The 54,860-nt window shown below is 40.6% G+C and overlaps 2 protein-coding genes and 1 long non-coding RNA gene across 3 annotated transcripts; 1 reads left to right on the top strand and 2 right to left on the bottom strand.

The window, feature by feature from the left end:
* Positions 1 to 7,129: 7,129 nt before the first annotated feature.
* Positions 7,130 to 22,738, top strand: LOC139695757 (phenoloxidase-activating factor 3-like). The gene is made up of 7 exons (XM_071594533.1): positions 7,130 to 7,370; positions 10,082 to 10,131; positions 12,470 to 12,829; positions 14,820 to 14,919; positions 16,189 to 16,394; positions 19,240 to 19,341; positions 22,151 to 22,738. Exons 1-7 carry the CDS (start codon positions 7,342 to 7,344, stop codon positions 22,468 to 22,470), a joined length of 1,167 nt encoding a protein of 388 aa, XP_071450634.1. The 5' UTR covers positions 7,130 to 7,341; the 3' UTR covers positions 22,471 to 22,738.
* Positions 22,739 to 31,082: 8,344 nt separating this feature from the next.
* On the bottom strand, positions 31,083 to 41,715 carry LOC139695770 (melanization protease 1-like). The gene is made up of 5 exons (XM_071594549.1): positions 41,511 to 41,715; positions 40,103 to 40,205; positions 38,628 to 38,851; positions 34,086 to 34,193; positions 31,083 to 32,140 (listed from the first exon to the last, which is right to left on the bottom strand). Exons 1-5 carry the CDS (start codon positions 41,608 to 41,610, stop codon positions 31,794 to 31,796), a joined length of 882 nt encoding a protein of 293 aa, XP_071450650.1. The 5' UTR covers positions 41,611 to 41,715; the 3' UTR covers positions 31,083 to 31,793.
* Positions 41,716 to 41,809: 94 nt separating this feature from the next.
* On the bottom strand, positions 41,810 to 48,217 carry LOC139695778 (uncharacterized). Its single transcript, XR_011702390.1, has 3 exons — positions 48,051 to 48,217; positions 44,773 to 44,947; positions 41,810 to 41,893 (listed from the first exon to the last, which is right to left on the bottom strand). It is a non-coding gene; the product is annotated as an uncharacterized lncRNA (long non-coding RNA).
* Between the last annotated feature and the right edge of the window lie 6,643 nt (positions 48,218 to 54,860).

Raw genomic sequence — 54,860 nt, 5'->3', positions numbered from 1 at the left:
GGGCGCCCCCCCCCCCCCCACGGAGAGGGACGAGGGATTGAAGGGTAGACTTAAAAACAGATGGATAGAACACTAATGAGGTCATTCGGAAAGAATGGGTTATGATAACAAAACACACGAGGTTATTGAGAGTGCATACAATTGAGTAGAATTATTCCTTACACGCTGAGGGTGGTAAGTGCTATCTTTAACCCTGCAGTTGCTATCCCGTATTGTCCGTGGGAAGAAGGAGTCCTTGAGTCGGCTAGTTCTTGCATCTATTTCCCGAATTTTGCCATATATACATGATCCAAGCAACCAATGTACGATATTTCGGAAGGCGAATAATTTGCAAGACCTCGGTGTTGAAACATGCGGATCTGAATTTATTTAGTAAGTTCAACCTAGCATTGAATCGTCTTTCTTCTAATGATTCCCATTCCAACCCCATAAGCATTTCAGTGACGCCTTTCGTTTTGTCGTAAGATTTTTTTAACAGAACGGGCTGCCCGGCGATGAACCTTCTCAATTTCCCGAATGAGGCCTTTTCTACTCGGATCCCATATGCTACTTGCATTCTAAATGAGGCCTTACAAGAGCGTGGTAACAACGATCCTTGACCTCGGAAACACTTCTGCCAACAATGCGTCTGACAAATCCCAATTTTTTACTTGCTTTCCCGCAGACTTTACGTATGTGAGTCCCCCAAGTTAATTCAAATAGTGCATTTACCCCCAAGGAGAATCATTCTCTCTCTGGCCCTCAACCTGAGCGGACCTGCCTACTGAGCGCTTCTGGTAACCGGTTTGACCCACCAGAGACTACCTGCCTGCCAGCTTGATTCTTGGTGCTTTTGGTTTTAGTGAAGTGCAGTGTAGTGTCAACGTATACGTTGCTTCGTTTATATAGTTTTAGTTTTGTGTGTGGTTTGTTAACCGTAGTGTGTGGTAGTAGTAATTTATTTAGTGGATAGTGGTGGTTTTTGTCCTTCGACTCTGATTGGTGACCGGTGAGTGCTTTCCTTTTTCTTACTATCTTTTTTTTGGTCCTCTTAAAACCAGACCTTACTCAAGCATCGTTTTTTCCACTTAGGCTTCATATTCAATTCCAAATCGTAACTTATTGTTTGAGCTAAATTTAGCTAACCCCTTCTAGAAATTTTAGCATAGTGTATACAGGTTAGCTTTTGTTGGGAACTTGGTAATTAAATTAGGATGGCTTCATCCAGGTCCCCTGTTGCCATGCTCGAAGGCACTGGCGAATGCGCGGCTTTAAGGGCCCGTATCGTCATGCTGGAGAGAATGGTGCGGGAGCTTCGATCGGAGATCGCCGGCCGGAGGGCTCCCCTCGGGAGAGATGGTGCTCAGGGTGGGAATACAAAAACCCGCCACGCCCATAGGGGTGCACGGATTCGTCCGAATGCAACACGTGGCTGGGCGATTAGAGACCTACCCCGTGTCCCATCTCTCAACGAGGGAGTGTCTCACGTCCGTAGGTCGGACGATTGGAGGGTCGTCTCTCGGGGCAAGGGGAAGGTAACGCTGCGGCGAGGATTGGACTCTGCGGAGGCAGATACCATCCCCGTCTCCAACAGGTACCAGGTGCTGTCGGATGACAGCACCACCGTACCTGCAGCCCCTATCCCTACTCCGAGGGCACTGCCTAGAGTAAGGCATCAGCGGTCGGGGAGGGAGGGAACCGTTATATTAGGTAGTTCAAATGTCCGGCGTATAATGAACCCGCTGCGCCGCAGAGTCCAACAGGAGGGAGGTGTTGGATTCTTGTCGTCCTGGTGTATACCGGGCGGCGGGGTACCCCAGGCGACGCTGGCGGTGAAGGCGGCCGTCAGTAATACGGGCTGCTCCAAGCTACGCATTGTGGCTCATGTCGGGACAAACGACGCCTCGGAACGTGGATCTGAAGAGATCCTGCGCTCCTTTAAGGAGATGCACTCGGAGGTGAAACGAGTCGAGGCAGAGTTGAAGGTCCCAATTAAATTAAGTATATGTAGTATTGTGCCGCATGTAGACCGCGGAAGGCTCGTTTGGAGCCGCATTGAGGGTTTAAATCAGAGATTGCTGGGATTTTGCCGGGGAATCGGAGCGGACTTCGTTGATCTGAGGCCCGTCCTCTCATCGTGTCGGGTACCCCTTAATCGCTCCGGGGTCCATTATACTGCCGAGGCATCGCAGTTGGTAGCGCGTAGGTTACACGAACACGTTTCGAGGGTTTAGCATAGCTGGTAGGCAAGAGCGTAGGTCATATATTGGGAAAAATAAAGTAGAATCCAGCGCTTTTTGTCAATTCAGTTCAGGTATTGCCTCTCATATCCCCAAAAAAATTGAACAAACAAATACTTGCGTTAAAACAACATATAACCCACGTAAATTTAATAAAATTGGTGCCTCTACATACATAACAGATAGCAATGCAAGTGAATGTAATTCTTTTGTCTCTGTTCACCACGAATCGTCTCAAAACAGTTTTGTTAGCGTACATAAAACCGAAAAACAAGAAGTTATTAGCCATATTAAAATTATAACATTAAACTGCCGTAGCATTAGAAACAAAATATCGGATATTGAACATATTTTTGTCAGTACAAACGCAGACATAGTAGTTGGAACAGAAAGTTGGCTCACGGGAGATATAGCAAACAATGAGGTTTTTCCAAACGGCTTCACAATTTACAGAAGGGACAGACCAAATAGGTTGGGTGGGGGAGTATTCATTGCAGTAAAGTCACATCTTAGTAGCCAACGATATGAATGCGACGTAGATGACATAGAAAGCGTTTGGTGCAACATTAAGGACTACAACGGCAGAAGCCTATACGTGTGTTCATTTTATAGACCCCCAGATTCTAACACAGATGTCCTACACAAGCTCGACGAACAAATATCCACTATCAGCAGCAGACAAAGCAACAGTATTACTATAATCGCTGGTGACACAAATCTACCGTCAATTGACTGGGACAACTACTGCGTAGGAAAATCTGCCAAGAACTCCTTCATATATTCACAAAACACTCCTTAGAACAAATTGTTAAATCACCAACACGGGGCCAAAGCATACTAGACATCTTTGCGACTTCTATGCCCGAAATCATTACTAACATTGAAATAATAGACGGAATCAGTGACCATAAGGCTATTCTTGTGGAGTTAAAAACTAAGTTCGTCAAAATAAACAAAGAAAAGCGTAAAATATACCTATACAACAAGGCAAATTTTAACGGACTAAGAGAATATTTAAAGATAAAATTACCAAAATACAAGACAAAAACACTGACAACAAATACAGAGAACACTTGGAATTATTTCTTAAATATTTTACGCGAAGGAATGAAGACGTACATCCCGTCCAAACTCAAATGCGACAGTAAGGAACCTAGATGGTACAACGGGGAAGTCAGATCGGCATTAAGAAGGCAAAGAAAGCTACATTCAAATTTCAAAAAGAGTTTAAAAAGTGACGATATAATTTATGTGAATACAACCAAACAGTTACTAAAAGAATGTCGTAGTAAGACGAAAAGTATTATGCGCACAGCACTACACTCTTTTAAATCTAAAATGCTAAGCGAATATCTTGAGGAAAATCCAAAGTCATTCTGGTCCTATGTTAGGGAAATACAGGGTAAACGTCCCACTGTTCACTCTTTGAAGACGGAAAATGGAGAAATCATTACAGATAGCGTGAAAAAGGCAAATATTTTAAACCATTTTTTCCAGAGCGTCTACAACAAAAACACAAACGCACCAAACGATCCTCCACACCCACCCGGGGAACACATGAGCGATCTTACACTGACCAAGCAGGGAATGGTACATCTGCTCCGTAGTATCAAAGCACACAAGGCACCTGGTCAGGAAGAAATACCTGCTAGAATATTAAAGGAATTAGCTGACGACATTGCCCCATTTTTACATATTGTTTTTCTAAAATCGATAGAAGAAGGCTCAGTGCCTCGCGACTGTAAGCTAGCCCATATAACTCCCATCTATAAAGGCGGCGATAGGGATAAACCAACCAATTACCGACCCATTTCTTTAACATCGATCTCTTGTAAAATATTGGAACACATTATTGTCACTAACATTATGAGATTTCTTGATAATAGAAAAATACTAATCCACAACCAGCACGGATTTAGGAAAAGCAGATCTTGCGAAACACAACTTGGTCTCTTCATTCACGATATACTTAGATCGGGAGAAAACAACACACAAGTCGATGCAGTATTCCTGGATTTCAAAAAAGCCTTCGACAAAGTCCCACACAATAAATTGTTACATAAACTTAAATACTATGGGATCAATGAGAAAATAATTAATTGGATTAGAGACTTCTTGTCAAACCGCAAACAAATAGTAGTCATAGATGGGTTGTGCTCAACGGAGAGAGATGTTACTTCGGGCGTCCCCCAGGGAAGTGTAATAGGGCCTCTTCTGTTCTTAATATACATAAATGACTTAAGCACACACGTTAGTAGCAATCTAAGGTTATTTGCTGACGACACGGTGATATACAGGGAAATAAGGAGCCAACTAGATCGCGAGCTACTCTCTAGAGACTTAGACAATATCTCGGAATGGTGCAATAAATGGGGATTAACACTTAATATAGATAAATGTGCAGTTTTGAAATTTTGGAATAAAGGAAGCGAGGAACAGGATATAAACTACGAAATAGAGGGTTCAGTACTGACTACGGAAAATCAAGTTAAATATTTGGGGGTTGTTCTAACACCACGCCTTTCATGGGGAGCACATATCAGGACAATATGCGGATCAGCTTTAAAGAAACTTGGCTTCATAAAACGGGTGGTGGGGAAATGTAATGAAAAAGTTAAAGAGAGGTGTTATTTTGCTCTAGTTAGACCTCATTTCGAATATGCCGCAAGTATTTGGGATCCGTGGGAGAAAATTTGGCAAAAAGAATTAGATAAAGTCCAGATAAAATCCGCTAGATTCGTTAAAAATTGTTATGATAAAAACACAAGTGTGACGGGTCTCTTAGGGGAATTAGGCTGGGAACCACTTGAAGTGCGGAGAGAACAAGCGAGACTTAGACTTTTAGAAAGGTTCAGAACAAACGAGTTTAAATTTGACACTGAAGGAATTATAATGGCCCCACACTACTTAGGTAGATCAGACCACAAAGATAAACTAAGGGAGATAGATTCCAAGACAGATAGGTACAAATACTCATTCTTTCCCCGAACAATCAGTAATCATAATAGCAAGAAACCGAAGTCACTTTAGAAATATTAAAAACATTGAATTTACAAGTCGGAACAAAATTAAACACTATAGAGATGTTAGGTATACTTTCAGGTGCATGTGTATGTTAGTTGGTAGTTTGAGTGTTTGCATGTGTGTGGGGTGTAAGTGTTCATGCATGAATGTATGCCATGTTTTTTTTATATATGATTTTGTGGTTATTGCATGCGGTTTTTTTTTCTTTTTCTTTTCTAAATTACGGGTGGTGTCCTAGCACCCCCCCGCCACACGCCCTTGCGGCGGCTTGCGGGGTATTCAGTAGATGTAGATGTAGATGAAGGATATCCATACAGAATCCCTCAATTTTTTTAAATTGAACGGCCGTAACTCCCTAAGGATGCGAGTGAACAAGTTTTGAAATTTTTGTTTGAATTGAAATGAAGTTTTGAACAGTTTTGAAATTTTGGAGCAAAGGAAGCGAGGAACAGGATATAAACTACGAAATAGAGGGTTCATTACTGACTACGGCCGATCAAGTTAAATATTTGGGGGTTGTTCTAACACCACGCCTTTCATGGGGATGCCACATTTGGGGGTTGTTCTAACACTACGCCTTTCATGGGGAGCACATATCAGGACAATATGCGGATCAGCTTTAAAGAAACTTGGCTTCATAAAACAGGTTGTGGGGAAATGTAATGAGAAAGTTAAAGAGGTGTTATTTTGCTCTAGTTAGACCTCATTTGGAATATGCCGCAAGTTTTTGGGATCCTTGGGAGAACATTAGGCAAAAAGAATTAGATAAAGTCCAGAGAAAATCCGCTAGATTCGTTAAAAATTGTTATGATAAGAACACAAGTGTGACGGGTCTCTTAGGGGAATTAGGCTGGGAACCACTTGAAGTGCGGAGAGATCAAGCGAGACTTAGACTTTTAGAAAGGTTCAGAACAAACGAGTTTAACCATGACACTGAAGGAATTTAAATGGCCCCACACTACTTAGGTAGATCAGGCCACAAAGATAAAATGAGGGAGATAGATTCCAGGACAGATAGGTACAAATACTCATTCTTTCCCCGAACAATCAGAAATCATAATAGTAAGAAACCGAAGTCACTTTAGAAATATTAAAAACATTGAATTTACAAGTCGGAACAAAATTAAAAATGCCTTTTACAGACTCTTTGGGGGGTAGAGTGTTTTGTTGGGCATTTTCATGTGGTAGTGATGCTTCACTTTCTTGCTTGTTGTGTCCTGGCTTGCGTGTTGTAGGATGACTTTCGTGCTGCATCCTGGGGTGCAGGTTTTAGTTGTTTTGCGGTATATGTGTTTGCATGAGTGTTGGATGAAGGGATTTTTGCATGAGTGTGTGCGCTGCTGTAGGTGTAATTTTCCGTGTTTTTCTTTTGCATGTGGTATTTTTCCTTTTTACGGTTGGTGACCTAACACCCCCCGCCACACGCCCTTGCGGCGGCTTGCGGGGTATTAAGTAGAAGTAGAAGTTCTGAAACTGCCATTCCTTTTTAACTCCAATTAATAGTGCTCAAATCTTCACTTCCTCAATGTCCTGCAAGGGGCGAAATCGGAGGAAACACGTCAGCCAGGGCAGTAGCCTGGACGGGCGCTTTGAAAACGCAAAAAACCAAGAAGAGCCATGGTCTGACGTCAGTGGAGCCGTAAGATTTTCCAAGCTAATCTTTCGCGGAAGGCATCGTTTACCCTCGAGCGGGAACGCGTAAGTTATCGTTGTGGGAGGGGAATGGTTGACTTTGAAGGAAGGAGAGACCCAAGTGGAAAGGAGAAACCTGTATGTGAGTGGAGGGTGTCCGAGAGGTTGGAACGGGAGGGATGGGGGGAGGGGAGTGGGGAGGAGGGATGAGTTAGTGTGAGGGGGTTGGACGGAGGAAGTGGAAGGGAGGGGCGAGAGGAGGAAGTGGTGTGAAGGAAAAGCCAGCGATTCGACCTGCTCAAAGTCTTAAATTGTTGTGAACGCAGTGCGATTTAAAAGGAAGAACCCTCTAACGGCCGCCACACACGAGGTGAGGGCGTTTTAACCCTCTCTGAGTCCCACACGTGTTAACCGCCCCGACTTCGAGGGAAGTTTTCCGAGATCCCTCGCAATCCACCGCCAGAAGATGACTTCCAAAGGAGTATCGCCCCAGAGGTAACTTTCTGTAGCGTAGACGAAGGCTAAGTGTAGACTTCGTAAATCGAGGTGCACATACGCGGTACTATGAACAGAATGTGTTCACCGCGTGATTGATATCTTATGTGTTTTACGCCCTTCTTAATTTGTCCTATGTCCTCGTGCATGTCTCTTGGTCTTCCTCGAGGAAGCATCCCTTCTATTTTTCCTTCCTTTATATTAACTCACCCGTAACTCCTTCTCTTTTAGAGATAAATTCTTCTTGCAAATCAAGCGTTGTGCCATGGGCAGCAGGTTCAGCCCTTCCTATGCAAACCTGTTTCTTGGTCTCGCAGAGAAAAAATTCCTGTTAAAACAACCCCTGAAACCTCTATTATGGCTCAGATACATCGATGATATCTTCCTTCTCTAGCCACATGGTACCGATTCCCTGAAAACTTGCATTTCCGACCTCAATGCTTCGTCCTCTGTCTCCTTCAATTCTACGGCTTCCTCCTCCGAAATCACCTTCCTGAATGTAAACGTAACATTAATAGACCAAATATTTCACACTTCTGTACATATAAAACCCACTAATAAACAGCAATACTTACACTATGATAGTTGCCGCCCATATCACACCAAACGCTCCATTCCTTATTCCCAGTCCATAAGGGGACACAGAATTTGCAATGACCCCGACTCCCTTGATAATTTCCTTTCAAATCTACACTGTTCCCTCCTCAAACGAGGTTGTCCCAAATCCATCCTGGACAAAAGACATGCCTACCCTCCCAAACCTTCCTCCCCCGCGGAACCCCACACTCTTTCAATTTGCACATATTTCCCGGGCTTAGAATCTCTGCGATTAATCCTAAAAGACCTCTACCCTATCCTCAAAAATCATAATGCCACCGCCAACTTTTTTCCCAAATGTCCATCTGTTACTTTCTCACTCCCCGCCAACTTATCAAATCTTCTCAAATCAACCAATCCACTCCTTAAATCCCCGCCCCGTCCCAAAACCACTCCCATGCCCTGCAATAAACCTAGATGCAAAACATGCCCTATTTTCAAAACCAAAATCCCATCCCTCTCCCACCCGCTTTTTAACTCTCTCCCACCCATTCCCTACTCTACTTGCACATCTGGCAATGTAGTTTACCTGCTGCCAACTTTGCCCTGCCTTTTATATTGGACAGTGTACCACACCCCTAAATATTAGAATTAACAATCAGCGGTCCTCATGCAAGCATTCTTCCCTGATTGATATGCTCCCTATTCCCAAACACAACACTCCCTTTGATAAATGCTATAGTGTAACTATCTAAGCATCCACCCACCCTATGATCCTCCACTGAAACTCAAAACATTAGAGCAATCCTTCATCTGGCCACACCCTTCTAACGCTTTCCCTCCAAACCCTTCCCTTCCGAATTCTCTCCCACCTTCCCCTTCCATCCATCGTTCCAGCCCTGGTATTCCCCGCAGTTCTGCCCCTCTCTTCCTTGATGAAGGTGGCTGCGACCACAGAAAATTCGAAACTTAGTGAGTCTTTTTTTGTGTTTTTGTCTGTGCCCACTCGTGGTAAATTTTATACTTTGTGTGTGTATGAGGAAAAGGGATAGGAACACATATAAAGGACGAACACAGTAGATGTGGGGAAGGTGGAATTAAGCAGATCCCAAGTGCAAAAATATACCCTAGACCGGGACTTGAACTTCGGATCTTTCCACACACACACACACACACACACACACACACACACACACACACACACACACACACACACACACACACACACACACACACACACACATATATATATATATATATATATATCACTTGCGTGTTACGTGACGAAATAATCTTTATATATAAGTATATCTACTTCCTACCCCGCAAGCCACCGCAAGAACGTGTGGCGGGGGGTGTTAGGGCACCACCCTAAATTTAGAAAGAAAGGAGAAAAAACCGCATGCAAAAGCCACAAATTCATACATTCTCAAAAAATCATGGCATACATTCATGCAAGAACACTTACACCCCACACACATGCAAAAACTCGAACTACCAACTAAAATACACACGCACCCACAAATACACCTAACATCTTTTTAACAATTTTTAATGTTGTTCCGACTTGGAAATTCAATGTTTTTAATATTCCTAAAGTGACTTCGGTTTCTTACTATCGTTCGGGGAAAGAATGAGTATTTGTATCTATTTGTACTGGAATCTAACTCCCTTATTTAATCTTTGTGGTCTTATCTACCGAAGTAGTGTGGGTTATATGTGTGTATATATATATATATATATATATATATATATATATATATATATATATATATATATATATAAACATATATATATATATAGATAGAGAATATATATATATATATATATATGGGGTAAAGCGTTGAAATACTCACCAGAGGGTCCCGGGTTCGATACCCGGGCAAGGCACTCTGGGCACCTGCGGCTCCACCCAAGCTATGTGATTTTTCGGGTGCCAGATCTTCCTGGGAAACTATATCCGGCACAGAGAAAGGAACTGGCCCCCCTACCCTAATGTGGGAATTTCACACGCCGTTAGGCTTAGTACAGGGTAAACCCTATCATCACCTACCAAACCAACCATCATATCTATGTATTTTATAGCAGTGTATTGTTTCATTTCAGTTTTCAAAAGGTACGTCTCTAATAATCGTTTAACACTTGCTGACATTTATTTTCTCTCTCTCTCTCAGGAATCCAGCATTTTGGACTGCTTTTCTTGGTGCGCTTCTGTTTTACGAAGGTGAGTTTTTTCCAAACATTATTTTAAATAAATCTCGAGTCCCACCCCACCTACATCTCACTTTGCCACCACTTGGGTGTGTTGCACAGGGTGTTAGGTCACCAGTTATTCGATTAATTGATGATTGGTATTTTATAGCATTCGGGACGTTCAAATTGTCGTGAATTACATTTTCTATTATTTTGGTCGCGAATTGTCAGAAGGAAAAATGACTCCTTATATTATTGATCTTTTCTGCAAAAATTTTCTCTGAACTTCTCACAATGGTACCTTCTTTGCAACGAGAAATTTTGTTTTAAGTTAAGGAAATGCTATAAGTATTACTTATGTGTCAGGGTTTGCAGCGATACATTATGAGAATACATTTGCTGTATCTTTCGAATTAATGTTGTCTATCAGACGTGGAAGTGAAGACCTTTGAGGATAATCTTCGTTTTCATTAGGACAGTCTGTATCTTCAGTATAAACGTACTCTGTGTGCATTGCGTAACAGCATCCGATCAACCTTCCTCCTCTAAACGACGTTCGTAAATAACTTAATGACGTTACATAACTCTTGTGATGATAGTCAAGTCAAGGGTGTTGATGGAGGCAAGTTCACCATGCACGATTCCTAAATATTGTAGGTTTCGAGGGATGCTATTCACATAAATATTATATTCTAACGGCTAGGATTCAAAATGTCATAGAAGTGACTTTTCTTTCGGAAGATATAAATATTCGTTTCAGCTTGTTATCTGTACGGTTAAACTACAGTCAGTTTCTCATATTCAATGAGTATTATTTCTGTAAGTTTCATTCTTATTTATTCTACGTGGGAACGTCATACACATGAATCTGGGATTCAGTCTAATTTACGCCTACAAAATACTCCGCCAGTCGCCCTAAATATGCGTGGCTGGAGGTGCAAGTACCAGGCGGAGATTGCAAGGGATAAGGGTATGAAATGAAAATATGAAAAGAAAATGATATGAAAGATAAACTCTAATGCGACCCAGGTTTCACTGCAGCGCAGCATTATAAAGCCTGATTCTTATTTTTTCCATTATTCATGAGAGGAAGCATGTTCAGAGTGTGAGGAAAATGGGAAAACACCCACTTAAAATCCTTGAAGAGTCATGCATGGTGGTGCGAACCTATATGCATTCTAGCGGAAAATTTATTGCCAAACAAAGTGTTAAATTCACCCACTATAGAAGTTCCCGGGCATTTTAAAAGAGGGAACAAAAATGAACCACAGCTGCTTATACGAGAGACCACTACCGTATATACCAAGACAGGAGCACACTTAGAATTGGTTGAATTATTTTCAATAGTTCAATAATAGTCAAGAGTAGGGTCGCTCATTTGAGTTGTGGTGGTGGTAGGCAGCTATTGCGAGAGTAATAATACAAAACGTCTTATTATATTGTGAAGTATTATGCAATATACTTTCAGATTGCTTCAGCGTTTATCTTCCCTCATGGCTCAAAATTTAAAGTTCAAAAAATTTCGCAGTTTCTTTTGCAGTGAAAAAATACGTACCAATATAGAAATGCATCTATTGTCCCGAATGTCAGGTCACCAGAACCTTAGATTAGATTTTGTTTGTTTGACATGTGGTGTTATTCTGTTTTACGGGAGGTGCCCTAACACACCCCGCCACACGCCCTTGCTGCGGCTTACGGGGCCTCCGTTGTGTAGATTTAAATGTAGATTTGAGGAACTTGAAATTCGGATGCTGAATAAATGGAGAGGGTACATTGGAGGGAGAGGAAAACTAGCTTCGAAGGTTTGAATGTTGCGGGTGAGTAATAGAAGAAGTTGCCCCGTGATATTCCAAGAGGGCGGGAAAGAGAGAAGGGGGAACCGAATAGTAATTAGGGCGTGACAGAAGAAAGAATTCCAGGCAGGTGGGGGGGGGGATTGTAAGTGATGAGGCTTATTTGACAGCACAAAAGCAAGAATAAGGTATGGAGAAGTGACAGGGCAGGGCTAAACTAGGGTGAACTATGAAAAAGTTAGGCGATTCGCTAAAGTTATCAATCATTATAGGCAGTGCAAGATCAACTTAAAATATTCGGCGCTGATAGCACTAGTACTGAGAGCGTACGAGTATTCTTTATTAAGTATTTTAATTAGATGTTTTGTTCCCTTTTCGTAGCCCTTTAAACACCATTCCTTTCCATTATCCCTTATTCTTTCCACCTGGTTCTTGCACCCCCTGCCACTTACCATTTTGGTTGATCGCTGGGTTATTTTATTGATGTAGATGAAAATATATAACCTTTTTGGAATGAGAAACATCTCCTTGGCGTATCCCGATTGATATTTCTTTGCAATTAATAATACTTTCCAGTATTCGCAATGGATGATGGAGCCGTCTGCACCAACCCGGAAGGTTTGAATGGGACGTGCATTGGGATCAGGTCTTGCACCCCCCTATTCACTGTCCTTCAGACCAAACCCTTATCCTCGGCCACGGTAGAATTCCTGAGGAAGTCCCAGTGTGGGTCCCGGGACAGGAGCCCGCTGGTTTGCTGCCCGCCGGACGCACGGCCTCCCGAGGCGACGGTCGAAGAAGACGTGAGCACTCACCCGAACCTGGGATTACTAAGGAGGGATATATGTGGCCCGAATCAAATGATACAGAACTTCCTCGGATGGGGTGTTCATCTGATGGACCTGCCGTGGATGGCCCTCCTCGCATACACCGTCCGTGAGTTTATTAATATTATGAGTCTACGCGAAGCCCTGAAAGCCACTGCCAGGGATTGTGGCGGAAGGCGTCTGGGCACCATCAAACGTGCAATCATGCACAATCAATGCAAAGTACAATCATGCACTTATATATACATGAATGTTTGCACGTTACATTAACGCACGCGTGTGCATGATTCGCCTGTCCCAGTGATGCTAAAACGGATGACATGGAGCAAAGCTCTTACTTAAGTGCAGAAATGTCGAGGTGTAAAAATTATTCGCCTTGATTGGGATTCGAAGCCGGATCCATCGATGTCCGGCCGAATGCTTTAGCCAGTTAAGCCGTCCTTTTACACTCCGAAATGTGCACTCTTATTTCAGCTTTGTAATTTTAAAGTGTAGTGATGCTTTGATTTTAACTGGGGTGTAGTTTTTTCTTAGATGATGTTATATGTATTTGCATGCGTGCGAAATGAAGGGATTTTTGCATGAATGTATAGGCCGCTGTGAGTGTAGGTCTTCATGGATGTGTTGATTTTGAGTGTGGTTTTGTTGCCTTTAGCGGGTGTTGACCTGACACCCCCCGCCACACGCCCTCGCGGTGGCTTGCGGGGTATTATGTAGATGTAAATTTGTTGAGAGTTGTAAGCGTCCGAAGGAAGACCAAGTCCCTGCATTTTCCATTGATTGTGCTGACAAGTAAACTTGGGTGCACCGTTTCTCTCTACGTCTACCTGTTGCCTACTTTCTTCAATCTTCTTCAATGGAGTCTTGTCCTAATTACTCTAGCGTACGTATCACGCTCAGCGTTCTTCCGAAGTTACTTTTTAAAAGTCAAGCTGATTTTCTCCCTACCTGTTTCAATTCCTCAGTTTAAATTTTCTCCCATAGCTTCCAAATACCTTCAACGAATTCCAAATGTGGCCTTAGTAAACCCGAGTAATACTAAGAGGGTCGTCCGGAAAGTAGTACCCGTTCGTGCCGCATGAAGTGCTGACGACGCGAGTAGCCGCTGGACGAGGTCAGATAGCTTCAGTGGCTTGTCTGCCTTCTCTGAGCCAAGTTGCGTGACGCTAGCATTGCCTGTGTTGTTTCTGTGATTGTTTACAATGTTTAAAAAAATTGAGAACGCCGCCAGTTGTGAAGTGAGGGCAGTGATTAAATTCCTCAATGCAAGAAACGTTCGCCCATGTGATATTCATCGCCAATTAAAGGAGGTGTATGGAGACAATGTGTGGACGAGTCGTCTGTTCGGCGGTGGTGTCGCAACTTCAACATGGGGAGGGGGAACACACACGACGATGAGCGTTCGGGGAGACTGTCTGTCATTACAGACCAACTGGTGAGCTCAGTTGACGAATTCGTGAGGAACGATCGGCGCGTCACAATTGATGACATCTGTGAGCATTTTCCCAATGTTTCTCGAACAATTGTTCATGAAATTGTTAAACACCATCTGCATTATGCAAAAATTTGTGCAAGATGGGTCCCTCGCGTATCTCAATGAGCTGGCGGCGAAGGACTATGCAGCAGGAATACAGAAACTTGTCACACGTTATGACAAATGCCTTAATTTGCTTGGAGATTATGTTGAGAAGTAGTTTAAAGTATCCTCTTTCAAATAAAATTTTTTATGTTTGTTAATATTTACTTTTGTGTCTTTATTTCACGAACGGGTACTACTTTCCGGATGACCCTCGTATTTATGCTGAGTGAATGAGTTGAGCGGTACTTCTACATGTACATAATACCCCGCAAGCCGCCGTAAGGGCGTGTGGCGGGGGTGTTAGGTCACCGCCTCTAAGAGGGAACAAAATTATATGCAAAATCAACAGTCATGCCAACCTATACCCACTGTTTCGTATAAATTAATGCAAAAATCATTTCATTTTACACGCATGCAATTACACCTACATCTACTACGAGTTTCACGTTGGGAGTGAAGAATTACAAGAGAGACGCTTAATTGCCCAGTCTCAGACCTTCGCTCTCCTGTTTTTCCCCAGAGAGCGGATCACCGTTCAAATGCGGAGGCACTCTAATCAGCGAACGTTACATATTGACTGCTGCTCATTGTGTGACGGGACTTCAAAGTGAAACTAAACTGTGAGTACATTCTGAACGCAGTGTTTTCTCTCCTTTTTGTTTCTAGTAATCCTGTGTTTTCGATAAGCCTTTGGCTAATTATCATGTTTCCCATGTACCAAACCAATCAGAGTCTGACACAACGCCAATATGCATAAGGTTGGATTCAAATCCACGACCTTTTTGGTTTCATCAGTTTTATTCCTGGGTTGCATTTGGCATTTGTGTTTTCAATTATTAAGACGAATATTCTAATAAATTTTTTCTAACTTATTTCTCTTTTATTTCCGCATGAGATCACTTCTAAAATTATGTAAATCATTCGTTGGCTGCTCTGTATCTGTGCTCTATAAATATATCTGAATTTTTAATCCGGATGATACCCATACTCAGGGATCTATAAAAAGATACTCTTGAACTTCGTGGAAAATAAAATGGCACGCAACTATTTAAGTACACATTTTTTCTTCCACATTTTCGAATGCAAATTAGAACTCTTAAATTCTCTCTGACCTGAAAGACTACTTTTCAGAGCTACTATAATGTATAAATCATTCATGAATATTGTTATAGAGCATTATAAAAAAAGCATTTGTGATAGTGTTCAATCAGATCCCACTAAATGATACAGTTTCAGGATTAAAATGGTGGAAATCCTACATGCTGAAAGAACCACACCTTTGCTTTTCCACTTAGAATTTTTTGTTATGACTTAGGTTTCGTTTAGCCTACGTAACAACTTAACGTCCTGTAGACCTGTAACGAAACTTACGGGGATCGAGATAGTGAGGTGGCTATCGTACTGGCTTCCCACCCTGAGGGCCCGGTGTTGAATATTTTTCAGTGGTATCTTGATCCCTATTTGATGTGCATTGTGGAGGGCACTTTGAGTGAGTACACCGTCCGTCGGATGGGACGTTAAGCTGCGGACCCCTTGGCGCCTTTCGTAAAGAGTAGGCTAATGCCGACGCCGGGTTTCTCTCCATCCTTCATCCTTTCCTGTCCATCCCTAATGGCGCAAATGACATCAGCTATCGGTCGCCTCCCCTTAAAACTACTACCAAGAAACTTACGTCGTAATTCTATGTGGTAAAGCAAAGTGTCTTCCTTCATCAAATCCCACAAATCTCAGCATGTGGCTTAGAAAGTGCTCTATGTATTATGCTCACCGCTGTTGGGATTAATTACATTTCATAAACTTGTGACATTAAGCGTTTTCCGATTTCATAATGTTGTCTTTCTTGTTACCAATGGTGTCCGTTTGTTCATTACTGCTTTTTCATGTTGCAGGGTATCGGTAAGGCTCGGAGAGCACAATCTAACTTCTTCCATCGACTGTGAAAACGACTTTGCACCCGAGGAAACATTCTGTGCACCACCTCCTCAAGATGTACCAGTCGAGAAAGTGATTCCCCATCCAGGATATGTTGGCGTGCGGGATATTCAGAACGACATCGCATTGATTAGGCTCTCCAGACCTATTAATTTCACGGATGGTAAAGTATTAATTCTGCTATCGCGCATTTTTATTTAATAGAATAATATATAACCATGATGTTTCAAGAGAACGGAAGATATGCTGGATATATAGGAACACCATAGAATGTGTCTATGGTTCAAGCGAAGAAAATAAAGCTTAATTCCAATTGATAAATTTTATTCGCACCACCCTAGTCCTTTAAATCATGTTAACTTTAGGTAAAGTTTTTACTATCTCAGTATCAACTGAATTTTGTTTACAGTTTGCCGGGACAAAGTGATCATACGTGTAAGTTAATAGTTTTCGTCTTATCTGTCGTTTCATAATCATTTGCGGTGATCAAAATTATTTCGAAGGCTGAATTCACTGTTGTCTCAAATTATACGTCTATCTAAAATAAGCATACTTATAAAAAATTGTGAGTTATCGCGAGAGCCATTATTACACGCAACGCACGGACTTGTTGATAATTTATCTACGTGTAAGTTCTCATCCTGAACGAAGAGGGAACAGGTCTCCTGACCAATCGAATATTATTACGTCAAAATATTGCTTACAGTATTTTCTCCAGTAAAAATAAAATTTCTCAACGCTGGCTGACACACGGAATGTAATCGCGAATTTCATGCTTCATCTATTTTTGCAAGAAACCATGTATTATTATGAGAACGGGGGACGACAGCCTCACGGGGTGCATCCGAACGTGCTATTTAGGCGAGGAATGGGCGAATAGTGGACGATCGTTTTACATGTACGTATTTCACTCTAGACGGAGAAGAGGGACATATGAAAGGTTCTCTACGTTGCATAAAATATAAACTGCTATGAAGTGTTCATTACAGAAAACCCTTATGTATTAGTTCTGTCCAATAAATACGCGAACTGAGGCCAAAAAAACTTTATTCAGCAAAATTTAGTCTACATCGATTTTGTCCCCTTCCAGAGTACTCGCCATTCGTTGCTATTCCATCTTCTTTCCCACTGCTTAAAGCACCCTTGGAAGTCCTCGGAAGTCAGGGTTTTTTAGTTTTCTCATAATTTCTTGCTTTGTTGTGTCCACATCTTCCCAGTGCTGTCCTCTCATCGCATTTTTGCATTTTGGGAATAGGAAAAAGTCGCAGGGGGCAAGATCTGGCGAATAGGGAGGATGATCAAGAATGATGATTGAATTTTTTGTCAGAAACTGGCGAACAGTCAATGCTGAATGTGCAGGTGCGTTGCCATGGTGAAGGACCCATCCATCATGTTCGGTTAAAATAGTATGCACAGTTTGTTTTTCTAAATTCAGTTCATCAGCTATCATTCGGTCAGCTTTTCGACGATCGATAAGGACAAGGGACCGCACACGATCAATGTTGTCGTCAAAACAGGTGGTTGAAGGTCGTCCCGGCCTTGCATCATCCATGGCTTCTTGTCGGCCATCTTTAAAACGCTTAATCCACTTGAAAACGGATGTTTTCTTTCGAGCATTATCACCGTAAAAAGCTGTCAACATTTCAGTAATTCCAGGTATGTGAGCGAGAAGTTAGCCCAAACTACTGCTTCGGCAGTAATTTCCATAATAATTGGGAACGTTGATATTTAGAAGAGGTGGCTTGATTCAAGCCGTTTAGGAGGAATGGAGGTCTGCTCTTAGTGAGGAGTTGGCAGCAGAAGACAGAGAAGCGGTCTGGGTTTTCAACAGAGGTACCGATGCCCTCTGTCCCTCTCAGGGGAAATTTAACTTTCGGCCATGATTTTTGTCAAACTCATTGCGTTTCTTAACTAATACTTTCGAAGAAGAAGTATTTACTTAGAAATAATGAAAAACACTTCATACAACTTGCAACCTGCGCAATTCACGACACCCGACAGCGTGTGAAAATTTGCAGTTTTTCGTGGCTTCGGGAGTCAGTCCACGGCTTTCGGTGCTTTACCCGGGGCCGTTTTACATCAGAGAGAGTCGCATACGGGAAAGATAGTCGCCTGTCGCATAACACTGCATAAATGGTTTTGGAGGGGAATTTTCATTCGTCTATTGAATGTGGTATTTAAGGATTCTGATCTTTTAGCTGGGGTTTAATCTTAGAAAAGACTGCTGCAGTCTTCTGGGTATGGCTGCTTTATGAAAATATTTCACCCCCAAGGATTGTTTTTCCAATGAAATATTAAAATAAAAAAAGGTGGTAGTAAAATAAAAAAAGTCCTGGTGAATACTCTCTTTTTCATAAGTGAATTTATTATTGACGTGATCTTTGTTAATTTAATGCGAAATTGTTGGAATATTCCATTTGTTCGTGTCAAAAATGGTGAGCATAGCGTAAAACGAACCCATAAAAATAGGTGCTAAATATTATTAATTATTGCTCAATCTTTTTCCAAATTATAACATGATACATTTTGAAAAATATGGCAACATATGTCTTCCCATGGTTGATTGCTCCCTGTATTATTGAAAATGCATTTTTAAATTGAAAAAACTTTGTGTCACGTAAAATTTCAATTATAGTTTGTAATTTATCGCCTTCTTAAGCGATAAAAATTACAGTAAATTTTAAGTTTTATCAAATGGTGTGTGGGTCAACCAAACCCTCAGATATTCTAATATTTCAGGTTACCGTATTTTTATAAAAGAGAAGAATAATGTAAAATGAAATACATGTTCACTCTAATTCACTGAAACATAGTTTAAAATTATCTCTAAGAAATCAACTCCTGGAAAGATTTCAAAGTAAATTTAGCGTGAACAGAATGAAGAATTACTCGTACTCGCGTTCCAAAATCAACTCGATGTCTATATCACTCGCTCCAGAAATGTGGACCCAATATACATTAATGTGGTACGAAGAGACTGTAGCGTATATCTTCATCTTATCTTTCAGAGTCCGTGCAGCCGATTTGCCTGCCGATCGGGCAAGAGCAGCAGACGCAGGATCTAATTGGGAAAAGGGTCACTGTTTCGGGATGGGGAGCAACGATGCAGCGTAAGTTTAATGGTTTCATTGTTTTGTTTCCTCAGGCATAAAACTTTAATGTCAAGAAATTAAATGACAAATTATCACTTCTAAAATGTGGGATTGGTTTTCAGAGATTGGAATAAGAGTGGAGATCAATCTGGCGTTGACATTAGCTTAATCTCTTGACGGTAGACACCACGGTGTCTACAACTCAACGTCTTCCCTGACGGACGACTTACTCTACTCCCAGTGTTCTCCGCATGGAACATTCACATCTGCACAATGCCCCACAAGCTGCCACAATGTCGTATGGCGGGGGTTGGTGGGGACCGGGCATGCATCATGTACAACTTTTACATCGGCGTTTAAATATGTATTAGCTCATATACTAAGACACTCGTACACATACGATGTATGTCCAGGAAATAACGGGAATTTTATAATATCACAAGTTTGGAGCGTCCGACTGTCAAATTTTTTTTATTATGTTGGTGTCCATGCCCCTAAAATTTGATCGTAAACACAGAAACGCAAAGAAATGACATTCACATACTCGTCTGTAGTTATGACGTTTCAATGGCACGGCCGTCATCACCAGACGGTCGTGCCGTCGAATCGTCAAAATTACAAGTGTGAGTGTCCTTTCTTTGTGTTTCTGTGTTTAAAAATCTTAATCGGCCTTTTTACATATTTATACATAAGTATATATATATCTATATATATATATATATATATATATATATATATATATATATATATCTATATATACACACACGCACTCACACACACACATATATATACATATACACACACACACACATATATGTATATATATATATATATATATATACATACAAAATAAAGTACAAAAAGTTGAACAATAAATTGAGGCGGGCAACAAATCAAGCAAAAGAAGCATGGTGGAAGACGCAGTGCGAGGATATGGAAAGTCTGCAGAGGAAGGGCGAAATCGGTGCGATGTACAGCAAAGTTAAATCTTTATCGGGATGCAAGAAAGGGAGATCTATGCTAACATTAGAGATAAGGCGGGTAAGGTAAAAGTTGACACAGGAAAGTTCCAAGAGAGATGGAAGGAGTATATAAAAGAACTGTATAGTAAAGAACTTCGACCAACAAAGTCAGACATTGAAAAAGAATATGACGTAGAGGAAGATAGCTTAGGTCCAGGCATACCCGACGATAAGATAGAAAGGGCATTAAGGGAGATGAAACTAAATAAGTCCGTGGGGGTGGATAACATTCCTGCGGAACTATTGAAATGTTTAGGAAAATGTGGGAGGAAGAGGCTATATGGGCTTATTCGTAGTATTTATGAGGAGGGAATCTGGCCGGAAGACTTTGTGAGATCAGTTTTAGTTCCTATTCCGAAAAAGGTAAATGCTACATCATGTGAGGACTACAGGACAATAAGTTTGATATCCCACGCAGCTTAAGTTGTTCTCAGGATCATAAACAAAAGGATAGAGGGTAGGGCAAATGATTACTTAGGGGATGATCAGTTTGGGTTTAGGAAGGGGAGAGGTACGCGTGATGGTATTGCAGTAATGAGATTATTAATCGAGAAGAATATAGAACACAACCATGAGGCATTTGCCTGTTCCGTAGAGTTCGAAAAATCGTTTGATATAGTGAATTGGGAAAAACTAATGGGTATATTGCAGAAATTAGGAATAGATTGGAGGAAAAGGAGGCTAATCCGCAACTTGTACATGTCTCAGGCTGCTCAGGTGCGAGTGGGAAACAGGGAGTCCGGATGGGTATTGTTAAGAAGAGGTGCAAGGCAGGGTGTCCCATTATCACCGTTACTCTTCAACCTGTATGTAGAGGAAATGGTTCAAGAGGCATGGGAAGAACTCGATTGACTTTGCGGGGAATTCGTAAAATCAGTTAGGTTTCTGATGACCAATCTCTAGTTTCTCAGTCAGCCAAGGGGTTGCAATCATTGCTGAGTGAATTGGAAATCAGTGCGACAGGTATGGGAAGAGAATCAATATTAATAAAACAATGATTTTACGATTTTCTAGAAAGACAAAGGCTAAGCTTAACATTAAAATAGGAGGGCAAAAACTAGAGCAGGTGGGACAGTTTACGTATCTCGGAAGTGTTTTGGACCAACACGGTCACAGTAGTAGGGGCGTAAGGAGAAGAATTGCGCTAGGCAAAGAGGCTTTCACAAGGAGGAGGGAGTTGATTACAGGGATGTTGAGTAAGGATATTAAGAAAAGACTCGTTAAAACTTTGATATGGAGCGTAGCTATGTACAGCGCGGAAACGTGGTCATTGAAGCAGGAGGATAGACGTAGACTGGAGGCTTTGGAAATGTCTGTGTGGAGATGAATGGAGAAGGTGAAATGCACAGAGAAGAAAACAAACGAGGAAGTACTTGGTATGGTGGGCGAAGAGAGGAGTTTGTTGGGAGCAATCCTATGGAGGCAGGAAAAGTGGATGAAGGAGGTATTGACCGGCAGCGGGATGTTGAAGACTGTAATTGAGGGGAGCATGTTAGGCAAACGAGGAAAGGGAAGGAACAGGATAGAGATGTTGGACGGGATGAAAGGAGGAAGAAAGCACTCAGAGCTGAACAGGGACCTGATGTAGAGTAGGATGTTGTGTTTTGCTAGAGGTCACAAATTATTTAATTAGTAATTTTGTCCATCAAAAAACCTACCTTAACCGGTAGATCACCTAATAATAATACTATATACATACTTGCATACATATTATATTTTATGTACATACTACCTCGTTGCATAAATTAATGATAATATAGGAGCTCTCGAAATCACTGTATGGCTACGATAATTTCTACTTCCAGTTCCGCCTTCACCGGTGATCCAACGGTGGAGGGTGCCGGTGGAGCCCCTCTCCTTGTGCAATGAGACGCTGAGGGGTGTGGTCTCCCTCTCAGAAGCCAGCCAGCTCTGCGTTCGTGAAGTGAGAAATGAGGGAAACCATTGCTCCGGTGACGCTGGGAGCCCGCTGATCTATGAAGAGGAGAAGACACCCTTCCGCTTCGTACAGCATGGCATATTGTCCAACAATCCTCCGAGGAACTGCGGCTCTTCCAGCATTCCCAAGGTTTACACGCGGGTGGGGCACTTCATGAAGTGGATCCTGGACACCATGGAGCCGTAAATGACTCCTATCCTTGGTCCCGCTGAAACCGAACTTTTTATTTTGCTTAAAAATAACTTTGATCAAATACAAGTAACTGGACGCAGTTGTGAGCACAGGCCTCTCATCCATAGCAGGCTTACCAAAAGGAATACGTGCCCTGCATTCTGAATAGACGTGGATCAAATGGTGTTTTCCGCCCTGTGAAAAAGAATGTTGGACAACAACCACAGCCAATGAGTATCAATTCCTTTGTAGCATCGCTTATTCAGGCAAGAGTATTAAATGAATTATTTACCATATACCCGCATGTCCAAGTTATTCACGACGAGTCTACTCCCATAGTCGACGATAAGATGAAGTCCGCGGCTTAGGCAATGGGGAAGGGCTCCGGGAACCACATTCTTCTAGTCTTTTCTAATCCTGATTTCTCCTGAATTTCTTGAAATAATTCCAAATTGACTATTCAATCAGTGTGGTAAAATAATTGGCCATTCAATGCTATTGGATTTTCTTCGTTGGTGAATGGAAAACTGTGAAATAGTTAAACGCAAGTTGCTTAGCAGAAAAATCTGTTTTATTCCCGAAAGGAATTGGAGAGATTGGTTGAGATTTCTTGCCAAGAGGAGCAACCAAATCTATGCTGGAGTAGTATACTCCTTCCAATACTGGTCACCGAATATTTCATATGACACGGCTAGAAATATCACGCAAAATTGATCTCGGGGGAATTTCTCAATTTGCCTGAGAATAAAATTGCCCTGAAGCGCCATAGTGATTAAGAGCCTTAGGATGCCTCATTCCGTCCACAGTATTTTTTTTAGATTATTGAAGCACATTACGGCGTCATTCGAGAGAAAAACAAACGTTTAGCCAAACCTTTAACGTTATTTGAAAGCAGATGAAAACAATTTAAGAGGTCAGTGCAAGGGAAGATTCGGCAAGTTCCAATAATGATTGAAGGTCTATTAGCGCCATGGATACGATTCTCACCGAAGGTTTCCAAACTATGCAGAAGGACGACGCATGTAAGTGCTTCAGGAAATATAATCACGGTCAATTACATGCTTTACTACAGTTAAATCTCGAACAAAGCCATCTACAACGCACACAAAACTTTTTGAAATCTAAATTTTGTCAATCTTAAATACTAAAATTAAATGAAATAGAATGCTAAAATTAGTCTTTTCCCATTTTGAACCTTGTTCTCTTTACATAACTCACCGATTGTTATTGCCTCCGAGTACTTTTGAGTAAGTCACTGAGTATTACAATACGCATTAGTCTTAAATGTAAATTCCTTGCATAGTTTTATTTTTATTAAACAAAGTATAATTATTAGTTCAATATAAAAAACCAAAGTGTTAATTTGATGGACATCGGATTGATTAACTATGCTAAAGTAATTGTTATGTATTGGGTTAAGTTTGCACGGTAATTTAATGCATAAATTTTTCATGAATTGAACCTTAAATAAAATATTGTAAGCACCAGAAGATAAAAATAATGGTTCAATTAATCGAACAGGTCCCAATATTATTACCAATTTTGGGAGACTACCAATTATTAGGTTGAAAGTCCAATGTTTTGGCACTTTTTGGATAATATTTTCAAAAGTCGAAAGAACCTATCATAGAATATATTGTTGTAAATTATATTTGACTAATGTGGAGATTGATCCGAATGAGGCTGATTAATATCAATGAAACTTAAAACTTATATTGTTAATGGCTGATTTACAAGTTAAAACTCGTCCTCTTTTTAGAGGATATGCCAAAAAGCGTGTAGTTACAAGATAGTTATATTCCTTGGCACAAACTGCGTCAACAAAATTTCATCCGAGGGTGATGCTGCAGCCGACTAAAAATGTGTATCTCCAGCAAATATGAGACTACGGATTATAATTCGGACTCAGAAAATCACTCATTGAAACCGATTGCGTTTTTATTTTCCCAACGTCCCTATTCGCCTCCTCAAACTGTGATATATATTTTTGGTAAATAATATTTAAATAAAAGAATTCGATTTGGTATTTTAGTCAAACGAGTATCCTATTGCCTAATGCTATTACATTAATTCCGTATCTGCAAATAAAATATCTATTCATTTTGCGCAAAGGCGTGAAAGGATTCTTCTAGTGATTCTCGTCATTAAGACTATATAAATTCTTCAAATAAAAATTAATTTTTCGTGCGATGCGTTGTCGAGTATATAAATAAAATATTGCAGGAATTTCATTGGTCTGGTATTTCTAAATCAGATTCATACTGGAGCCAATGCTCATTTGTTCACTAAATCCTTGGAGAAATTTCGGAAAAAAATGACTTCCTATGACCGCAAGTAAATTGAAAAAAAACTATCCCGTTAACGAATTCAGGAATATTTTCTCTCTGAGAAAGAGAGGAAATATTCCTGAATTTCCTCATTCGCGGAATCGGCACTAGATACCCGAGTCAACCAGGCGCCGTATTTAGGTCTTCGGGAAGTCAATCATTGGGGGTGGGGGATGGAAGATAAATCTCGTGGGCTTTTAGGAGGAAGTTTTCGCGTGTTGAACGTATGATACCACGACCTGGATTCTCTTCCTTGACCGCGTGAACCGGGGGATAACTAAGTTTTCGCGGCCCACATATTTTAATCCGTTTTTGTCGATAAAGCATGATTCTCCTTCTGGACTAGCGCAAGACCTCATTGATCGTGCTCATGACCTCATACAAAACTAGTGATCAGAAAAGGTCAAAGTTAAACTCTGCCGTTGGTGATACATAAAGATATTATCCTCATAGGAGGAGGAAAATAAAGACCTTTTTCAGTTTCGTGGTCTCACTTGAGAATTAATCTGGAAATGAATAGATTTTTATGAACTCACTGGGAAAATGCACTAAGGATCATCATCGTGAGAACTCCAGAAATATATTAACGTCAAACGTTAGTTCGAATTGTAGTTGACGTTATAGTTCGTTAATAATAACGAAATAACTATTAAAAGCACCGAAGAGTATGGTGGCAGGCAGATAACTAAAATAGGGTCATGTAAAATCTCCGGTATCAGATATCTTTTTATTCTGAGGAAATGTTGAAGGTCGCATTGAAAGAGGGGTAAAAGTTGCTAATTACTCAGCAATAATTTTGTCCCAGCTTTACAGCTGTTGATGATTTCATTACTGAATTAATACAAGAAATATAAAATTAAGGTAATTGAACGAAATGCTTGGGATTCTCCTGAAGCAGTAGTAGACATTAGAGGAAGAATTGAATGAATTTAATAAACATTCAAATGAAAGAAAGAACTAATGACAGGTACTTGTCGTACAGGAAGGACCTTAAAAACTTGGATTGCATTGTACCATGTTTCAAGGGAGAAAATATATTAAGCTTTAGAGGTACGAATACGTCAATGAATGTAGAAATAACTTGTATTCATTGAAAGTTGGATATGAAGTATCACATATTTTGAGAAAGAGCAGACGATGCAGGTAGATGATATATAAAGAAGGCAGGAGAAGCTAATTTGAAATAGAGTTTTGAGCTTTGATGGAAGGGGAAATGTTGGGCACGTGGGAAAGATGGTAATATGCGGCCAAGCGTAAATGTATATGGTCAAATATCTGAATGTGTGTATGAAATAATCTTAGTGCATGTATGGCTGGTGTCCTAAAACCCCCTCTCCTTATCACGACTTGCGCGATATTTTTTGGATGTAAGTGGATACGTCCGTCCTATGCCGACGAGGAATGGTAAATTACATGGGAGTTGTCCAGTACAATGAGGTGCTCGTTAAGGGAGGTATCATTTTAGTCGCAATGGAAATGAACTTCTTCAGAAATAGACACCGCCATGAAAATACCTTTTGTGTTGATTTTATGACCTAAATGGAAAGCTATATTTTATGAGCACGATAATAGAAAAAAGCTTTCATTTCGCTTGTTTGTAACGTATCTATCGAATGAAACGCATTTTTATATGTTACAAAAGAACTCAAGCAGAAATCATTTTAAGCTTCGTTCTAGCTAATTAATCTCGCGACTAATTTTGTTTTCGGTGCTTGGGATCACTGAATGTTTCCATTCAATTTGAAATACGACCAAATCCTCATTTCGTTAACATTCAAAAGAAAATTTCATGATGTAATTCCAATGATTCTCTGGTGAAAATTATTTAGAGCAGATTACAGGGAACGTTTCAAAGTAATGTAGTCATTTTGTTAAAATAATTTATTGAATAGATTTCCACAAACACTTAAAACTCTTCAAAGCTCTGTCCTTGGGCCTCTACCCATTTTTTCCTGCGACTCTGCTATGACCGGCCATCCCGCACATGCTTTTGGATGCTTTTCACGGTCTCCCAATGGTCTCCTTTCAGCTCTCTCTTCAGACGGGGAAACAAAACAAACTGAGCCAAGTCGGGACTGTAAGGGGGCTGGGGGACCACCGGGGTAATGCTTCGGGCCAGGAAGTATGTAACGATGAAGGACGTGTGGCTGGGGGTATGTGGCGTGTGGCTGGGCGATCCATCGCGCCGAGTCATGAAGTTGAAAAACACACTTACGCAGAGGCACGTCTTTTCACTCAGTCTTCTCGGAGCAAACTAGCAACCAGCTTAATTAAAAGGGCAGACGCTTCACCACATTTCCCGACCAGTGTTACCGCGCTGACATGATAATCGCGGCACAATAAAATCATGCGCAATACTTTCATAACGAACACTGTATTTCTGCTAACTCAACTGAGGTGGCTTGAACAGTTAACTTACTCAAATCTAATTGACTATGAATTAGTATTTCATTTTTTCCTGCCGAACCGCAGGCGCCAATGTCTCTTGAATCCCGGTCAAACTAATTTGCAAACGCCTCGCGTTGCTGCCACACTCTTTGTTCGAGAAGAAAACGCTATCAAAAACAATATTTTTCTACCCTGGGAAAATTTTCAGCTGAAAATATTTTTATTGTGATCAAACTAAAAATATTGATAAGGTGAGGCCATTTGGTTGAAAGTTTTCTGACCTTGAACCAAAATGAAAGAAGATTCATTCGAAATAAAGAGAAGATTTCGGTGTTAGTGAGAGATTCCAGCCATCGCAAGTATCACTCTTATCAGCATAGATAAGGCCTTAACAACTGTTGACGAAGGAGAATTTACGCAAATAATTGCATTTCGGGAGAAGGAAGTGTTTGACCACAAGTTTACCGCAACCGCAGTTTACAGTTTCTTCCGCACTCGCCCATCCGGATCTCCACCAAGGACACTATGGCAGCGTGTGCCTCCCGCTTGCAGTGAACGGGTAAGCAGAGGTGGTAATATCATCCGCTTTCGTTATTTAGTCGTATATTCAATGATACTCAAAACTTCAAAAATTTTCCCATTAAATCAAGCACCGAAATGAAATTATATCGTTTGTAAATATTCCATTGGATACATTTTCCAAAGAAACTGCGGGAGATGCCGCAACAGTAACTTTTAACGGAGTCATCCGCTAATGTGCATTTCAATGCAACAATTTCAGAGCGTAAAAATCATTCGCCTTGACTGGGCGAATTCCCAGTCAAGGCGAATGATTTTTACGCTCTGAAATTGTTCCATTGGATACGTGTAAAATTATTTTCGATTTATAAATATCGAAATAAACTGCATCGAATACACACCACCTTTCTCTATACCTACCTAATGTAGCATAAACATACTATTGCAGCAAAAATACAGTAATGTGCTCATCGTGCTTCATATGAAAGTATAAAAATGTTACATAGGAAAAGTGATGGTAAGAAATTCGCATGCTAATATATGTGTGTGTGTATATATTTATATTTATTAGGTAATCTACCGGTTAAGGTAGGTTTTTGGATGGACATAATTACTCATTAAATAATTTGTGACCCCCGCAAAACACAACATCCTACTCTACATCAGGTCCCTCTTCACCTCTGAGTACTTTCTTCCTCCCTTCATCCCATCCAACATCCCTATCCTGTTCCTTCTCTTTCCTTTTTTGCCTAACATTCTCCCCTCAATTACGGTCTTCAACATCCCGCTGCCGGTCAATACCCCCTTCATTACTTGGTATGGTGGGCGAGGACAGGGGTTTGTTGGGAGAAATCCTGTGGAGGCAGGAAAAGTGGATGAAGGGGGTCATGACCGGCAGTGGGATGTTGAAGACTGCAATAGAGGGGAGAATGTTAGGCAAACGAGGAAAGGGAAGGAACAGGATAGGGATGTTGGACGGAATGAAGGGAGGAAGGAAGTACTCAGAGATGAAGAGGGACCTGATGTAGAGTTGGGTGTTGAGTTTTGCTAGGAGTCACAAATTATTTAATTAGTAGCTATGTCCATCCAAAAAACTACCTTAACCGGTAGATTACCTAATAATAAGCTTGACGTCAGTTGTATGCAAGCTATTTGAAGAGATAATGGCTCATTATCTCTGGGATTTGTGGTAGAGAATTGGTTGTGCAGTCGCCAATATGGTTTAAGGAAAGGGCACTCTTGCGAAATTCAGCTATTAGAGTTTTGCCAAGAAATGTTCGACTCTATGGATGCGGGAATAGAAGTGGATACTATAATAGTCGACCTGTCAAAAGCCTTTGACAAAGTTGGCCGCTTAATGCTTTGGATGGGCCAATCACCACTAGACTCAGATGGAAGAGTAATCTCGTGGGCCAAAGATTTCATGGAAGGTCGAACACAAAGGGTAAAATTAGGAGAAGTGTATTCTGAGCAAACGAGGTTAATATTTGGAGTCCCTCAAGGAAGCGTACTTTGCCCGCTCTTGTTTTTAATCTATATAAATGATCTCCCGGTAAATATTAACTCTCAGATAAGACTTTTTGCGGACCACTGCATAATTTACAGGAAAGTCGAGAATGACAGCGACCGCGATATACTGCAAAGTGGCGGTAATAAAATGGCGGATTGGGTGACAAATAATGGGATGGATATTAATGTTAGCAAATGCAAATCCATCGCTTTTAGTAAGAAGTTAAATGGAAACAATAGGGACTATACATTTTTGGAAAATGTTATTCCTAGAAGTGATAGATGTAAATACTTACGTGTATATTTAACCATAGATTTAGGGTGGGGGCTAAACGTGGAATACATTATTAAGAAAGCTTTCAAAACTCTTCATTGGGTGATGAGAAACCTCAAGGAGAGTATTAACAACTAAGGGAAAGGCGTATAAGACCATTTTTAGAGTATAGATAGAGTATGCACATCTAAAAGCTGGAAAAGATACAAAGAAATGCTGCCAGATATGCACTGGGGAAGCATAGGAGGATGGAGAGTGTGCCTGAAATGTTAAAAACGCTGAGTTGGGAACCTCTACAAAGTAGAAGAAAAATAAGCAGACTTTGTGGAATATTCCGCATTCTGAAGGGGGAGAAAGCTTGGGCAGATCTTAGGAAAGAGGCGGGAAACCCAAATTTTATCGGGAGAAATGACCACAAATTCAAGGTAAAATGTCGGGCACAGAGAAAAAATAAAAAAAAAATTCTTTTTTTTATATAGCAAATATTGATTGGAACAGCTTGCCTGCAAAACTAATCGAGCCCTTTCCTAACAGGGTAAATACTTTTAAGAAAGGATGTAAACAATTTATGTAATAATATTATTGATGTGCTGTGTAAAATTGTGTGTAATAGCTTGATTTTTGATTTTTTTTCTTGTTGATTTGGGAAACTGATGTTAATGACAGAGGGGTTTTCTTTTTATTGGTGTTTGGAAGTTTCCTTTAAGTGTATTGTTTTTCTGACTGATGTTATTTATTATCTTTTGTGATATGGATTAAATTTGAGATGCCGTGTTATTTTTCCAAGCTAAGTTTGATTTTAAATACATGGGACTTGTGTGCCACCTGACATTGTCTATCTGCACATGTAAGTTTTAATAATAATAATAATAGGCTTTGAAGCAGAGTTAACTTGAATTTTATAAAATTCATCCGACATTTTTGCTGATTCCTAATGTGTTTGAATTCCTCTAAGCCTTGGCAAATATAATAAAGGATATAGGGATATAAGGATTAAAACATTTTGCCTCCGGCAATAGTGTGTTTCATTTTCTACTTAACTCACTCGAGTAGAAGTAGTTATTAGGGGAGGTGACCTAGAGCTGAGGTCATGTTTCACCATTAGGGATGGATGGGAAAGGAGTAAGGGTGGTGGAAATCCTGGGCGTCGGTCCATTAGCCTACTCTAAACGAAAGGCGCCAAGGGGTCCGCTCACTCAAAGTGCACCCATAAAGCACCTCAATTAGGGATCGGGATGCCACTGAAAAATATCTGCAGCATTTGTACCTGGGCCCTCGGGGTACGCTAACCACCGTACCATCCCCATCCCCTAACTTACTCGAATAACACCCGAATATTACCTTTTACAATACTCACCTCCCACTCTTTACTTTCGTCTTAATTTCAAACAAGAATTTATCAGGGGGAAAATATACTCCTACTGTCTCTCTCAAGGCTGTGATGTTTCGTCAAAATTCGTACAGTCTTTATTTTAAAATCCTAAACATTCAATTGGACCTCAACTGTTGATTATTCAGGAAAAAGGGAAAATTATGATGATGCTTCCATTTACAATGTTAATAACACAGAAAATGAAATCAAGACGCGAAAGGTCGCGAATAACATCGCAACAGTTTATTGAGATTGTAGCTTAATTTTATGAGAAGAGCTAGATCGTATCTCTGAGGAAAATTTCACAGATGTCAACGAAAAACTCTTGCACACAAAGGCAAAGGCCTCAAGTGAAGCTACGCCGAACCACATTCAACTGATATGATTTTCTTGGATATTTGGCCCCATATTTTAAGACGGTAAGATGGAGCCACATTTTACGATCGTGCGCCCAAGTAGTTAAATCAATACTAATGCGCCATAGTCCGTACCGGGTTCATAAGGAGTTCATGTTCATAGAACAAAGCTTAGGTGTATAAAACTCTGAGCGATATCACCTGAGCGACTCGATCAGTTATTCATTGTTAATGATGATTCTTAAAAACATTGTGATCCATCTCTTAGGCCAACGTAAATGTCAGACTGTCATTCGTCATAAATGAGGCTTCACAATCACCAGATAGCGCGCCACATCTCGCTTTCCATCAAATTCTTGGCACAAACACGAGTGAGGAGATGGATATTCAGGGGTCTCTCTTCTTTAGCTCCCCCCCCGTGCCTCCGTGGTGGAGAGCCAACCAGAAGAGAATTTTGAATAATTTCGCGTCATCCTCGAGACTTAAATTTTTTTTTGGCAGAGAATAAAATATCAGCGTTCATCCCCACGCTTCGTGATGTAACGTCACGTTTGATGTTGAAAGGTTGACTCGTTTGACCGGGCGGCTCCGATTCACAGATCTATGTTCTTGAGGATCCAGAGAGTGTACTCGAGGACGTTGGTGGTGAGCGTGGGCTGGATGATGTTGCAGTAACCGGGCCCGGAGGACACCACCCCGAGGAGGACACTTCTCGTGTAGCCGGTGAAGCCGCTCTCCTCCACTTCGTTCGTGTCCTCCTCGAATGGAATCATCATGGTCCGGATGATGACGGGGCCGCCGCTGTCCCCGAAGCACGGACTGCTCCCCACGTTGTCCCCCACGCACAGTTTTCCAGGGATCATGTCCGGGATGAGCCTCTTGCACGCGCTGTATTCCATGATGGGCAGGTTGGCCTTCAGCGGAACAGGACTGTTGCTAACTGTAAGGATAGTCAAGATTGGTCCACTTAATATTCTTCGCTCTCCAAACGGAGGGCTTCTAAGGCTTGTTGTCTAAACCCTTTCTTTCCGCATGACCTCATTAGAATGCCTTCAAATGATGTAGTGCTCTTTACAGTATTGTTTGTTCTGCCTGTTCTGTTTTTAAGTTTACCCTTCTGTCCCTCGTCTCTCTCCTAGGGGGACCCTCCCGCTACCTGCAGCGTTGGGTCACATTCCCTACCGGTGTCCTTGTGGGAGGAGACCGTTTTATTTTGCATGTCCATGTGGTAGTGGAATTTCGCCTTCTTACTTTTCAAATTCTAGTTTGAATTTTATTGGATAATTTTCTTACTGCACCCTAAGGTGCAATTATTTGTTAGATGATAGTATATGTATTTACATGCGTGCGAAATGAAGGGATTTTTACATGAATGTATACGCCACTGCGGGTATATTTTTGCATGTATGTATTGATTTTGCATGTGGTTTTGTTCCTTTTTACGGGTGGTGACATACTATCCCCCGCCACACGCCCTTTCGGCGGCTTGCGGGGTATTATGTATATGTAGATGATGCAGATGTAGATTTCATAAAATATTCCGGATGTTAAATGGCAGTTACGATTGAATAGAATTTACTTAAATCTTTCACTTCCATTTAACTTTGACACCTAGGGTGCATCTTAGAGCAAAGTTTGAATACGCTTTCGACCGTTGGCGACAAAAATAAATGCCAGTTCAAATCGTTATATCGCTCAAACTACGTGCATCAAAATAATCTATCTTCCGTAAAAAAGGCATAAGCTTTGAATTTCTACAGTCCTCTTCACCTTTGAAACTTCTGTTGATCGTAAAGATTAAAATCCATCCTAAGGCCGCGATTTTACGATGTCCATTTGAATGAAATAATGGGCAAAACTCTTCCCTACGCAATTCCCTGACTGTTCGGAGAGAAGCTGGTTTTCTTTCGTTAGATACCGCTCCGTAAGACATGCGACCATTTATGTCCTTGCAACTAGTGTGATTGCGGAATGATCTAAATACTATATATATATGGATGTAGCTTCAAGAAGTGAGCATTGGTCGGGATTTTGAAATAAATTAAATTTCTTTTTAATTATGTTGATGCTAAACTCAAAAAATCAATTATAGTCTGGAGCTTTATCGGCGATTTGCGTGAAGAAATTCTCTCGGGTCTTCCACAGGGTGAGTCTCCTTTCTGGCCGAAGTTGGCCAGAAATGAGTCTTTCGACCAGTGGAAGCCCAGAGAGATATTTCTACACTCAGAAAAAAGTTAGCAACAATCAACATTCAGGAATATGATTTTATTGGAAGAGCCATTCACTTGTTCTCATTTGTCTTGTATTGCATTGTATCAACGTAACCCAATCACTTGTAACTTATTGATTGAACAATAATCGAAGATAGATATTTTATTTTATGTGCAATTTTTAATCCAATAGTGAAAAGTACGAAAAATGTACCATGGAAAAAGTGTACAAAAAATTTGTAAGTGTATTTTGGAATAGGTTAAATTAGCATTTATGGAATTTCTGAATGTGATAGTGATTGTGTAAAAATTTCATTTATATTTCGGACACACATTATCCAGGCTAAACACGCAAAGCAACTATTTAAAGAAAAATGAAATTTACTTCTTAAGTACATTTTTATTTTTTTAATTGCTCTCAGGCTCTAAGAAATATTCTCTATTTTTAATTTGCTATTGGTTAAAATTACCTCAAATATTTTTTTTAATTTCTTCCGTTTATGCATACAAGTTATTACATCAGTTTTTAGCTTAAGTTCATTCTAAACATGCACCAGCTTTGATGTTACTTGGTATGTAACCAGAAGTTTGCGTTGACGTGAATTTTAAGCGAGTTTTTAAGTGAGTTTATGCATGCCCTGTTGTGTCGTTTTGAGGGTAAGGGCAATTACTTACGTTTCTCCGTCATCCCCCATCCAGCGACTGTGGCGTTCACGCCTACTTTTATGTCAGCTGCACTCAGGGTGAGATCCCCAATCGGCAGACACACCGGTGCTATGTAAGCTGGTGGAGAATTATTCAACGGTTAGTTAGTATTCGAGCATGCTAAAGGAAAGAGATTTGATAGCATGAAAAAGATAATTAATATTAATATAATTGGTAATTTATTGTTTTTCGTAGGTTTTGGATGGGCATAGACTACTTCTTGCGTCTCCTAACAAAACACTTCCTGACACCCGACACTACAATAAACCCTTCTACATTCTGCATCTGCTCACATTCTCTCTTCATTCCATCCAACAACCTACCTATCCTTTGTCCTTATCCCTACCTCATTTGCCTATCGTTCTTTATCACAGTCTTCAACATCTCATCGCTACCCAAAACGCCCTGAATCCATCTCTCCTGCCTCCTCATGATTTCTCCCAATAATCCCCTTCCCCTCCTCCACCATTCCGTGCAACTCCTCGCCCGTCTTCCTTTCTCTCCACCACACCTTCCTTATCCTTCTCCACACACACATTTCAAAAGCTCCCATTCTATACCTATCGCCTTCCTTTATTGACTATGTTTGCGCGCCATACAAAACCATACCATACAGGTATGGTATGGTTTTGTATGGCGCCTGTATCAAAGTTTTGATGAGCCTTTTCTAAACATTCTTACTCAACGTCCCTTCCAACAAATCCCTAATCCTCGTGAAAGCTCTTTGTCTAACGCGGTTTTTCTCCTGGTGTCCCTACCACTTTGAACATTTTGGCCCAAAGCCCTTCCGAGATATATAAACTCTCCCGCCTGCTTTAGCTCCTCATGTCCTCATATTTAAACGTAACTTCCCCTTTCTCATTATGGAAACCTCATAACCTTCACTTTATTTACGTTTATTCTCACTGACTTTTCAATTTATTCAGCGATGCTTGCAATCCCTTGGTTGACTGACGAACTTAAGTTTTATCATGTGCCTACCTAACATATATTATGAACTCCCCGCCGACTTTCATTCCCATTTCCAGTTCTTAACATGTCTCTTTAACCGTATCCTCAATATATACGTTCAAAGGCACCGATAATAATGGAAACATCTGTATTACCACTTTGTCTAACACTGTCTGACTGTCCATACCCCACTTTCACCTGAGAAGTATATGAGACATAAAGATTGCGGATAATATGTCTCCGATCCCTCAAATCCGCTCCTATTTTTAGCAATGAATCCATTAATTCTACCCAATTCACCCCATCATACGCCTTCTCGAAGTCAATGAAACAAGAAAATACATCTTAATTCTGTTCCAAGTTCAACTAGGAACCTCATTACTGCAATGGTATCACGCGTGCCTCTCCCATTTCTGAACCCAAATTGGCCAATCCCTATTTAATCATCATTCTTTTGCTTAAGATTCAGTGAACTAGTATGGTTGCATTAGAAATCAGACTTAGCGTTCTATGCTTAGTCCTCCCATATTGCTCCCTTTTCCTTTTTTAGAATATGAACTAACACTCATTTAACGAAGCCTTCCGGTCAAATTCCTCCCACATAAATGCTACAAATTAGTCCATGAATATTCTTCCTTCCGCCTTTTCCTAAAACTTTGAAGTACGGCAGCGGGGTCGTCGTCTACTTCCAAGGCCTCGTTTCATTTCAGTTCCCTTAATGCCCTTTCTCCCTCTCCATCAAGTATGTCTGAAGCTATGCTACCCTCATCTACATCATGTTCTCTTCCTATGTTTAAGCTTGCTGGCCTAATGGTTTTACAATATAGTTTCCCTAAATATTCTTTTCATCTCTCTTGGATCTTCCCTGGTTCAATCAATAATTTTCCGGGCTTCTCTTTGATTTCCTGCATGGGTTTTCACTTCCCATTTCCTGACAGTGCTTTCACCTTCCTCCACGACGCACCAACTCTCTGGCGCTCAGTTCCACCACGCCTCTTTCACCCTTTTAGTTTCTCGCCTCAGACGATTCAACGAATAATACTTCGTTACTTCTACCTTCTGTTCTTCTATCTAACTATCTGGGGGATCGAGATGGTGCGGGGGCTAACGTACTGGCTTCCCACCCTGAGGGCGCGGGTTCAAATCCCGGCGGTGTTGAATATTTTTCAGAGGTATCTCGATCCCTACTTGAGGTGCTTTGTGGAGGGCACTTTGAGTGAGTACGCCGTCCGTCGGATGGGACGTTAAACTGCGGACCCCTTGGCGCCTTTCGTAAAGAGTAGGCTAATGCCGACGCCGGGTTTCTCTCCACCCTTCATCCTTTCCTGTCCATCCCCTATGGCGCAAATGACCTTAGCTGTCGGTCGCCTCCCCTCAAAACTACTACTATCTAACTATCTGTGTTCGCATTCTTGAATTTTCTTCTATCGTCTATCTTTCAAATCATCTCGTCTGCAACCCATGGCTTCCTTGTTCTTTTCCCATTTATTGTTCAGTTTGCGGCTTTCGATATCCCATTTTTTATATTCTCATCGATGTCTTCATTTTTCATCTATTGTATTCTCTCTTTCCTCATTCAAATTTTCTATACAGTTTGCTGATACTCCTTTCTTGTCGTTGCGGTAGGTACGCCGGCTTAAGAAATATATCAACATATCGAAAAAAGATACAAGTATACATACATAAATACATGTATGCCAGATGTATAACAAGTGTACATACAAGGTACATGCATACCATCCGTATCCATCCGTATATTACTAACATTCATTATTAAGTTAAAATAAAGATAAATAAAATTGCTAATAGCTATGATATCGGCAGAAGTTAAAATATCTACAGTTACAGCGAAGAATGCATGTAAATTAGATAATTAATGATATGTCCAACTCATTGTGAAATAATAAAATCCCAATTTAACTTCTTCGTTAATCTGGTTGCATCTTTCCAAAGGATGGATTAAGCAAAGCAAGCTTGTAGGAACATAACTTTCCAATATTCATCTTATCTCATGTAATTACGTCAATTATTACTTTTTCGGAAAAACCAGTACTATATTCCAAAAGCAGATGTCAGAATATGTTTTAACCTATCAGTGTTTTTGTAGTTAATAATACATTAAATATTATTTCAGGGAACAAAGTAAGCACGCTTGATCGCCTAATATTTTACATAATACACGTAGTTTATTTTCTGGATGGCGCTGAATCATTGAATTTGCTCCTCCCCTGCAGTGCCTATATTCTTGTACCTATGAGCAAAAATATGGGCATTTCTCAGTGCTTCGGTTCCTCAGTATCAGTACCTGGGGCAATAGTCCCACGTACTGACCGATGTCCGTGGTAGCTATCGTTAAACACTCCTGCATTTGCTAGCATCATAAGAAAATCACCGAATAAGTAAGTAATTCCGCTGGTCCTCATTTGTTGGTATAGCCATACTAAATTTTTTAAAGCTTCAAAATGACTTCACGCTTAAATGTTGGTACAAGTAATTATTAACTTCATCAACGATTGGGATTCAATTATATTTCCATTAAACATTAAGAAACTATGCCGATATATTTGCAAATACTTAGCCGATAGGGAAAAATATTACCATATCGAAAATCGATATATTTCTAAATTACTGTTAATCCGTAAGGTAGCCATAGAGGAAACATGTCAACATTTGAGAGAATTTTAGGCGAAAAAATTAACTAGATAAATTTTAGATTTTCTTTGAATTGTGGAAATCCGCAATGGAATATGATGCAACATTTAATAATTTTTCGTGCTCATGTGCTCAACACTGCTGGATTACATTGATTTTGTGTGGTCAAAAAAGTACTCGTTTATTCAAATTTATTCCGTTATTTATATATATATATATCCATAGGCTTATTACGTATATGTTGATTTTAATGCACATTTTCTCCCGTTTGAATTAATTAATTTATGAATATGTGAGTGCAAATTTTTATGAATATGGAAAAACAGGGAATCCGCTGACAAATTTGGGTCTGAAACTTTAAATAGAATGAATTTTAATTTACTCCTATGTAAATATAAAATGAACGTACTTACGGTCGTGGAGCAATGAAAAACGAAATAGCGGAGACCGGAAATTGTTTACGGTCGCGGCTATTTCGTTTTTCAACGTTTACCTTCATATTTGCGAACACATAAACGAGATTGTTCCAATTTTGAAAAATAAGCATGTTGGTCAATTTTTGATTAAATATTTTAAAAATTTGTTTATACCGAAGAATTTCGACTTTGCTAATCGCCTCAATTGAGCAAATATAATCGTAGAGAAAGAGTTTCCGAAGTTTTAATGAAGATGTATAGAAAGAAAATTGATTTAAGCAGTGAAACTTGTTGGAAGAATTTACCCATTAGGATAAATATGAACTAAGGCATAAAACTCATCTAAACTTATGTATATATATATGTATATGTTTATGTACATGTATATGTATGTATATATATATATATATATATATATATATATATATATATATATATATATATATATATATGTACATATGAACTAATGTATATTTGTAATTTTGTTACTCACATGTATACTCCACTGAACCCTGAAGGCGCACCAGTGCGATGTCATTGGGGAGCTTCCTGCCCGGGGCGTATTCTGGATGCACTATCTGCTTTTCCACTGGATAATCCTTTGGAGGCTCTGCACGACAATCTTCATACTCTAGTTTCGTCATGAGTGCTTCATCCAATTTCGAGCAATACTTGTCATCCGTTTCGGTGTTGTATTCTCCCAAGCGAACCGATACCCTACGATTGATTGAAATATATATACACAGTCATCTTTATTTTGGGGCGAGATTGAGACTAGGGAGTATCTTCTACAATCCCTGAACCCCTGAGGGTCAAGTAGAGAGAGAGAGAGAGAATCAGCGGGATAGGAATGGATGGGAGGACCTCGGATGAATAGGAAATTATTCATTCGTACACATGTGTATTGAAAATCACCTCTTTTTACAATTAGTCCATCGTATCCCTATGCAAGCATTTTAATCCAAATTATTCCATTTAGGGCTTAGATATAGCCGTAGGTACTCGGCGAGCTCTACCCTAAGCCCAACAAACCTACCGAATGGTCGATTACAGTGATTTTGGAGATGCCTTGACATCCTACTGGGAAGAGAAGTTGACATATTGCCGGACATTCCCTGCTTAAAATTCTGGGTGATAACTTGTGGAAACCCTTTGAAGCATCCGAGCGCCGTGTTTTATGGATACTACAAATTTAAGGGAAATGGCCCCCCTTATCTGAAAGTGCAAATTTCTCAAACCTAATTGCTTAATTCATACACAGGGTTTATTTTGAGTTGAGACTTAACATCGCCCAGCAAAACAACCCCTCGGGTTAATTATTGAGGATAATTGGTTGCTCGGTCACTAAAAATCCAAGGTCATAATATTAATAATTTATTTGGCCCGTTTGATTAGAATCGGGTAATTTATTGTTTCAATTTTTTTGGGGTACCTTATTTTTAAACACTCCATACAATTTCGTTAATTTTTTTTACGAAATATGAGTTACAGATTTCTTTCTTTCCGTCGTTCTCCCCATTCCCACTTTATCTTTTTTTGTTGATAAATATGTATCCAATATGTTCCTAATCTGTTCCTCGTTCAGATATTTCCCAAATTGTTGGAATTTATGCAAATATCCAAGGATAACTTCCAGTTCGCGTCTTTCCTCGGCATAAATTGGCCAATAAAGGACTCGTGTGTGTGTTGGCGTGTCCGCCTCCATCATGCATTCACATGTCCCATCCTCTTTTTCCCTATTTTCTTGAGGTATGATCTAAACTCCCCGTGTCCTGTTAACATTTGCGTAATTTCTTCGTAAGATTTAAAGTTGATCTTCATTCCTTCCTTTAAGCTAGGTATTAATTGTCTGGATTGTCTCCAATTTCTCGAGGAAATGCGAAGGTTGAATATTCATTGTGAGTTTTTTAACTTGTTCATTTTAAAAGGATTTTACTGAGCCCGTTAAATGGCAGAGCCAATACTTACAGTTCATATCTGAAGTCCTTTACGCAGTGTGCAGCAGTAATAACGTATCTGTCATTAATGAGGGTGCCACCGCATATGAATTTGAGGCCGCCAAAGTAAACATCTATAAAATGGAAATAGGAAGGCAGTCAGGAAATCATCACGTAAAAATAACTTCATAGCTGTTCAAATTAATTACTAAGCAAATCATTATTTATTGAAATAAATCGAAAGGCAGGAAATTTATCCAATATTTAAGTAAAACAAACGTAGAAATCTAAACGTCAGATCTTATTCCATCTAAAGACATATTAACTTCAACACGCCTAGTTTTAAGTTTTTCAACATAAATGGATAGACTGCGGGGTCATTCGAAAATTCTCCCAAAGAAGGGACAAATAAATATTTCTGATAGAGCGTCACAACAAGATGAAGGAAACTTTCAAGGAGATGTGGTCAAGTAAGCACCTTGTGCAATGGACCCCGGAAGGTAATAAATGGAGAGTAAGGTCTTTGTAGAAGACAAAATAACCCTATGATATGTTAAATAATGAATATATTTGCGGATAAGTTGGGAAGCTTACATAAGGTAGAAAGTTAACCGAATCAAATTTCGATGTTAAAAATATAGCATAAAACCTAAAATTACTTTTGATTATATTTTTCATCTTCTTACGAACTACACATTATGGTTAAAAAATAACAGTAAGCGGCTGCTTTTACAATAAATCATGTTTCTAAGTCAAAAAAGGCATCTAAATTGATAGCATTACGAGGAAAAAAATCCGCGAGAGCTGCTTTGATAATAACCATCAAGGGGATCAAGATGGTGCTGTGGTTATCGTACTGGCTTCCACCTAGAGGAACCGGGTTCAAATCCCGGCGGTGTTGAATATTTTTCAGTGGTATCTCAATCCCTACTTCTGGTGCTTTGTGGAGGGCACTTTGAGTGAGTACGCCGTCGTTAAACTGCGGACCCCTTGGCGCCTTTCGTAAAGAGTAGGCTAATGCCGACGCCGGGTTTCTCTCCACCCTTCATCCTTTCCTGTCCATCCCTAATGGCGCAAATGACCTAAGCTGTCAGTTGCCTCCCCTAATAACTACTACTAGCGCATCGATAGTGTGTCGTTGTCTTAATGTTGTATTAACCGAGCACCCTTGAACCTAATGAATCAAAGAGTTTTCGCGTGTTATTCGGACTATTTAATCAAATAAAGTTAATGGCGATTTGTGAAAATTATAATGAGTGCTTCATTTGACTAAAACGGTCTCCCATTCGAGGAATTTCACCGCCATCCACCGATGTGTAAAAACTTTTATTAACCAACCCTAGGGCTCTTACTCTCTCCCTCGCTTTATCATGAACTGATTTATCTAATTCTGCATTAGTTTTGTAAATCTCGGAGGTAAACCCGCTTCAAGAACTTACCCTTAACCTGCATCAGAGCCAGCCAAGGGAACTCTCCCGGCATCGTCGGCTCTCCCTTTATGATTCGAGACTCCAGGCTTACTCCGCACGGCTCCTCCATGAAGCGACGTAGGTTTGCCCTCACTTTTAACGAGTCCTCGTCGACGGGAGTGGCGCTTGTTTTCCCGATCCTAGTCGATGCTGGATCCGGAGTGGCCAGGGTGCTAGTCGGAGCCTTGATGGTTGAACCCTCCGCGGACCCCGCAGTGGACGCCGCCGTGGACGCCGCCGTGGACGCCGCCGTGGACCCCGCCGTGGACCCTGCCGTGGACCCTGCCGTGGACACCGCCGTGGATGCCGTCGTCTGATTGGCGACCATTAACGGCAAAGATTTCAGCGTTGTGCTGAACGTCATTGGTCAATTGGAAGGAGCCACAGTGGTAGGAAATAGGAATTTGTTATTTCGTCTTCAAAAATTGGTTTTAAAATAGGCTTGCCCTCAGGGTTACCGTCAGTACAAAAAAATGGTGTTGCTCTTAACATTATTACAAGTAAAACAATAAACAATAAAATAAGAGATATATATTCCAGTACAAATAGATACAAATACTCATTACTTCCTCGGACAATTAGGAGTCTTCATAGTAAGATACCGAAGTCACTTCAGAAATATCAAAAATTTAATTGACAAGTCGGAACAAAATTAAACATTGCAAAGACAGGTGCGTGTGCATGTTAGTTGATAGATGGTGCCCTGAAACCCCCGCCACATGCTCTTGCGGCGGCTTGCGGGTCATTAGTTAAGTTAACTCGCGTTGACATAGCACTAGAACACGTCTCCATATTTCCGCTTTTCAAAATGCACTGGATGAATGTAACGACCTCAAACCTGCGCATGCGAGTTGAGGAGGAATGTTACTTCCACATGCCACCAGGAGTGCTTCTGAAGTTGATTTTGTTTGTGTCTACAAGCATGTGTTTTCAGTATACATACCCTCGTACTTCTCGTTTGGTGAATTGGCATTCAATTTGTTTAAACAGTTATTTCTTCCCTCAATTCAGCATCCTCTTTTCCTGTCACCTTCACGATCTCAGGCACAAAAATCACTTTCCCAGATATCAAAATTTTCCTTCTCACAAAGAATGTCCCACCTCATTTCATATTAATATATATTGATATGAATATATATTAATCACACAAACAAATAAGTGTTTCTTCACTTCAAAAGTTGTCGTCGCCGCTCAAAAAATTCTCAATCACTCATTTATTCCCAAATCCCGCAACAACAGCAAACACGACACTGCTTACGCAACTTACTTCCCCAGCGTGCATATCAAAAAGACCATTATTCTACGAGATCTACTGGCAATAAAGTTACCGCCAACGTACTCATCCGCATCTACGTAAATACCCCGCGATCGACCAAAAATGTGTTTGGCAGGGGGTGCAAGGTGCAAGGTGGGAAGGGTAAAAGTTTTAAGGGAGGATATGGGAGAAAGGCAAAAATATTCTTCAAAAGCTATCAAATAACGTGTGAACATGTATAAGAAGGGAGAAAGGTTTTATTCAAATGGGGTTAATTCACCTAATTATTTGGTTACTTGCTATGCAAAAAAAGGTATAAAAATGAACCAAACCATTTGTATAACAGTCCTCCACCATTAACAAGACAGGTCATGTAGAATTGGAAAGTAAGATGGGGAAATTCTACTATTGCATGGACATTTAACTTATGGTCTCCGCCCCCAAAGGACACAGGTAGAGGGGAATGTGACACACCGCTGCAGGCAGACAGAGGAGGCGTGTCCTCCCCCCCCCCCCCACAGAGAGAGAGACACGAAGGATGGGAGAAGTAGCTTGATAACAACAAAGCAGGGCAAGCAATACTGTGACGAGCACTCCGTTCATTAAATGGCAGTCCCATGCGGTCGTGTCGGAAGGAATTTGACAACAAAGTTAGATCGAATACATCTCTTAAACGTTTAAATTCCCGGAAAATCTTTATAATAAAGATCTCTTTTTAAAATCCACACCGCTTTTCAAAATCAATCCGGCGCCATACAATCGCGCAATATGCAAAATCTGCTCTATACTCATCACCAATTCCCTTCGGAAACAGAAGCTTCTCAAATAAATACCTCTCTCTCATCCCTGCTCTTCCCTGTCCCTCAAACTTCCTTAATTGTGAACCCTATGATATCTGTTAACTCCCCCTTCCCGTCCACCTCCCTCCCACCTAACCGAGACGCACCGCTCTCAACAGTCGAATCAGAGCGCGCCATTCGCCACAGGCAGGATCAACGACTTTTGCGGGCATTGTTATCTGCATTCACCGGCAGGCAAACGACTATTGAATGAAACAATTGCTTCAGTGACTTTGTAAATAATCAATAAATGGCGCTTAATGCGAATAAATTTGTTCAGATCCGTTAATATTTAATAGAAAACGGCTCTCACTTTTCAAATATGCCTCATATCAAACATAAAGAACGTTTTTTTTAGTCATTCAACATTCGATATTAGTCCACCAGCCTCATTACCCTTGGATTTTTGCATAAAAGTTTTGCAGAAAAAGAATTTTTCACCGATTTAGTGTGAAATATATATTTTTAAATCTGCATTTCAAAATACACTGGAAAGGTTCGCGTTCAACATGTACACATTCGCTCACTAATGTTCATTTTGAGTGCTGATTTCACAGTTATTGACGCTGAAGGGGTGGAAGATTGTCACGCCGAAGCAGCGATATTTTGTGAGGGCTAACGCCCCACCATATTGAGGACTGGTCTGGACTGGAAATTGAGGCAAAAAATTGTACTTCCATATTTTCATTCATTGGTACATTCACAGCAGATATACATTTAGCAGATTTCGACCCTGGCCTGAAATTATGCAAAAAAGGTTTTATATACCGAGTTATGGGTTTCGAATGTGCTTTAAAGAGCCCAAGCACCCACAAATAGATGCAAAGTATTTGAAATTTACTTTCCCTCACATTACCACAAACTATTATGCGTAAAGTTTCAAGGGGATGTTGTCTACATAGATGAACGTCATAAAAGACATAAGTTGATTGAATATGCAGTCGATAACTTGATGATCCACAGCACATTAATATCGTGTGGTCGACATTCTGAGCCTGGTATATTCAAAATGATTACCTCTTCTCGAACGTTCCGCTCATTAGCCTAATTTTACCCAGGCGGAGCGTGCATCGCAGAACGGCTCGCCTTAACCGGCTAAACGACTTAGTGAAATTTACCTCTAAAGAAAACAACATACCTCTTGACCTTATCCTGAACTCGGTCTGAAAATCCGCGGCCTTGATTCTTCTTTTGACCTATGAGCAGCAAATGGGCACTCTGTATAGTGCGCAGTGGTTTCTCTATCGGATCTAGTATGTTTGCCCACCATGGCCTCTTTTCTTGCTTCTTCCCGCCGTATCGGTCCTCCTTCGCTGCGTAAATAGAAAGTGCTATTCATGAACACAGCTCAGGCTAAACCAGGAAACAAAATCAAAGATTTTGATTGACCACCAAAATTATCAGTGTCAATTACATTACGATTAGATATAGGTTTAAAAACACAGTAATCAATGCAACAATTTCAGAGTGTAAGAATCATTCGCCTTGACTGGGATTCGAACCCAGATCCCTCAATATCAGGTCGAGTGCTTTAGCCACTTAAGCTACCGAGACGTCCTATTAAACTCTGAAATTTTGGGGCTTTTAAAGGAACGAGATGTTGTGACGAAATACCGTACATACAATGTCACAGGCATTCGTAGTCGTGCGCGACGCGCCACAGTCCACGATGTTAAAGCTAACTTTAAACACTTATGGTGTTTATACTTTGACAAATTCCAAAGAAACTGCGGGAGATGCCGCAACAGTAACTTTTAACGGAGTCATCCGCTAATGTGCATTTCAATGCAACAATTTCACAGAGTAAAAATCATTCGCCTTGACTGGGATTCGAACCCAGATCCCTCAATATCCGGTCGATTGCTACTGAGGCGTGGTTAAACCGACACCTTACACTGCGTCCTCCTGCGTACTCCTAGGGTTCCTCTAACACTCCGACATTTTGGGGGCTTTTAAATTAACAAGTGTTTTAAATTTGGTTTTAACCTTGTGGACCGGGACGCAACGCGCACGACTACGACCACCTGAGACATTGTAATTACGGTATTTCGCTATAAGACCTTGTTCCTTTAAAAGCTCCCCAAAATTTCGGAATGTAATGGGACGCCTCGGTAGCTTAACTGCATAAAGCACTCAGCGGGACATCAAGCGATCCCGGTCAAGGAGAATGGTTCTTCCACTTTGAAATTGATGCACGGCAATGCTAAATAGTGGTTGACTCGATAAAAATTTTTTGGCCTACTGGCCAAATATTTTTACCGTACAGTTATGTTGTATATCATCTCTCTTGAGTCTTTTCTGTTTCAACTATTATTTTACCCAAATTATCTCTAACCGGTAACGCAGATTTTCGCTTCTTACTTCCCGATAGTGTTTTAACCTTATCGTATGGCGCAACGATTTCACCATTCCTCTGTAAACTTTCCATATCCTCGCACTGCGCCTTCACCATGCTTCTTTCGCTCTATTTGTTACCCGTCTCAAATAATTGTTTAATTCTTTGTACTTCCTTCTACCTATTTCTGCATTTACATTCTTCCATTTCATTCTCTAATCTATCTTTCCACCCATTTCGCCCGTAATCCATCGTTCCCCTGTCCTTTTCCTATTTACTGTTCCTATGGCTTCAATTGTGGCTTTCGATATCCCTTTTTTGATATACTATTCCCATTTTTCCTCTAATGTACCCAGCTCCCTTTCCTCACTCATGATTTTCCCTGCAGCCTGCTGATACTCTTTCCTTTTCAATCCAGTTTATACTGCAATGCTCCATTTCCTCGCTCTTTCTAACACTACACTCCATCCGCAGCTCGCATCTGAGTAGCCCAACACATGTAGTTGCGGATAAGTCTTCTACCCCTCGAACCTATTTTTTTCTGATACGCATTCATTATTTATGCCTAATTCACCCAATCAAATGGTTTTTCAAAATCTATGAAACAAACAAATACATCCTAATTTAATGTTCCTCTCTGCTATTAGTGATAACATTACTGCTATGGTATGACGTGTGCCTATTCTCTCTCTAAAACCAAACTGATCATTTCCTAAATATCCGCTTGCCGTCCTCTTCATCCTCTTACCCTAAGTACCACATTATCTCCGTGCGAAACTTAACTTACTGTTCTATAGCCCTCACCACTTATGTCCACCTTTGTCTTTTTTGGGATGGGAACATAACTCACAATAAAACTCATCTGATGAAATATTCCGGCCAAATTCCTCTCTCATAAATGCTACCGGGTGCTCTATCAAAAATCTTTCTCCCACGTTTTCCTAAATCCTTAAGTTGTTCCGCTGGAATATTATGAACCCCATGCATGGTCTTAATTGATTTCAATTCCCTTAACACCCATTCAATTTTGTAACCAAGTATGCCTTATCCCTAGCTGTCGCTACCTAAGGCATTCAATTCAACTCTTTCAATGTCCATGCTTTCTGACCTAATATATTTACTTCATAGATCCTCTGTGTGTAACCATCCCTCTCGAATCTTTCCTGGTTCTATTCCATGGACGTGGTGGTCCCTTAGGGAAGGCTACTATATAAATTATTAAAGTTGTTAGCATATCTCGTACAGATTAATATCCAACATCTTTACTTAACATCTACTTTTGACTAGTTATTCTTTTGTTTGTTGTACCATTGATTGATCTCTACTTTAACCTTGTCTCTCATTTCGTAATCATGCCCAACCGAAAAGGCGATTATGGTATAATTCACAGTTTTTCGTAAAAATGCATGTTATTAGACCTTATCCACTTTATTGTCAGACAACTCTCACAAGTGCGAATACAGGAATTAATACCGACCTTCGCCTATACATCCTGGAGGCATCATTATAATTTCCTCAGTGGAATCGACCAAGAGGTTCTATATATCCCCGGCAATGTTTTCTCCGTGCTAAAACGGTGGTTTTTAAGACTTTAGAGTGGAGAAATATGGATGAAATAAGGTGGAAACAAAGAGTGGGGACATTGGAACTGTGTGAGAAAATAGAAAATTGTTCCAGTAAATTTCAAGGGAGGAAAAGTAAATGGAACAGATTTTTGAAGTTTTTCGGATACTCTCGGCCATCACTGAAGTTGGAACTTTGGCGGGCGAGGTAGATGCCGGAAGAAAATGGTCACATTCAGACAAACCGGAATGGAGATACATTTTCTGGAGAGTTTTAAAAGTGCGACAGTTTTTAGTAATACGAGTATAAAGCTGTCGGGTTCCAAATTAAAAAACAACCTCTTTGAGGCAGACGGCATCAAAGACTATGAATACTCATCCAGTTATTTTAACCATTACTTTTCTGAATTATATACACCGATCATTATACTCGAAGAGTATCTCATGTGAATTCCACACTCGTTGTGAGGTGATCGCTTTCCAAAATTTAGAACGGTGATCGAGCCTAATCATACTCACGCTGCGATGTCGCCAGTGACAGCAAAATGATGAAGAGTAGGCAGAGGAGAGTCCGGTGATGAGGGGCGCCCATCGCAACAACGTCCGGTACTTCTGAGGATCGCGAGGACGGCGTGACCCGCGCTGCGAGGTTCATCAACTCCTTGGGACTCCCTGAGCGCGCCTCTGCGTCGACAATGCCCTCGGAGTCGTGTTGACTGAGGAGACGTGTCTTCCTCTCCGCTACGAGAGGAAGGCAGCCACAAATTCTTTCAAGGGTGAAAAAAAGAGTGAAAAAAAGAGAGGGGCCCTTTCCCTCCTCGTGTTTGCGGCTTCCTGCTCCGGGCCAGCTTCCATGCCACAAGGGACGACCCGCGCACTCAAACCTCTGAGACTTTGGGCGTGCCCGGGGCGTGAAGGTTCGCGCCCAACACCCGGTGAACGCGTAACTTCCGCAGGATTTCCTCCCGGCCGTGGAATTTTTGAAACAGGAAGGAGTAAGTTGCTTGCTCCGTTCTGCTGCGCGGGATAGCCATTTGTCTCGTATTTACCTTTTTCGCACGGACTGATGATGCGGAACGGTGACGGGCGGGTGAAAACATTCGCGATCAAAGCGTAGATTTTTTTATCTGTAAAAAAACTATAAATATTTATACCGTAACGTTCCTCAGGCATAAATGTGATTTGGGAAGTTGATGAGCTCGGGGAAAACTTAGGAGCTCCTTTCTCAAAGAATTCAGCCCTTTCAAAGAAAAAAAGTCTCTTACGTAATATTTTACAGGGTGCGTTCCGAAAGTAAAGCTATTATTTTTTCTAAAGTAATTTATTGAACAGGTTTGAACAAACACTTAAAATTCTTCAAAGTACTGTCCTGGGGCCTCTACATATTTTTTCTGTCATGACCGGTACGCGCCCTGGAAGTCGTCTTCGGCGACCTCTCGCAAGGTCTTCGTCACTGCTGATTGGTTCTCTTCTATGGACGAAAAATGGGTTCCTTTCAGGGCTGCCTTAATCCGAGGGCACAAAAAGAAGTCTCCTGGGGAGACGTCAGGACTATAGGGGGGATTGGGCAGCGTTAGCACGTGGTGTTTGGCCAGGAACTCGTGGACTCGCGTTGTCGTGATGGAGTTGCCAGGTAGCGGAGATCTCTCTGCTCGTCCTGATGACCATTTTTCGGAGTCTTTCCAGCACATCCACGCCTATATTATCCAGTTAAAAAAAAAACTATTTTTTTCATTTGGAATGCCAACGGTCATAGTTTTATTTCACTGAATTTCCCTTGCTCATCTATGGTTATATTGGCGCTCGTTCACATTGATTTAGATGGACAATCAATGTTGTCCCTTGTCAATGTTCCTCGACAACAACGTAGTTATTTGACTTTATGTTTAATCCTGCCGGATCGTTTAACATGATTAGCATATGGCACTCATCCTAAGAGCCAAAGACATTTTGGAATCGGGAGATTAGTACCAGCCGTTACACTTGGAGTGAATAAAAATGGTTTCATATATTATTCATGCATTATAAACTATAAGAAAAAAGTATTAAAACACCTCATTACCTGTCTCTTTACCATTGAATTTAGATTCTAGATTGACCTGTGCTGCCTTTGTGTGCGTACGTATATTTTCTGAGACCGACGACAAACTGCCTGGATGACAAAGTACATATATTTCATCATTATGCGTCATAAATAAGTAAACATGTGTTGTACTTATCTATGGATTCGAGGAGTGTATAGAGGCAATAGCGGCAGAGGAAGCTTAGTGGAGGTATTCTGCAGGTTCCGGGAACTACTGGGGAATTATGATAACACGAGCAGGTCCAACAGGCAGGCGAGACTCAACGAAGAAGTAGAGAAGAGAGAAGTCTAAGGAAATTATGAATCGAAGAGGAGATGACATTATTGGAAGGGGCCAGAGGAAGTGTAGACCATGAAAGAGAAAAATTAAATTATTATATATCATTCAGCCGAATATAACTCTTGCATGATTATTTATCGTATTTTTATGGGTATGGAGACAGCTGATGGGCTCTATCAGTTTCGGAAATTGCATGGACAATTTAAGGTAAAGCTAATTCAAATAATATCTAATTATCCTTACTTTACCTTCCTTTACCAAAAAGATTGAATCAGCTGGCAGATTCACTAAGAAATATCTTTACCCCATTTGCATCCACTAGTTAATTGAGTAAATAATACATTTCATGGAGCATTTCATCTATTCGTTTCGAGTGAGAAGACATTCTGTCGCTGCCAAATGTCGCACATCATGGCCTTCCACATGAGAATCACGTCGAGTTTTAAAGTAGAAAGGCGACAGCAACAATTCTACAGATACAAATCGATCAACACCTGGCCGGACTAATAAGGTAAATGACGCACTCAACTACTTAGCCAAAGGTTGCGGGTTCGAGACCCACCTTGGGTATTGGCGTTTGGTTAGCTATTTTGGTTTGGCCTCTAGTAAATCTGTTGTTTAGCCATAGTTTTATGAAATCCCAAGAGGCAAACGAACCATCTGAGACGTCCGGAGAGCAAAAAGTCGCTGATGACCAGGTTATCTTTCATAGAAAGTTTACATTCATGCGTATTGATCCAAAATGCATCCATTGTTATAAAATTTCTCTACTTTGGTATAAGAATGGGAAGGGTGTGAATTCAAAATGAATTATGTACAATTTGAGGACACTTACCGTGCTCGGAACTTTGATATGTAGATATCGTGCCTTGGCCATGGACTTTGTAGGGTACCCGCCGTTCAAGACCGAGCTGGTGATGCCATTTTGCCGTGAATCAATTGCCTTGCATGGGGTAAGAATTCAGTGGCATTTGATGCCGTCTCACTCGATGTACATGTATCAGAATATCCTTAATATAAGTCCAATTCTAATCCATTTTTGTAGCTTAGTCTATTCCGAATGAAAAATATATTCATTGATAAAATAGTTAATAAAGAAATTTTAAATATTCAATTGTTTCCGGCTCAAATTTGTGGAAATTCATTTTAATTAAATGAAGGATACAATGTACCATATGTATGTAAAGACAGTGGAAAGATACATGCATTCTTCATTTAATTTAATTAAAGCAATTTTACTTTGGTCTACCTACTTATATGCGAGGGCAGGCTGAAAACTAATGCACGCTTGCTTGTAGACAACCAACAAAATTACCTCCAGATGCATTACTGGTAGTATGTGGAAGTAACATTCCCCCCTCAACACGCATGCGCAGGTTTGAGGTCGTTGCATTGATCCAGTGTATTTTGAAAAGCGGAAGTATTGAGAGGTGTTCTAGTTCGTTTTTCTCGTACGTTTTTCCCATTGTGCACAGTCAAAAACCTTCATCATCAAATCAACAGAACACACACAAACACACATAAAAACCTTAGATGACGTTGACTTTGATGACGCCGATGATTGACATGAAGATGTTGGCATGAAGATGACTTTAGATGACGCCTCCATTGCAGTCCTATCCAAGGGTCCAAACTTCGCCATTGCTCCAGCCATGATACCAAAGGAGAAGATCATAACTGGTATCGAGTCGGCCATCCGAAAACTTCCAAAGGGAGACGCTGATGAGATAATGGAAGAAGTGGCAATCATTCTACGCAACGCTAGACCACCTAAGGTGAATATCACAACTGCCGAAAGAGGAGCTCTGAAGAAACTGCAAGCAAACGAGAGCATTCTCATAATATCTGCAGACAAGGGGAACGCAACTGTGATAATCAACAAAGAGGACTACCGGAGCAAAATTACGAAACTTCTCCAAGATGGAACGTATAAGAAACTGAAGACCGACCCGACAGCGAAAATAGAGCGAAACACCAGAGCTCTGATAAAGAAATCCCTCAACCCGAGGGAAGAACAACGTGGACTATTTTATTCGGCCCCAAAACCACCGACATTATACGGACTGCCGAAAATACATAAGGAGGGGATACCACTCCGAACTATAGTCAGCCAGATCGATGCCCCAACATACGGACTGGCGAAATACCTGGCCCAATCTCTACATGGTCATTCGTGAAAAACTCCGGACATTTCATCGACATCCTGAAAAAGATCACAATTGACAGCGATGAATTATTGGTGAGCTTCGATGTTGCCTCACTTTTCACCAACATCCCGATAAAGGATTCGTTGGAGATCATCAGACGCCTTACCTCAAATGGCATCCCGGAAGACTTACCCACACTGGTGGAGCATTGCCTCAAGAATGCTTATTTTTTGTGGAACGGAGAATTCTACGAGCAGGCAGAGGGAGCAGCCATGGGTTCGCCGCTGTCTCCGGTAGTAGCTAACCTGTTCATGTAGTATATTGAAGAGAAGGCTCTTAACCAGTACGAGAAAAAACCTAGGATTTGGTTAAGATATGTGGATGATACTTTCGTCATCTGGCAGCACGGCGCAGCAGAACTTTAGAAATTCCTCGAGTTCCTCAACTCACAACATCACTCCATCAAATTTACGATGGAAGTAGAAAATGACAACCAACTACCTTTCCTGGACGTGTTAGTCACAAGGAGGAGTGATGGGAAGCTGGGACATGCTGTCTACAGGAAGAAGACGCACACTGACCGTTATCTTAACGCAGCCTCTCACCACCACCCGCTCCAGAAGACTTCTTTGGTGGACACACTAGTTCACTAAGCCTATGAAATTTCTGACGCCGATTCTTTGCCAACGGAAAAGAAACATCTCCTGAAAGCATTGCAGCAAAATGGCTATCGGAACGATATGGTCCTTAAAAGGACCGCCAGGGAAGAAAGGCGAAGATGGGATTGGGACAAGTCCATCAAGCAGACGGAACCGGACCCAAACGCATACGCTGCTATTCCCTACGTATCCGGAACATCCGAGAAGATAGCCAGATTTCTAAAAAAAACATGACATGGTGACAAGATTTAACGGCACCAAGAAAATAGCGGACGCTCTCCCTGGACCGAAGGACCAAATTCCGAAAGACCTATACGAAGGGGTCTACCAAGTACCCTGTTCATGTGGGAAAGCCTACATCGGGGAAACATGCCGCTCAATGAAAGTTCGGATGAAGGAACACCTCCGGGCAACAACAATTTAGCAGATTCACCTGTCGGCCATTTCAGAACACCAATGGAGTGAACCCGGTCATGAGATCTTATTTCAAAAAGCAAACATAATAGCCAAGGAGAGTAGATACTACCCACAATTAATTAGAGAAGCAATTGAGATCGCAAAAAAACCCGGAGAACATTAACAGATATGAAGGCTACCATCTCCACAACACGTGGAAGAGAGTTCTCCGGAAACGGACCAATCAGCGAGCAGCCACTAGACGAGACCACCCCTATAAGGGTGGCAAAATTCCTAGTCCCTCACATTCGACCTGTAGACGCCGAATGCAACTTCGGCGAAACTGTTGCCTGAATCAAACAACGACGCGGTAAAACCCGACAATGCAGAATACTTCAAACCACCGCCGCGAAAACCTACGCAGCCACACATACAAACCTTTCTCCTGACATCGCTCTCCGTTGGTGCGTATTGCTCCTATTGCATCTCATGAGTCTATTCCTCTTCTGTCGCCGTACTGTTCCTACATTGTGTTCTCATCCATGATTTTGTTCAGCCTTCTATTCAGCACAGCTGTATATTTACCCAAAACTAAAATGTTATGGCTCCGGAAATGCTGAAACATTCTTTATAATTTAATATTTGATGATTTATTTCATAGCCAATGCATATAATAATTGAAAATCATGGCCTAATTCATAGTTTATTATCCTGGAAAGGGCCATATGTGGGTGTTATTCTTAGAAAAACATTTATTATCAAAGGATGGGTTTTACCTTGCATGATTGGATTTATTATGGAAGTCGCAATAACTGAATCGTTCATAATATTTGCTAATACGATCGTATAGCTAGCATATATTAAGAGCGCAGATACCTTTTTGATATCTGTAAAAAAATGGCATGTGATTAAATGTGAAATAATTCATCATGGTGTATTATTCTCTCATTAAATACATGTCAGTGCCATTTCTTCAATAAAATACAATTATTATTAGGTTGCCTTAGAGGATACATGCTTCAGAATTTATTGTCAATAATTCAGACAATAAACTTGGAACTGTATTCATAAATATCATTCTTCTTGCGTTTTATAACAAGAGGATTAGAAACAACTTTATTATCATTCATGAATCCGATGAAGTAATGTATAGGACAAACGGAACCTTCAATGAAAAACAAACGTCTCCAGCGATCAAACACATTATTATTTACAATTTTGTTGAACCTGACTTTTTCTCAGAACCCAAATGTGCAAAAGCTTTAGCTGGTGGCATTATGATTTGTTGCCATTTTCATATGTAGTTATGTTTGTATATACAGGTATGAACCTGTATATACTACACGTGGCTCGTAAAGGGTACCCAGCTCTGCTCTTAGCCCCTTAGCGAGGTCTTACATTTTAATCGCTAGCAAAGTAATTTTGAAAGTTTCTCATTCCAATTGGGCTGGAAAGCACGTATCTTACATATATATACATATATATGTGTGTATATATATATATATATATGTATACACACACATATATATGTATATATATGTAAGATATATATATATATATATATATATATATATATATATTATATATATATATATATATATGTATACACACACACACATATATATATATATATATATATATATATATATATATATATATATATATATATATATATATATATATATATATACTCTTCCTAAGCTCTTAGTTCAGTTGAGAATATTTCAGCAATGGTTCTTTTTAAAGTATCTTATTTCGACGATG

This window comes from Hetaerina americana, unplaced genomic scaffold (assembly GCF_022747635.1).
Source record: "Hetaerina americana unplaced genomic scaffold, ioHetAmer1.1.p SCAF_63, whole genome shotgun sequence".
NCBI classification, from domain to species: Eukaryota; Metazoa; Arthropoda; class Insecta; order Odonata; family Calopterygidae; genus Hetaerina; species Hetaerina americana.
The sequence above is the reverse complement of the archived record's forward strand: the minus strand, read 5'-3'. Positions and strand labels throughout refer to the sequence as shown.

Excerpts from the sequence above, each read along its gene's own strand:
- LOC139695770 (XM_071594549.1), bottom strand. The coding sequence starts at position 41,610 with ATGGAGGAGCCGTGCGGAGTAAGCCTGGAGTCTCGAATCATAAAGGGA. Across the intron at positions 38,852-40,102 it reads AAGGACTTCAGATATGAACT|GGTATCGGTTCGCTTGGGAG; the intron begins GTAAGTATTGGC and ends AATCAATCGTAG. Across the intron at positions 34,194-38,627 it reads GGGTTCAGTGGAGTATACAT|CTTACATAGCACCGGTGTGT; the intron begins GTGAGTAACAAA and ends ATTCTCCACCAG.
- LOC139695757 (XM_071594533.1), top strand. The coding sequence starts at position 7,342 with ATGACTTCCAAAGGAGTATCGCCCCAGAG. Across the intron at positions 10,132-12,469 it reads TGCGCTTCTGTTTTACGAAG|TATTCGCAATGGATGATGGA; the intron begins GTGAGTTTTTTC and ends AATACTTTCCAG. Across the intron at positions 14,920-16,188 it reads CTTCAAAGTGAAACTAAACT|GGTATCGGTAAGGCTCGGAG; the intron begins GTGAGTACATTC and ends TTCATGTTGCAG.